Source organism: Triturus cristatus, chromosome 4_1, assembly GCF_964204655.1.
Source record: "Triturus cristatus chromosome 4_1, aTriCri1.1, whole genome shotgun sequence".
NCBI classification, from domain to species: Eukaryota; Metazoa; Chordata; class Amphibia; order Caudata; family Salamandridae; genus Triturus; species Triturus cristatus.
In genome coordinates this window covers 1,198,646,898-1,198,718,986 of record NC_140585.1, presented here as the reverse complement: position 1 = coordinate 1,198,718,986, position 72,089 = coordinate 1,198,646,898, and the positions used below count along the sequence as shown (strand labels likewise).

At 43.4% G+C, this 72,089-nt stretch overlaps 1 protein-coding gene across 1 annotated transcript; it reads left to right on the top strand.

Annotated features, from left to right (window-relative positions):
• The first annotated feature begins 37,236 nt into the window (after window positions 1-37,236).
• On the top strand, window positions 37,237-50,400 carry LOC146856374 (chymotrypsin-like elastase family member 1). The gene is made up of 8 exons (XM_085650724.1): window positions 37,237-37,351; window positions 37,942-38,030; window positions 39,604-39,704; window positions 41,902-42,027; window positions 43,558-43,694; window positions 47,524-47,669; window positions 49,188-49,337; window positions 50,236-50,400. The coding sequence occupies exons 1-8, from the start codon at window positions 37,237-37,239 to the stop codon at window positions 50,251-50,253; spliced, it is 882 nt and encodes a 293-aa protein (XP_085506850.1). The 3' UTR covers window positions 50,254-50,400.
• The last annotated feature ends 21,689 nt before the right edge of the window (window positions 50,401-72,089 follow it).

The following is a 72,089-nucleotide window of genomic DNA, read 5'->3' as shown; positions in this document are numbered from 1 at the left end:
TCAGAGTGTGGTCGGAGACAGCCCAGGTAGGCACCGGGACATCTCCGTATTGAAGTACTGGTTCAATCTAGTTCTTCCCCGTTGTGATGTAGGGAGTCGGAAGTGTTCTTCTCCAGGTCCAACACGCGGCATGCTTCCTCTAGGGATCTGATTTGATGAAGCCTTCCTGTGTGGCGGAAAATTTTACGGAAAGGATGACCCCAGGAGTAACGCACACCCGCTTCTCGTAAGTGCGCGGTGATGGGACGAAAGTCTTTCTGTTTTTCGAGAGTTGTTACTGCGAGGTCTTGGTAGAGGACCAGGTGAGCCCTTTGATACTGCACTGGGGTATTATCTCCGGCTTTCTGGAGGATACACTCTTTCGAAGGGAAGTCATGGACACCTGTGAGTATGTCCGGTTGCGGAGCCCTAGGTGAGCGTTTGAGTCCCATTCTGTGCGTTCTGTCAAGTTGGATGGTCATCTCAGGACCTACCTCCAGAATGGCTCTGAATAGGCACTGCACGTATGAGGTGATATCAGTTCCCTCTGCTCCGGATGGAGCGCCCAAATTCGGATGTTATTCTGACGGGATCTGTATGGGCCTGGAGGTCCAAATTCTGGTCTTTAAGTCGCAGAATCTCTCAGCTGGAGTTGTTCAATTTCTTTGTCACTGCTCACTTAGTGATCTTCCAGCGTGGAGACTCTTTCGCCTAGCCCATCCAGATCTCGCTGCGTGTCTTTTAGCTCCTGCGCATCCTCCTTCCTGAAAGAATGCAGGTCCTTGCGCAGTGAAGCAAACAGCGATTTTAAATAGGGGCGTGTGATCGGTTTCTCCGATGCCTCAGATGTCCCCATGGGTCTCCTTTGTAGGTGCTCCCGCAGGCCTCAGCAGCATGTCCTTGAGGTTGCTGTCTTTTTTCCCTCTTGCCGTTGCCATTTTGAGGGCTGGAGAGAATCTTCTGGTGATCGCACTTCTGGGCACCCGGAACCAGCAATCCACTTCTCAGAAAAAGGCTCTATGTAGAGCTTGGAGCCTTTTCCACCGCTACCCCAGGTCCCGGAGTCCCCTCCCAACCTAGGTCTAGCTGCTGCAGGCAAGGCGCTAGAGGTGCTTCACCGCAGTTGTGGGTGGGTGTCACCACCATTCACCGGCTCCTGCCGAGCTAACTTGGGCTTCTAGGGCCGGGTGTGCAAGAGGTAATAGTCTCCTCAAAGTGAGAGAACTCAGTCGCATGGCTCTGCTGTTTTACTATGGCTGGGCACTGGTGTTGTTGAAGCTGTGCGGTGATGAGAGGAGCTCCGCGGCAAACCATTCCCCGGACTGGTTGGGGGACTCCCAGATAAGTGCCAGCGAACAGGGATGCGGGGTGGGATGCCTCAGGGCAAGGGATGTCCTGGTGTAGCCCGAGGACTGGCCACAGCATGGGAGCAGGCCTACTGCTTCGCCCGCGACTCGTAGGACACGATGTATGGGGATAAGGGGTGTCCCTCTTTCCACTCTTGCTGTTTGTGTGGCCCTCGGAAGGTCCGTCCCCCGGCTGTCTCTATGAGGGTCTTGCTCTCCAGGCACTTCAGGGCTGCTCAATGTGCAGGCTAAGACTCCGGCTGCCCCGAGCCCAGGCCCGCCTCCCAGATTCCTCGCCTGCTGCTGCTGGCGACCGGCAGTCATCGGCGATGCTGTCTCCCTCGTCAGGCCAAAACACAACCACAGCCTCTGCGTTGCCGCACGCCGCTGTCCCCGTTGCTAGCAGGGCCCATGCTGGGCTGAGGGAAGGCTGCCAGGGAGTGCTATGTCAGTCGAGCCGCGGCCGCTACTAAACGCCCTCCATAGGCGCCCGGCCTTTCAGGCCCAGGAGCTCAGGCCTCCACCCGGCACCGCAGGCCAGGCAGGGAGGCCGCGCCGAAGCAGGTCAGTCTTCTCCTCCGGGTAGCTATCCTGCTGGCACGGGGCACCTCGACAAACGCCGGGTAAGCCCCTTTCTAAATGTCTCTGTCATGGGAGCACCCCCCAGCAGCTGTCCGTGCCTGACGGCCCTGCAGCAGAGGCTGCTTACAAGCTCTGCATTCCAGGCCTGGAGGGAGCCCCAGACGATCCAAGCAGCCCTCCTTCCACCTCGCCACTCCGGCTACCTTGCCAGATCGATCGGTAGGCTTGATCGCTGCTCTGTGCTATACAAGGCAGCCTTGCCAGGCCCGGCAGCTTGGAGCGGAGAGGCACTAAAACACATCTCTCCCGTCAGCCATCTTGGCCACGTCCCACCATATATATATTTTAATGTAGGTTTTGGTGAAGTCGACGGAGAAAAACACTTCAAGACATCTGCTTTGTTTGACATTCTCTCCATTCTTTTGTGGATATTAACAGCACTGCTTGAGCATACATGGCTACAATAGAGTAAACATAGTAGCTTTTTGATAACATCTCTAAGTACAATGGCCTGAAGCAAAGCTGCAGTTTGTCAACTACTTTTTTCCATTTATACTTCAAATCTCTTGGAGGTTCAAATATCTGCAAATTGTCTTCCTGTTAAATGTGGGTACACTTTTGGCCTTGTTCTGAAAAAGAGTGCGAACTTATGCTGTGGTCGAATAAACATTATTTATCCATAGCAGGAGTCAGTCTGTTCTGCTTCCACCAGAGGTCTAGGCCAAGTGGCAGTAAACATAACACAGGTATAGAGCAGAAACAGTCTGCCTGGAACTAAGAATACAGCCATTGCAACATTCTTAAAACATTTAAAAGATAAACAAGTGAGTCAACGATAAGAAAGTATAGTTAGTCAAGGATAAAGAGTAGTTTATTTACAATACAAAGCACAACCTTATAGTGGAATGTCTAAACATGTGGAGTGGATGCAATAGAATTGCCTTGAATTAACTGGTAAGAAACCGACGTTCTCTTTTTCGGAAATACATCTATTTTGTCTCCTGCGCGGTGGCCAAATGAGCTTGGTCTAACTCCTACGTCAACATGGCGCATATTAGCAGGCCAATTTGATGCCAACGTGCACTCTTAATTTATAAAAAATGTATCAAATGTAATTGAATAATACGTTTTTAATTCTGTGCTTCAAACACCATGGCGCCTGTCCAAGGGCGTCACTAGGGTAACATCCATACGAAAGTGCATGAAGAATGATTCCTTCTGCTGGCGTGAGCACTGTTGCATAAGCAATTGTATTGCTATCTTCCAATTACTCTGGTAAACCTCTATAAATCACTCTTGAGGCGAATGTTCAATAACTTCAATAATTTTATTCCCATACAGGGTGCATTAAACTCCATGCGAAAATCATTCTTGGCCATCCAATTATAGCGAAAATCATTCTTGGCAATCCAATTATAGCATCAATATTTGCAAACCCAATGCATTTCGGGTCCAATCAAGACCCTTCATCAGGGGTCTTATATGCCAATACTGTAATGCAAAAAGAACAAAAGTCATTTTATCTTACAGTCCTTACAGTAACTACTAACAAACTATTAAACATGAAACAAGACACGCGTTGTATAAAACAAAACGGGAAATGCATGCTCGTGGACAGTGAATACGTTGATAGAAGATTGTTGTTAAACTCCGTGCGAGTTGATTGACAGAGAACACGCAACTTGGTTTGAACGGAGAGAAAAGCGAATGTAGTGATTACGGGAATGCTCGCGCTTGAATTTAAAAGAAAAAGTTCCAACCAAACACCGCATGCGTTATGCGCTAATAGTCAGGGTGGTGAAAGTGTTATTGCTGTTAAGAGTAAATAAAGTCTGAGTAGAAAAAATCGGAAACGCTAACTAATAAACGGTGACAATATCGGTCCTGGTGCTAGTTTATTCGGCATAATAAGCAAACAAAGTGGGAAAATGCTCAACAAAGCGAATTAAGTGATTAGAGTGAAGCACAGTGCAAGGAAAAGTTACCCAATAGTCCATAGGGAAACATTAGTGAATATCGAGAGTTGTTAAAGCCGAAGGTAACGGACAGTGCAAGCTTACCGAGTTCAGTTGTTGTGCGTAGCTTTCTCAGCCAAGGTTACATTAGTGACGCATGAAACGTGCCTATTAAAACTGGCTGGGATGTTTTTTTTAAAGTGATAGTGGCTCGCGGTGCTAAAAAGCGAAGATGGTGAGCAAAAAGTAAGCAATAAACATAGAAAGAGTCACAGAAAGCAGATTAAACGTGTTAAGTAAAAAACGGACAGTAGGCTAGAATGCCTCTATGCTGCGCGTTAACAAATACTGAGTCCTGATCTATTACAAAGTCAGAGATGCCAAAAAGCATGTAAAAGTCAACAACATATTAAAATTAAATAAACACTGTAGTGCGATATGAGAAAACAAATACAAATAAAAATCTGCAGTCCTAATAAAACAAATCACTCTCAAGCCATACAAGAATACCAATTAGCTATATGCTTTACAGAAAACAGTTAAATTCTATTCGATCGTTCATCCCCAGGGGTTGTAGAGATTGTAGTTTTTTGTTCCAAAAGAATTCAGATCGGGCTAATGTTTTTGAGGGATCTATGTCTTTGGTGGGCTTTTGTGCCTCCAAAATTGTGAAACGTAGTTGTGCTATGTTGTGTCTCGCTTCCTTCCAATGTAACGCTATTGTTGATCTTTCATTGTTGGTACGAATATTACTTTTGTGTTCTCCTATACGTATTTTCACTTTTCTTTCTGTCCTGCCCACATAAATTTTGTCACAAGGACATTTCAAAGCATAAATCACATTAGAGGTATCGCAAGTGCTGGAGTGTCGCAATTTAATTTTGTTGCCTTTGGTGGGATGGGTGAAATAATCTCCTACCATCACATTATTACAATGTACACAGTTCATACATTTTTGCAAGCCTTTAAATGTTTAGTTAGGGCCTCTGGATCCTTTTGTGAACAGTTCTTTAAGATTCTTTGATTGTTGCATCGCAAAGATTGGACGTTGCGGAAATAGGGAATTGAGATCCGGTTCAGTTTGTATGATGTCCCAGTGTTTCATTATAATAGATTTAATCAGGGAAGCTTGCGTGGAATGCTTCAATACACACACTAATGGATTGGATTGTTGTTTATTTGTGCGTCTTAGTAAACTAGTGCGATCTATTAATGCAAGTCTTTGTTTTGTCTCCTCTAAAAAATATTCTGGATAACCTCTCTTTTGTAATCTGTCCATGAATTTGTGAATGATGTCAACTGAATTTTGTGGATCAGAAGTGATTCTTTTTAACCGAATGAATTGGGAGTAAGGTAAATGTTTTTTCAATGTAGGTTGATGAAAGCTATCAAAGTGAAGAGAATTGTTTCTTTCAGTTGACTTGATGAACACATTAGTTTTGATGGTCCCTTGGTCAATTTGAATGAGTACATCTAGGAAGTTGATGCTGGATTTATCAATTTGATGAGTGAATTTAATACGATTGTGTATGTGATTGAGGTCCAAAATGTTCCTTTCTAAATCGCTAGGGTCGCCTCTCCAAATTATTAAAATGTCATCAATATAGCGCTTAAACAAAATCAAGTGCTGAACCCATGCTTGGTTGCTCAAGATGTGATCATGTTCAAGTTTGGCCATAAAAATATTGGCTTACAAAGGGGCCCCGGCAAAGCCCATAGATGTTCCATTATTTTGGGCGTAAAACACACCCTGCCACTCAAAATAACTGTGAATTAATGCAAACTGTAATAATTCCAAAAGAAACACCTTTTCAGCTTTAATGTTGTTGTGTTTTAATAGAGCCCATTCCATGGCATCTAATCCATCAGCATGTGGAATGGAAGTATAAAGAGCAGTAAAGTCCACAGTGCATAAATATCACTCGTCGATGTTATTGAGGTCAAGTCCTTGTAAAAGATTCAAGAGAGTTGTGGTGTCTTTAATATAAAATTCTTGTTGTTGTACAATAGGTTGCCAAAAATAATCAAGATACTTGCCTATGGGTTCAGACAATGAGTCGCATGGTAAAACTATTGGGGGAAAGGGTGGTTTTTCGAGATTTTTATGAATTTGTGTTAACATATACAATTTTGGCCATCGTGGATATGTAGTGTACAGAAACTTTTTGGTTTTGTTATTGATCCAGCCCATCTCTTCTGCCAGTGTAAGAATCTGATTAAGGAAGTTCTGGTAACTTAAAGTGGGATCTTGATCCAATTTGGTGTACGTGTCGCTGTCAGTGATGTGTTGCATCACACTTTGTTCATAAAATTCCGTGTCTAGAACCACTAGAGCTCCTCAAAAGCCAAACAAAATTTCAGTGCAAAAGAATGGAGCACCCTTAAACAGCTGGCCAACAATCAACTATTGGCCTTCTCTAAAGCTGATAAAGGAGGAGCTCTAGTGGTTCTACAACTCTCGATATTCACTAATGTTTCCCTATAGACTATTGAAGCACTGTGCTTCACTCTAATCACTTAATTTGCTTTGTTGCGCATTTTCCCACTTTGAACTTGACTCGCATGATTTCGTTCGTTTGCTTATTATGCTGAATAAACTAGCACCAGCACCGATATTCTCACCGTTTATTAGTTAGCGTTTCCGATTTTTACTCAGACTTTATTTACTCTTAACAGCAATAACACTTCCACCACCCTGACTATTAGCGCATAACACATGCGGTGTTTGGTTGGAACTTTTTCTTTTAAATTCAAGCGCGAGCATTCCCGTAATCACTACACTCGCTTTTCTCTCCGTTCAAACCAAGTTGCGCGTTCTCTGTCAATCAACTCGCACGCAGTTTAACAACAATCTTCTATCAACGTATTCACTGGCCACGAGCATGCATTTCCCGTTTTGTTTTATACAATACGTCTCTGTTTCACGTTTAATAGTTTGTTAGTAGTTACAGGAAGGACTGTAAAATAAAATGCCTTTTGTTCTTTTTGCATTACAGTATTGGCATACAAGACCCCTGATGAAGGGTCTTGATTGGACCCGAAATGCATTGGGTTTGCAAATATTGATGCTATAATTGGATTGCCAAGAATTATTTTCGCTATAATTGGATTGCCAAGAATGATTTTCGAATGGAGTTTAATGCACCCTATTTGGGAATAAAATTATTGAAGTTATTGAACATACGCATATTAGCAAGGGCCAGATCGCCGCTTTATCTGCACTTTTTGCCGATAAAGCGGCGATTTTTTTTATCGCCCAATTGCCAAGCTGTCGCTAACAGCAGTTAGCGACTGGTTCGAGGCGATAGCGATTGGTTTGGGGCCCGCTTTGCATGTCAGCGATATTTATCGCTAATGACATGCAAAGTGGGCGTACCCAAACTGGTAGCGACTGAAAACAGTCGCTAACACAGCTATAGCCTATTAGCAATACCCGCGGCGCCATAAAAAAACGCACGCTAACCGCGATTAGTGCCAGGATTTTACACCTGGTAAAATCCTGACTTAGCCATATTAGTTAATGGGAGGTGGATTCTACGGCTAAGTCCCCACCTGCCTATTAGCGAGATTTTGCTTAGCAATAGTTTTTTATCGCTGGAAATCTCACGTTAAAGATGGGATTCGCTGCTATCGCTGGATTCTTTATCGCCGTGTAGATAAACGTTGGCAATACTGCGTTATCTCCGCGATAGAATCCAGCGATAGGAGGCGATATGAAAAATCGCGCTAAGCGCGGTTTGCGATAATTATCGCAAGTTGTTGCTAATATGCCCCTAAATTCTGCCAAAACGTAGGCATTATGTTTGAGCATAAACTTTCTTTTCATTTTCATGACAATAAGGTAGGCGCTGTCAGAGCCAGCGCGAAAAAAACGTAATCAAGGGGATGGTTATCTTCCACCTGCACAATGAGAATTCCCTTTATCTTGGATGGCCTTGATCTCTCCTGCACACACTGCAGACCGTGCCAAGAGCTGCTACATGACTGCACTCCGCCTGCATCCATCCCTACTGAGCTGAAAGAGCTTCACAGGCTCCCGATTCAAAGTGAGTCTCTCTTAAAGCAGTATGCACGGTTCACAAAGCCATTCACTATGCTGGTCCTCCCATCTCAGACTGAAGCTTTAAATTCACCCCCCACAACGCTTGCTCCGTTCCTCCTCTGCTAATCTGGCTGTTGCTCCTTGAATCTTAAGTAGTCAGACAGGAGGCACGCCTTTCTCGGATCTTGAGGGCTAACTTTAGGACACCCCAAGTGTCCATCTCACGAACATCCACAATATGCAATTCAGGAAGCAGATTAAAACCTAGATCTTTGTATAGTTTTGCTCATTTTACCTACATGTTCTCCTGCATCAGGAAGCCGATGTTTGGCTAATCGTCAGGCTTTATAAATATCCTTCATCGTCATCAAAAAATTATCAGATAAGTACCATTTGTACACTTGACTTGATATCCTAAAGTAGGTTTGCAACCAATGTGGAGCTCTCGCTCAAGATACAATATGCGCAACCTATTCACTCTGTATTTGTACCAGGCAAAAATAGTTATTTGATAGAAGTTGAAAGCACTGTTCGTGCCAGGTATACTGACGTAAGAATAAAATGGTGAGCAAATATAAGTACTTGGGAATTAAACTTTCTGCCATTGCGAAAATATTCACATTAAGTCCACCTTCTCATGAGGGCTGCATGCATTTGTGCCATGGTAGCGATATATTTTTCCTTGTACACGCTTTACCCATCCCATATTGTTGACAATGGTAGATTGCGAGACTCTCTGGGAGGCACAGGGCGACCCCAGCACCCCCTTTAAGGTGAATCCTCCCCCTCCATTACACACATAGTGGAAGGAGGGAACTTCCCACAGGTAGAGATGCAAGAAGATAAGCTCACCTTAAGAAGAAAGGGAAGGTGAGACACAGCACGAGAAAGTAAATAATTGCCATGTCCTTTGAGTAGCAACAGAACTGCTTCAGCGACAGAGCAACAGTGCTCAGCCTCACGGAGCTGGCCACTTCTGGTATCAGAGACCTGCTCTACTATAACCAGAAAAAGAAGGGTTTTTATTGGAGCATAAATGAGCAGATTCTAACACATCCTTCCACATGTAAAAAGAAATCAGTACAAAAAAGAGATGTTGCTAACTTCACAAAGAAAGGATTCATTCCGAGTTTTGCTTCATGTAATTGACTCATTTGTCGCAGAGGTGCGGGGCTGATGCAGGTGGCTTCAGCTGTATATGAGAATGGCCCCGGATACTCACTTTTCATCTTCCTGTAGCTCAAGGTGTCTTAAAGGATCATGCTGGCCTCTGAAGAATGGGGCTCTAATCGTGTGCTTCATGGGTTAGGAGGCAGCTGCTGTTAGGTACACATAGGAGTACTTGGAGTGAGGGAGACAATGAGCAGGAGGAAAGCTGGTGCTCAGTCAAAAAAACTCTGCATTATGTTATGTTAGAATTTTTTATAGAGCGCTCGTTTGCCCCCAAGGAAGTTTTGGCACTAGCTGAGAAGAGGAGGAGGCCAAATAGCTCGAACAGTTAGAGTGTAACAAAAAGCCATGTTTTGAGGGCCTTCCTAAAGGCCAAAAGTTGGATGGGCATTGATATGCAAAGGGGGATCATTTCAGGTCTATGAGCCCCCTAATACGAAGCTTCTCCCTCCCAGTAGATACCCTTTATGAAAATGTTCCTGTGATCTGATTTCACCCTATACTGGCGTCCCCACAGGTAAGTTTGAAATATGCTGTTGCTTGCACACACAGGCAAGTGTCTCCGTTTCTATAAGTGCATGCCTACATTTAGGCACCTTGAGTGTTCTTGAGGCAAATGCTGTTATTTTTTCCCAAATTGTTCCTTTTTAGAATAGCTGCTTGCATCTTCTGTTAGTATTATAAATTTGCTTGAACAAAAGGGTTTTTACACTGGCGCTTTAATTTTCCTTTTTTGATTTATCATTTTGAAAGCTCCAGCTTGTCTTTTGCCCTGTTCAAATATTTGATCCTTTTTTTAATGGGCAGTGTAATGATTATGTGATTATGCTCAAATGGCAAAAAGATTTTGAATAATGTTCAGTTAGAGTCGTGAGTTGGGCTTGTTTGTCGGTGCCGGTGCAGCCTGAATTGCTCTCAATGATCTTGTTTCCATTTCAATCAATGTCCAGATATGATGTGGCCCAAGCACTAGACTTCATATACAAGGGCTTTTTTACTTTCCTCGGATCAACCCTGTTTTTAACTTATCAAGCAAAATCTTCATTAGGTTTTTCTCAAATGTCTCTGTAAATAAATATGTCATCCTGCGTATACTATGTATTTGTCTGTCTTTGGGACAAACATCCCATAAATCTTTGAAAAACGGAGGCTGCAGGTGGAAGGCCAAACAAACTGCTTTACTCTTTCTGATGTTATAAATGCTGTCATTGGTCTTAAAGCTGCATGTAGTTTGATTTGATAATATGAATATTTCAAATGCAATTTTCTAAATTGAGAGTTCATAACATTGCATTTACATTTGGCAAAGGGCATTTGTCCAACCGTATATTCTTGTGCGGGAGGTAAATCTCAAAGGAGTCAACCCAACCAAACGTAGTTCCATTTTGACAGCGACCGGCCACAGTTATGAATACTTATGGACCCTCATCACCAAATGTTTGGCGGTTGCTGTGATACTGCTAGTTGGATTGTCTCCTTTGAGATCTATCTTCTGCATCTGCATAAGCGCAAGCATTGAGCTGGTTTTTGGTGGCTACCACGTTGGTCCTGATGATGACCCTGTAAAAAAAGATTATCTTGGGGTCAAAACGTCACCTTATTACTAGCTCACTGATATTGATGGAAATTACTTACGCACGGTACTCCGATTTCGTCATGTCAATGAAGTTGTACTTAAATATAAGCCCCTATATTGTATATATTCTGAAAAGCACTTGCACACTTTAATTACCTATGTCACTATTAATTGCACTGTTTTTGTTGGAGCACTTACAGTATGAATTCATTGCCATGATTTTACTACATACTACATTGATCCAATGAACAGACAATTGTGTCTCTGCACTGTACCAAACATTTGTTTGCATGGTTGCACTGGCCAAGGGCGGTAAGGCTTTTTCCTTTCTTCAAGGGGACCATTTTTTTGTATGTCCAAATCTGTAAGCATTCTGTCACTTCCTGTTTCACCACAACTGGTACTATTCTCAGCCCATGCCATACTGGAATAGCCTTTGCTTTAATTTTTATTCAATTGTCATGCTCTTTCAATTATCCTACTCTATCTACAAATGTGCCTGTTTACCTGCATAAAATATTCTCTACACTTCTATGTATTAATATTACATGGTCCACATACCCTGGCCGTGAGGTCCTATACCCACACCATGCTATTACATCCAATCCAATATAACTGACCCCTTCTCTGCTATAGGTGTGTGTTCTCTACAGCACCTGTCGTGAACACTAGATTGGCATCCCAGTAACCTACTGAGTCTCTGGTCCATGTATTACAAGAACACGTGTACTGGTGTGAATCCTATATTTGATCAAAGCACCCAGTACAGTTGTTTCAGGAAATAAGGTTTAAAGGACCCCAGAATCCATTCCTAGTTCAACATCAATTTAATTCACAGTAACAAGGCACTGGGGTTTCTTTAATTTCAACCTTCTTCCTGTCCCTCACTATCCTCACTCTTGATACTGATAGAACGCGATCATGCTTTTTCATTTGTAAGGGTGCATTATAATCGTGAGTATCTCAAACCTACATTTATTCCTTTGTCATGTTAACCTGTGACAGTAGAATGTGTACTGTAATAATGTGAAACGTGATGTGCTAGGTATATTTTTCATATAAACGTGGAGAAATATATGTTGCAATACATACGTGTTTAGCTGAAAACATTAACGTGTAGACTTGTGCTAAATGCTTGCACATATTCACGCATCTGATGTGCCATGTAACCTGTTGATTTAGAAATGTTCAGTAAAAGCGCTTAGTTATATGTAAATTCGTGAGGCTTATGTACCGTATTATTCTCTTATGTTGGCCAATTTTTCTAGGCCTACATGTATTCTCCCTGGTGCTCTTTAGTCATGGAGTTAATTTCATGTGCATGTTAGATTTGTTCCTTTCTCATCTTTCTGTTGCAGGTGGAGAAACCCAGCTTTGTTATTTAGAATAACGCTTTTATTTTAGGGGCTAGGCTTAGGGGAGGAAAGAATACATTTACACAAGAGAATGCTGATAACATGGGACGGTGTTCTTTCTCACTGGAGAAGGCCTGGAAATCAAGGTCATCGAGCCAGGAGCTGGGTGGTATCGAAACTAAATGGAAAATCACCTTTGAGGAGTGCCCAACTGGATGAGGTGATTGGAAGATGCGCAGTGGGCGTGGTCAGAGATTTTGGTGTTTGAATTAAGGACAGTGCCCCGGGGAGGAGTCAAGAAAGGAGATCGATGAGGAGAGAAGGAGCATCTTAGAACAAGCTCTGTAGCCTTTGGCTACTTGACCCATGCAACATAAGTGTACTTATTAGGAAGTCTTCACGCGCTGACACCTTTTTGCTGACTTGCCAGGGAAATGATAAGTAAGGATGTCACGTTAGTGGTAGTGTGGGGACAGACTAATGCTTCTTACTAACGAACCTCCAATGAAGACCGATCTAGATGTGGGGGCACTTATTGCCTGCATTTTGGTCTTGGAATTTGTCATTCTTTTCATGTTCCAGAAGCTAAATGTCGGCCATAGGTTTGGCTTTTTATTAGTTCCAATGTATTTCTACAACCTCGTTTTGAGGTGTTTGTATGTCCAGTTATTTTTGGCTTTGTAATAAATCCACTAAAAATGACAACCGAGACTCTGTGATTCTTCGGAGTCCTGATTGCTTGAGCTGTTGATTCCAATTGAATGAGTTATGTTTCCCCTCTACACTTCTAAAGCAGGCACCAAAGGTCCATCGACCGAGGGTTCTAGAGAACAATCAAGACAGGGTACCCGGCTCCTTCAATACTTAAAAATATATTTACATTTTTATAAATACACTCTTCCTCATCCTCATCTATGCTGCTATATTAGCAATGTTCTTTATGAACTTGTCTCTACATTTTTGTGAAATTTCCTCTCCTACTGCATTTGTCGCACCTTTTATCTAGTGCTGGGCATGTTTTGCTGCACGCTACGCCTGCTGACCTACACAGCGGTAGCATGCTTTAGAACTTCTTACTTTAAATTTCTCTGTCTGCGTGCCTCTGGGTTTCTGGCTACTTTTCTAGATTTCAATTATTTTTCTCTTCCTTAACATCTAATTCTTTATACAAATAGATCTATGGTCTTATTTCCCATTTGTGCCCTGGTGTAAATCTTGTGCCTAGTCATTACTGGATTGACTTTAAATATAATGTTGGTCTATGACTTGCATGGCTTCCTCAAACGCTTCACAAGTTTTTTTTTCTTTTTTAATCTATCCAATTTTCATGAAAATCAAAATCCCTTTGGCCCTTCGTTCCTAATGATGCCACAAGAATATCTTTAATTTTTTACTTGGTCCTTCAAGAGCTTTGAGTTAATTCTAAAATATTTTCTTCCAGTCTTTCCGAGGAATCAAGGGGCTTGCCGGGGATTCTAAAACAAATGTGGATGTTTAATGAATCCATGTGTGTATTATAATTTTCTTTCAAATGAAATGGCTTGTAACAGTCCCATGTGTGTTCTGATTTGGTTCCTCAACCTTTTCTTCCTAAATTATCTGTGAGACAACATCTTACGCCCATACTTTTTTATTTTTAGGTTTCTCAGCACAGTGCTTGTGCTGTACTTGCAAAGTCCCTTGTAATAAAAAAAAAAATCTTAAAAGCGGCTTAGAACCTGCCTCTTACTTACCTAAACTTACCATTCTTTTAATCCAATGCCGCTCTAAATTACGTGCTTTTTAATGGGCAGCACATCATCTGCTTTCACTCCTTGCTCTGCGTTGCCGTCCATACCGTTGTATGGAGCATGAATAAGTACAACTTCCAGTCACTGGCCACCGGCTACTGGCCAGCATCCTTCCACTGGCTACTCACTCGACAGGTACATTTTTTTTAATTTATGACCAGCACCATACTTGTGCATTTGGAGGCTGTCTCTCCTCCCAGCATGTTGTCACCGTTCTCCCCGCATGCCTGCAGAGGCATTTTTTTATTTAATTTATGCAACATCTTACATTACATCCAAATCACTTAATCAAATCAAATTCAAAGCTTTATTCGACAGCATTGTCATAAAAGCATATTTACATCCTAACAATAAATATAAATACTATATTTAAAACAATATACAATCTTAAAAATACATTAAACCATGATGCTGGCGAATAGTTCCGATGAATTGATAACATCGATTAAAAACAAATTTATGCTAAAAATAGAACAATGTCCTTGGTGTCAGATGTTCTTTATCCTTCTTCTAACATTTTTAGGGTGCGTGAACGTATAACCCAGGCCCACCCCAAGAATTTTGCTACAGCAATGACCAAATATTGAGTGCAATCAGATTCGAGTATTCTCAAGGCATCCTTGTATCTACGTATTCCCAAATTTAAACATACTGGTTTTATCCATCTACGACGTGGAGTGACATATAATGGACAAACAAATAGTAAATGACCAGCATCTTCAATCAAATCTCGACAGTGAGGACAACAATTATCATGGTTGGGTAGCCAATTCTGTGTAAATGTTTTAACAGGGAGGGTCCCAATTCGAAACTGAAAATACAGTTTTCTATCAAAAGGCCTCTCTATATAATCCCAAAAAGCCTCACAAGATGGAATACTTTTGATGTCGAGATATCGTCCTGTTAGATTGGTGTTCTGGCCAGTAATAATAACAGATGTTGTAATCATATCCCAGTACATTTTTTTGAGTGCAGACTTGGGAGGAAATTTTAGCCCATTTAGATCATCCCATAGATGCCCCAAATCTAGTTTTATTAATAAGTCTCTGATTTCTTTAAGCCATGATATAGAATGAAATTGGTCGGCCCTAATAATATCTTTTAGGGCTGTAGCATAATGGGCCAATTCCGGTGTGACCATGATACGTCTCCAATATAGGAGTGGGCGCAATCGTGCCAAATCCTCAAATCTTTTCCTGCCCAGATCATAGGCTAATGGAATCATTGGGGTACTTCGGGGAACTCCCGTTAGGCAACGTAAGAACTTGTTTTCAACAAGACTTAGTTGTTTCAGGTTGCCAAAACCCCATAATTCTGAACCATATAATACGGCACTAATAGCCTTCATGTTATAAATCTCTAAGGCTGGAGTGATAGGTTTAGTCAGGGATGTTTTATATTTTGAGACAATTGCCCCCGTTAGCTGATGGAATTTTAGGGCAGCCATATCAATATGGTTTGTCCACTTCATGTTACTCTGGAGGGATATCCCTAAATATGTAAATGCCTCTACTTGTTCTAACGGAGTGTCGTTGAATTTGATAACACCTCTAAAATTTTTCCTCTTATTTAGGCACATGAACTTTGTTTTGGAGGTGTTTATTTCAAGGCCACGTTCTCGACAAAACTCACCGAATGCATTTAGCGCCTTCTGCAGGCCACTAGGTGTCCGTGAAACTATCAGTGTGTCATCCGCGAACATGAGAACAGGTACGCGGGTTCCAGCCAATACGGGGGCGTCTGTGGGCGAACGACTCAGGTGTTTTACAATACCATTAATAAACAGGGAGAACAACGTGGGCGCCAGGACACATCCCTGCCGAACACCACGCTCTACAGGGAATGTGTCAGTAACCTCCCCCTGCGTTCCCCACCTAATTCGTGCATAATTGTTTTCATGTAAGCGGACGAGTAGTGTTAGTAATTCTGGAGCAATCCCTGCTTCGTCGAGAACCCTCCATAATTTGGAGCGAGGCACCATATCAAATGCGGATTTTAAATCTATAAAAAACGCATAAAGGGTCCCATTGGTTAGCTTTACATTCCTCCAATAGAGTGCTAAAAAATAAAATACCTGGTCAACCGAACTAGTGCATGGTCTAAACCCAGCCTGAAAGGGAGAAAGAATGTTATTTTCTTCAATCCAGATATGTAATCTATTTTGCACTAATCGACCTATCAGTTTCTGGGCGGAATCTATGAGACTGATAGGTCTATAGTTACTGGGTAATGATTTGTCCCCTTTCTTAAAAACTGGGATTATTTCAGCCCCTTTCCATGAGGGGGGTACAGGCGCCCCCATAGCGATAGAATTTGCTAGATATTGGAAATACTGACACCAGGACAATCTATCAGTTAAAAATACATCCGCAGGTATTCCGTCCATCCCAGGGGCACGGCCCCTGGTTATACAATCTAATGCTAAGTTTATATCTTTAATCGTGAACACCTGCGTTTGAAAATAAATGACCGGGGGGGGTAAGTGCTCTCCTTCTTGCAAGGCTGAAGCGTATTGTGGTTTGAAAAAATCAATCCATTGGTTTATTGCCACATTATTTTGGGGAGATGGTGCAACCCCGCCTCTGTCCCATTTTACTATCGCCCAAAACTTCTTTTGATCCTTCGACATGCAAGCTGCTTTCAGATCCTGCCAATGATCATCGTCCCATTCCTTCTTAGCCTTTAGTTGTGTATGCTTATATAGTTTTCTAGCAGATCTCACACTATCCATGTTTTTTGATCTAAGGGCCAAACTTAAGCTCTGGCGAGCTGCTCTACAAGATTTGTTGAACCATCCCGCCATAGGTTGTTTGTCCTTATTGGATTTTCCACCCACTAGGGGTTTTTTAAAAAATTTTTGGAGGTTTTGAAAGAAAGTGGTATGGACCTCATCCATTGATGATAAAAATGTGTTTCCAGATGTTAGTGTAAACAATTTATCCATTTCGTCAGTTACCACTTTTTTAAGATCTGCTAATTCTTCGGGCTTCTCTATAAATCTCTCCCATTTAACATGCCTCATGTTGTTTGATACAACAACATCCAGGCTAGTTTTCCCATCTTCATTTCCTAGTTCTGTGGGCTCATTAAAAGTTTGTAGTTCCAGGTGAAGGGCGTTATGATCACTGTCATCTCGTTTAATTATGATCATATCGTTCAGTTTAGGCCAAATCCTTATATCCACTAGGAAATAATCAATACGACTAGTGGATCTGCCATTGTCGAACGTATTTGCCCCCTGGTAGTCTGACCGGGTGCGTCCATTAGCAGCCCTAAGCCCTCTCTCTAGGCAAAGTGCTTTCAATTGAATGGCCATGGCGGTCCACCTCTTGACCGGGGGTAGTTCCAGCTGGGGAACCCCCCACTTACTATCTTCTTCTTCTGCTAGGAACTGATCCTCCGAACCAAGAGGTTCGAACGTCGTATTAAAATCCCCACCTACTAAGATAGGCTTCTCCGATGGTAATACAGAGAGATGTTGGTCTAAGACAGATATTACGTCTGATGAGGAGCCTCCAACCATCCCTCTAGCATAAACATTTGCTATAACCAATCCCTGGTCATTAGGCCAGGTGATATTTAGTGACAGAATGTCACTAGATTGAGAACTAAGTTGGTCAATTTTACAGCAAAGGGATTGGCGGATCCAAATTATCAAGCCTCCTGAGGGACGACCTTTAGCTTTTTTAGTGGCAGGTACGTAAAAATTAAGGAAACCCAAGCGATAAACCGGGTCCATTGACCACGACTCTTGAAATAAAATTATATCGAACTGGTCAACAAAAATGCACCACTCAGGACAGTGCATTTTGTTGCCAATTCCTGCAAGGTTCCAAGATAAAACGGACAGATGAGGCTTAGGTTTAATGGGACTAGTAAGCTCATTTAACGTTAATGAGTATTGGATATCATCTTCAATCCTATTCGTATAATCAGTCCTGCTATTTGGATTACTTAATGATTCATTTATTAGTGCCTGTACTCCAATATCTCCAGTTCCTAGTTGGGTGGGTAATGCAGATCTACAGAGTTCCCGTACAGCCAACTTGGTAGAGCTGGGGTTGCCTTTTACAATACTGTCATTACAACTGGCTGTTCCTATGGGGATAAATGAGGTATCGTGCAAAGTAGATGTAACAGCCTCAAATCTAGCATTCCCATCAAGTCAATCGCAGTCATTCAGATTTGACAGGACCTCAAATCTGTTTTCTACGTTGATATTCCATATCCTATTAAGGTCACCCCTATCCCCTATACTAGGTAATAGGGTTCGCCCTTCCCTCACCATCGCTTGATTTACCACCCCTTTCTTTCTGCAATAGAAATAGTGCAGCGTTAATGGAATGATAGTGCCATGTCTCCGTTGTGGGGGAAGTATGTTATGCAGGATATTAGGAAGGACAGCCAAGTTGGAAAAATTAATGACCACACAATCCCCGGCATATTTTTTAGGATCATGGCCTAGCCATGAGACCCTTCTTGCCATGATGATTTCGCCAGCTAATTGCCTCTCTCCCCAAGGAGTCATTCTCATATTTTTTGTTAGCCAATGTAATGATTTACTAATGAGGGAAGATGTAGTTTCTATTTTGTCAGGAGGTAAATTAGGTACATTGGCAAGAACCAATGTAGTAGGAAATGCCTCGACAATACATTGGAACTGGTCATTCGCTGGACGTTGGGCAAGTCGGTCAATAGGAAGGCCTGGTTTAGATGTTTTCTGGGTATTCCCCTCAGTTCCCATCCAAATCACTGACTGCCCACCTTAGTTGTTGGGTGCCTCAAAGCGTTGATCCAGTTTTGAAGGATCTCCCTCTGTCACTGATGGGTAGGTCAGCCTTGGTCAAGATGATAATATTACCTTGCTGCCTATATGTTATGCAGAATTCTCTGCATGAAATCCTCCGTAGTTACTTCTGGGAGCTTGACGGCCTCCTCAAGGAACTACTATGGTCCATGAAGCAGAAAAAAAGTGGGCTCCGCATGCTACAACAGACATGGAAGAAATGAGGTATAGGACTCCCTAATCTAGAATACTATTACTTAGCAGTAAACCTCCAACATGCGATTCATTGGTTTGATGAGGGGGATAATTGGGGAAAAAGGCTGCTGAGCCGTCAAGGCCTACCGGAGCTCATAATGATGGTGGCACACATCTTAGTGAGACAGATGGGCCTCACAGGGGAACGGGTAGTCATAACTGTCCCACGTAGGGACCCATAAGCTTGTGACATGCCGATATGTGCAATTAAACCCTTTGCAGATATAGAACATTCCATGTTGGTGAATAAAAGGAAAGCTGGTGGCTGCGACGTATTGGGAGATCTGTATCTTGGGGGCCAATTTATAACTCGCGAAGACACAGCAGAATCATTTGCCCTTGGCGTAGGACAATATTTACAATATAATAAGAAATTGGCTACTGCACGCAAACTCTGGCCTGGCTTCCCGTTGACCAGACTACTGGACATGATGGGGTGGAAAATGTATCACCCACCTATACAGAGCAATACACGAGGACGCCCAGCCAATCACTCCCAAAGCCCAAACCAGATGGGAGACAGACTTGGAGTCAGATTTTACCCTGCGGGGCTGGCAAAAGGTACACCAGAAGTGCGTAAAATCAGCACAAATGCCCGGTTGAAATGAATACAGTATAATTATGTCCACCAGTTATACCTTACTCCTAAGACCATGCATGCTATCTACCCAGCCCGACCCAATGAGTGCCCGAGATGTAGGGTCCCTGCGGCTGACTTTCTACACATGGTCTGGCAGTGTACCTACATTGAATCTTACTGGAGGGAGGTCCTACAGACAATTAAACATGCTACAGGATTGGAATTTGAGGGCACCCCACGTGAGGTGCTGCTGGTCCTGCTCCCGGCCCCAGTCAAAAGAAAGCGGACGCGCACATTCCTGACCCTGGGATTGGTACTTGCCAAACGTCGCATCATAGTCAAATGGATGAACGCAAACCCGCCAGAACATAGGGAATGACTCTGGTGTATAAGTGAGATTCCTATCAGTCTTACTGGTGCAGGGACACCCTTTGTCTACGGGTTCACAAATAAGGATCAACACTGGAGTGGAAACAAAAGACAAGTTTATTTCACTCATGAGAGGAGTCCCATCATTCAGACACTGCAAGTGCCCGAGGGAGGGGGCTAACAAGTTCAAGTTCACACACAGTATTTATAAATTTTGGTGCATCGTGAAACCCATTGGAAACTACTTCGTCATGCTGAGTTGCAAACTGCTAACTCTTGATAAACCCCTACCCACGTCATCTTTGTAGTTAGGCAAGGGAGGTTACAGGCGTTGGTGGGCTCATAGATTAGACATCTGCGTGCTCAGGCCTTTCGGCAGGGCCTCTACTCTGGCAAGCAAGCATTATCAGCACAACCAGCCTACAGTGAACACATAACTTCTGACTTTGCAAAAAGTCCCCGCAGAAACACAAAATGGGGGCTGATAGGCAAAATTGAAGAGGAGTAGAGGCTAACTTAACCAAATACATTTTTTACCGTTTAACACTGGGACATGTCAGAATGGGCAACATCAGAATAGGTCAGAATGAAACACGTCAGAAAAGACGTAAAACTAGAGTACAACCTAAGTAAATGGAGGCATATGTATGCAGATTTACAGAGCTGGCACACCGGGCACACAGCGAGCAGACAACTAATATACTGATGCACCATATGGCACATATGTTGTTCAGCACTGAATGCTGGAGGAGATAGCAGGACATATTTGTGACCCGTAGAAATAAACCTGTAATCTCATCAGGAAATACTATATAATTTACCTGTCAAAATATTTTACTTCAATCACACAGTTATCGCCCAAGTTCTAGTTTATATGTGAGTATTGCATACAGGGAAGTGGGGTGGGGGACGGGATGGGTAGATGATTTGTGTTGGCACATCAAAGATGTCGAATAAGAGTATGTAAGTTATGTGATATCAGATGTAACCAACCATTAACAATCAAAAACTTATAAACGTGATTTTTTTTAAAAAGAGTAAATTTCCCCCACACAAGTAAAAAAACAACACATCTACATGTCTAACCACTAATTTTTCCATAAAACACTGTTTTACGTTACACAGTAGTTGAGGTTGTTGGATGTTAAAAGTACTATATAGCCAAGCCCTGAAAATATTTGCCATGTTAATCATACAACAAACAAAAAGCAAAATATGAAACAAGTCTCTTTAATGAACTGAGAGGCAAGACAGTTATCATGTACACCGTGTACATGGCTCAGATTATTATTAAGCAACAATATAGTCTATTAAATTAAACACAATAGGTTTTTATACAACTAAAATTCTGAAATCATATTTAAAAGTAGCTACATACGCGACAATGAAGAAAGAAGTTTTGGTAACATAAAATATTTGCTTAAGATTACACAATTTAAGCAGAAAGCTGTGATTTATCTAGGCATTCTGATTTCACTTTGTACAAGTGGATGTCTATTTGTGCTTTGTTTTATCTCATTGGGAATTTTTTGCCGGTTTTGTATAGCGTGAACTTGCACAGAAGGCATGGAAGCAGTTTACAGGAGCATTAGTTTGATTACACAAGGTCACATTCATTTTTGCTGGCACCAGGAACACTATAATACTTCTATGCACTAGTAAGATGACACCCCATCCGTTTCAGAACCACCGGTCCACTTTACCAGGATAAACATTAGACGACACTTGATGGAACATACTGGGGCGATAGTAGTAAAGATACACATAGTATAGTTATGGAGAGAAGCCCATTTTAAGATAATGGACGATTGGTATCTACAACCATCTAAATCACAAGCACATTTGATGCAATTGTCCACCTATGAAACCCTTCTAGGCAGAAATACCAACGACATGAAAACAATATTAGGAACCCCACTCCTGATGAAGATAGAAGGTGTCTTACTTGGGCTGAGACCCTTCTGTTGAAACATCAAACTAAGGCCGGCGGAACACTGATGTGGAATTGCTTGGCAGTGGCGATAACACTCTGGCAGCTTACTGGAAAAGGAAAACTGCCCTTTGCGGACACACTGGTACTTGAGACTGTGGATACTTTAATAATGGAATGCTTTTCAAACTCTATCACTATTATTAATAAAGTCTTTGAATCCATATGTCATCCTTTGCTTGATTACCTTTTCAAATATTACATGCCTACAAAGTATTATCACAACCTCAGTCTTGTCTTCTATGCTGTTTAGAGAGGTGTGGGGGGTTTTAAGATATAATTGTGTCAGGCAGACCATATTTGGGACATCAAAGAAGAAGCCATACCGTGACATTTGGTCCTTGATGAGTCCCTACCCGACCAATCCTCTCTTTCCCTAAAGCATCTCAACGATATTCAAAGACAGACAGGCAGATCTGTCTCTCCTTCCGGATCGCCTTACAGAGAAGGTCATGTGATGAGGGCAGATCAAATCACAATGGGACGGGGTCCCTTTAAGAGCAGCGACATGGAATTATTTGAGATAGACCTAGAAGAAAAACCATGCCGCAAGGATGAAGAGGAGGAATTCCAACCTACGAAACGAGAAAGAACCGAGCCGGAACCTACTTGGTTTCAGCCATGACATGTCAGGAGGACTTCAACCACATCGGAACAGCCGAACAACCACAGAGTCGTTCCGCGGCTGAACTGGGATAAACCCCGGGGTCAAGCCAGAAGACGCCATGGACACAACAGAGGTACCACTATTGCTCTGGGACCGGAACGGGAAAGAGCAAAGAAGCCCCCGGCACCGCCCAGCCATGTTTCAGGAGAAATGTGGCTTAGCCAGGTACGCAGTTGCATACTGGGAAGGAGGGAGATGGGAGGCTCATAAAGAGAGGCAGCAGGGACCACAGTTGCTGTGTATGGGTAGAACACTGCTTGACGGGAACACCGTCACAACCTCTCTGCATGCTCATATACACGCTGATGCAAATGAATAACCTAGGAATCTAGTGGTAGTAACTAGATTGCCTACGTTACTAGTTTTTTTTCTATTAATATTAAAACCAGTGGTGTTGGTGTTGGCTACTGGGTGCTCCTTCACAAACACCCCTCTGATTTCTGCTTATCTAAGAAACAGTGGATCTGTAAGGACTTACCCCTGGCTTTCTCCTTTCATTTGAGGGCGAGTTCCAGTCGGGCAGCTGGAGTTCCTTGGAATCTATAAAATATAAGGGTAAAGGAACATTAAGATAATACATTTTCTGTGAAATAAAAAGAAATACCTCAACCCAAACTGTCATCAGAATCTAAATCCCGCCAAACCTTACAGATTAACTTTAACAGGATGCATTCATTTTTAGGTCTCGCTGAGCCAAAGGCTTGAAGAGACATTTTATATGTGGGATTTTCAAAGTGCTACCCACAGTCTTTTGGCTGGCCTAAACCTTGAGTGCACGATCACATGCACGTGCACAGCTGCTCCTCTGCTCATTGCATTCCCCCCTCCCTTCTCACCCAGCCCTTTGATGCTCTGCTCGATTACTTTCACTTTCGCCGCTTTGACCCTTGCATTCCCCCCTCCCTTCTCACCCAGCCCTTTGATGCTCTGCTCGCATCTCCCTCCTCCCTGGGCGTGAAGGGAGACAGAGCCATCCTGCTTGATTAATGGCTTTGCATTCCCATGTGTTCCCGTAGTAAACATGCCCGAGGCGCCAGCCGAGCACAAGGCTCACGGAGACATTCTCTTTACCCTCGTTAGTCCCTGTATCTCTATTTCCTTCAGAAGCTCCTGCTTTTCCTACCTTTCTGCCCAGCGATTTGCTTGTTTTTCTTAACTTTTGGTATAAGCGCGGCACCCGGGTGCCACGATTATACCAAAGGTAAAGAAATAGAAAAAAACATCCATTTCTTTACGTTTGGTATAATCGCGGCACCCGCGCTTTACTTTTAATGTTAAAAGTAAAGCGCGGGTGCCGCGATTATACCAAAAGTAAACAAATAGATTGTCTCGGTGTTCCAGCATCATTCACTGTGTTCCCATCATGTTTATAAGGTTACACGCGAAGGTAGGATACAGCATCAAGATAGCTCAGTGAGTTCATGTGCCCATTGCGGAGCTGCTATGTGACAGTGACTTTACAGCATAGCGCTTCTGTTTAAACTTCTACAGTTTCTAAGCGTTGATGATGCGAGTAGTACCGCATCTATTGCAAATATTAAAACATCCATTAGCAAGAGTTAATATTGCCCTCTCTTCCGGAGCAAATTGCTAACTTCTAATTAGGGGCTATTTTTGGTGAGAACTCAGGCCTTGCAGACAAAGTTGTGTAATTATGGGCGGGAATATATGTCGAGCTCTCGGGCCAACCCTGCCTGTTTGGGCTGTGAACGCCTCTCTGGTTTCAGAGAGGACAGGACTCTGTGCTATTAATTGGGGACAGAAGCCAGCAGGGTCCCAAAAAATCAAAGCCACCTCATGGTCGGTATTATTAAGCCGTAATGTCATGGAAACAGTCCATTGTCACCGGGGGCTTTATATATTACATCATACTGCTCTGTAGCGGTTGCAATAGCTAACTATGGGATGGGTTCTCAAAAAAATTTCAATGTACATCTTTAGTAGGTTTACTCCTCGGTTTGGGCGTACATTTACTCATTTTTGAAACTCAAAGGATTCCAGGAGTTTTCCTAAAAAAGCTACGAGCATTAATACTTCCTCACTCACGACGGCAGTTTTGCATGCAAATCTGTAAAGGATCTACAACTACCATGCAAAAATGTTTTGCCTGAATCAATTGTAGCTTTAAAAAAATGTTTCACTTCACCCAAACCCTCACCAATTTTGGAGGTATTCCTTGACCATTTCCACTATGGGAATGGATTTACTCCTGCTGTCGACAGAAGTAAATCTGTAACAATCTCCAAAAGGAGAATGAGCTGAGAAAAAAATTGTGAAAACCCCAAAACAAAAGCGTAGCAGGACATTCTAGCAACGTGACACTCAAAGAATACCTTATAGGGCATTTATTCACGCAAAAATACATGTGTGAGAAAATCTTTTCAAAAGCGGAAACGCATGATTTTTTTTAATGATAAAAAGATGCTGTGCGCATGCACATAGGCGATTCCTCCACGCTACCTAAACGTGCACATGCTAATTGCCCTGACACTGTGTATCGTGATTTGCTAAGAATACCACGGTGGGGCATGCACGACTCACGAAGACAATTACACATGTACATTGAACTTACATCAGCAAGTGGATTGTTTTGCGAGCAAGGGAGTAGACAGAGAATTAAAACACCCCTCACTTTTAACCAAAGCTCTTATGGCATGATGCAAGTCACTGTGACCCTCCCCATAGGAGTTCTCTTGTCTCTTCCACCCAAGCATCTATCCTTTCATCCTTCCAGCTACCCACTAATATCCACCTTTTCACCTTTACATTCTGTCATCCATTCATTCTTTCATCTATCAGTCAGTCTTTCACCATTCTGTCTGCCCACCCACCCATCTCCAAACCTCCCCATCCATCTCCAAACCTATCCATCCATTCTTTCAACCCTCCATCCACCCTTTCACTCATTCATCCATCCTTCCACCCCATCCATCCACCCACCCATCCAACCTTTCACTCATACATCCCCTTTCACTAATTCATTCATCCACCCTATGCTCAGCCTTTCACTCTTCCATTCCTCCATCCATCCTTTCACTCATTCACCCATCCTTTCATTCATCCATCCATCTTTACCTTATCAATCCATTTACCCTTTCACACATCCAGCCATTCTTTCACTCACTCATCCATCCATGCTTTGACCATATGTCAATCCATTCACCCTCCCTTTCATTCGCCCTTCCATTCTTTTACCCATGAATTCATCCTCCCTTTCACCCAACCATCAACTCTTTCACTGAGCCCTTTTTACAGCCATCCTTTCACTCATCCATCTTTACATCAATCCCTTCACCCGTCCATCCAACCATCCATCCTTTCACTCATCCACCCTTTAACTCTGTCCATACATCCACCCATTCACTCAATTCATCCATCCATCCTCCCTTTCACTCATCTATGGACTCTTTCACTCATCCACTCTAACAGCCATCCTTTCACCCATCGCTCTTTACTCCAATCCTTTCACTCATCCATCCATCCACTCATCCACCCTTTCACTCTGTCCATACATCCACCCATTCACGCTAGCCATCAATCCATCCATCCGCCCATCTTCACCTTGACTCATCCATCCATCCTTCAACTCATCCATTCTTACATTCATCCACTTCCATGTAGTCCATCCATTCATGCATTCTTCTATCCTCCCATTTACTGATCCATCCATTCCATCACTCATCGATCAGTCCTTCCACTCATCCACCCTTCTACTCCATTTATCCATCCACCAGTTCATCTGTTCAGCTATCTCTCCATCCTCTCTTTCCCTCATCCATCCATCCTTAATTTCATTCATCTATCCATTCGCTCATTCGCCCACTCTGTCACGCAACATATCCATCCATCCTCCTTCACTCATTCATCCATTCTTTCCCTCATCTAGCCATAAATCCATCCTTTCACTCATTCATCCATCTTATTTTAAAAACTTTTATACAGCGCGAACGTGACCCTAGTGGGTATCAGAGCACTTTACATATGAGTTGAGGAACCCATAGGTAGATAATTGTGGGAGAACAACAATGATATAACAGCCGGAAAAAAATGACAACAAAATGACATAAAGAGGCAGGCAATGGGACAATACAATTGCCAAGTAGGCCATCAATCAGCGGTACGTGATAGGACACAAAAGGACAAAAGTTTCTAGCTCAGCGCGGAGTTCATCAGTGTAGTTTTCACTTCCCTTTTGAAGACGAGTATAGAAGGAATCAGTCTAGTTTCCGGAGGAAGGTAGTTCCAGATTCTCGGGGCAATACCTGAGAATGTACGATTGTAGAAATCCATCCATCTCCCATCTACGCTTTCACTCACCCTAAGGCCCATCAAGAACCCCCGCTGTTGCTGCTAAAGAGGGGGATTCACAACACCCCACTTTGCAAATGTGAATTCACACTCTGTATTTCCAAAATGTGAACGTGAACTTATAAATCTGTGTACATTAGATGGGTCTAAATCTGCTTCAATGGATGGCAAGTGAATGTTCCCTGTTGGGGGTGCCCCGGAAAGTCTATGTATACCCACAAACTTGTGAGTTTGTTGGCATTCACATTTTTAGGTCTCGCGCCTAGCGTTGCACTGCATAGCAGTGCTCGCGCAGCGAGAGTCCTTTTGTCCGGGGTTCAGAAATGGACCCTGGAATCGTGCACGCTAGTGCTTGTGTTTTTTGTTTTGTCTTCTATTATTCTGCTTTTAGTGGCTGGATTTTTTAGACAGAGTATGCAATAGGCCAAAGGAGGGCGCATTGCTCCACCCACGGCCTATTTGTCTGTGACGCGCACTAAAGCCTATCTGGTTTCAATTATCGTGCCCAAACACGGGTGCGATAATTGAAACCATATGGCTGTCTGTGGCGCGCGCACCATTGGCGGCTGTCACTGCTTCCAAAAGCGATTGCTTTCGGTTTCGCGATCGCTTTACTTGTGGCTTTGCTTTCAGTTTTGCGATCACTTTACTTGTGGCTTTGCGGCTGCAATACAGTTTTTTGCCTAATTGGGAGGAATGCGTGGCTAATCTTTACGCGGTTACAAGGTAAAATAAATGAAGGCGGTTACAAGGCAAAGTTAATTGAAATATGCGGCAAATATTTACTTCGTTACAAGGTAAACAATGCGTGCCTAATAATTGCACTTTACTTCTCTTTTTCTAATGTCGCGTCAGGCTTACTGAAATAATTGACTGTATCTGCTTAGTTACAAAACAAGGACTCGTTGGGGCTAAGTCATACTTTCTGACTGGACTGAAAACGTGGGATTTTGGATAGAGTTCTTTCTCTTTCCGTTACCCGATTCCCTTAAGTTGTGTGTGGTTGTGTGTGGTTGTGTGTGTGTGTGTGTGTGTTTGTGTGGGTGGCTGTGTGTGTGTGGTTGTGTGTGTGTGGTTGTGTGGGTGGCTGTGTGTGTGTGGTTGTGTGTGTGTGGTTGTGTGGGTGGCTGTGTGTGTGTGGGTGGCTGTGTGTGTGTGGTTGTGTGTGTGTGTGTGGTTGTGTGTGTGTGGTTGTGATAGTTGTGATTGTGTGTGTGGTTGTGTGGTTGGGTGTGGTTGTGTGATTACACATCACATAATTACACTGTATTCAATACAACATAAATACACTCGACATATCACTCAGTACTACATGATTGCACATCCCATAATTACTCTCTACTTAACGCAAGATAAATACACTCCACACAATACCACTCTGTGCCACATTATAACACAACACATAATTACACTGTACTCAATGCGACATAAATACACACCTTTCACTCAAGTTCGTGCTATATAAAAAAAACAACAAAAAAAACAATTGCAATGCAATAGGTCTCACATTACTGAATCTTTGAGCTGCTATTGGTCTATTGGTGTTGCATTATTATTAGCAATGCCAACAGCTCAAACTTTAATAATGCGAGACCTATTGCATTGAAAATGCTTGTTTAACTGACTGTGAGAACCACATAGCTGGTACAACCTTGTCATCAATAGAAATGTTTGGTTCACCATACTGTTTGAATGAAAACCAAATAGTTATAAAAAAAAAACGGAATGTTTACCTAAGATACAAACACTGGAGGATGTCTACAGACTTGTGCAGAGTGAGGGGCCAGCCTCGTGCTCTGGGGACCACCACAGTAACAGATGCATGCCTTTATTCACAGAGAGTGCCGGTGGCACTCACTGGTGCAGCAGAAGCCAGAACGCAAACAAAGGACGAAAACAATCCCTGCATGTTTTGTGTCCCCACCCCTACCCGCCAATGCACAAGCATGACGCGATCACAGAAGCACATCAGTTCATGTCTCCTTGATTATGGGGTTAGATACAGGGGTGATCTTGAGTGATGCGTTCTTACACCATGTGAAGCTCTTTACATGAGCACCAGTTTGTTTACACAAGGTCACGTTCATTTTCACAGGTACCGGGAAATTAAGTGGTTTGCCTAGAATCACCGCGTGGTGAGCCAAAGCTGAGGCTTGAGCCTGGTTCCCCTGTTACAAAATTTGCCATGCATTTGCCGCCCGTACCGCCACACCATGGGAAGAGGGGTTGTGGCAGGCAGAAGCCCCTTATGGGGTCGAGTTTCCAGCAGGACCTCGAGATAAGCCAGGCTTCGGGACAGAGTTTTCAGTTGTGTCCCGCCCTCCAATATCTGGACGCAATAACTGGAAGCTAAGAGACACTTAAAAATATTAGCCAGGTGGCAAAGGGAAAAGAAAACAACAGCAATTCACCCCTGTGCAAACGCCCCCGTTTCTGAGACAGCTGCCAAGATACCCACATTTAAAAATAGTACAGATGCCACATAATGCTGGATTGGGACAAGCGAATCAATTCCCAAAACTCTAGCCAAACAGAGCTCTTTATTAAATGGGCAATAACTTGAAGGGCCAAATCGAGTGTTCTGGTTTCCAAGAGCATCTTTTTTTATATATAGCAGGAACTTGAACCAAAGTTATTGGAGAGGTTTACATGAGCAGCAGGTACAGTGCACAAGGACACGGTACTGCGTTAATAGCAAGTACTCGTGCTACTTACAGGCAGCGCCCCCTGCTCCCTTAATGTGCAACACCTGATGAAGTGAGATTGATATGAGCAGCTGATGTTAAAGGGGTCACAGTGGTGCAGAAAGTGAAACACAGATACATACATCCTCTCTTTCACTCACCTTTGAACTGGCTGGGGGGCTGGTGTAGAGCTTACTCAAGAGCCAGAGGCCTGTGGTGAACAGATGCTGTTGAGTGGAAAAGGGCTGCGCCAGGGATGAACAGCTGGACAGGAGGCAAATCCGAGGGCCAAGAGTACATGTGTTGACAGGAGCCGAGGCATCCTTCCTCAATCAAGGTGGTCCTGTGGTAGTCACAGCCGTGCGGGTAAAAAAGGAGGAAGTACATGGTAAGCCCCAAAAATGAAGGGCAAAAAGGTATGGGGCCGGGACAGTGAAGTGTTGACATGCCCACCAGTGACACATGGATCTGACCACGATTGGGTCAAAGGAACCTGGAGGCAGGTCAGCATGTTATGGGGACAGGCCAGAGGTCACTGCAGGAACCTCATTGGAAGGAATTTCTGACACATCAAAATATTTATGATCCTGCAGGTGTTACTGTGGGCAGGGCACATTCCTAAAATCAGGAGAAGGGGCATGCCAAGGCAACCCTGGGCTGCAGCACGGCTGGCCTGCACAATTCTCTGAATCCGCCTCACACTGGGTGGATTCTAGCCCACATTTTGGTTACCCGTCCAACTTGCTTTTTCCTCGCAGAACCGGGTAAAAAATATCGTCCAATTGTGTGAGAAGTAGCCCAAACTGACAACCCTGTTCAGCCGTCCTGTGACCACTGGCCATAGGTTACTACTGAGTAAGGAGGAAGGGGAGTCCTGTGGGTCATCATGCAAGCATAGTCTACTCCCGGAGAGTAGAGAACACAGCAGCCTGTTTTTGGAAACATGTATGCCATGGAAATATCGAAGTAGTCGAACAAAAACACACCATTTTTTACATTAAAGACAACCCCTTGCCGCGACGCAACAATGCCATTACACATATCCCCTCCCTACCTCCTACCCCCAGATTCACACCCCCATCCAAACCTGCGCTTCCCATTAAAAAAAATGTTATTCCACTTTAATATAGCGGGAACACTACCCGAAGGTACTGGAGTGCTTTACATGAGCACCAGTTACTTTATACAAGAACACACTCAGCTTCCCTACAACTGCACAACTCTCTAATTAGCATGGAGGTCTACATTTGGTGTCAGTGTGCTATTTAAACTTCTTTCCCTGTCTCACTTTGCTTGCTCCTTCTATGACAAAACAACATTAGCCATTCCACATAACTCTCACATCTGCGAGAGCTTTTTGGCCCCATCAATGTTTTATTTACCCATGTAGTACAGCAGCACAGCTGTGCAAATTGGGCCAAAAGTTAAGAAAAAAAACCACTATGATGCTGTCAGCATTTACCTCATCATTGCACTTATGTTTTCACTTTCAAACATGCTGTACAACATAGCTAAAAAACAATGGCAAAGACAATACATTTTACTTTATTTGTATGTACGGCCAGCATTTTCCGTGTCATAGTGGTTTTAAAAAAAAACTTTTTTTATATTGCACAGCACCTCAATTGCTCTGCAAAATGTAAAAAAACATTAGCAAAGTCAATAAAAGTTGCACAGGCGAATCCTAAAGGCTTTGCCAATGCTTTTCTTTTTGTCTTTTACTGGTACCTTTTTACTTTGTCATTAATAATTCTTTGACTTGTGATCAGTTAGTCCACAGAATATGAAAGAGCTTTAGTTAAAATAAGATATAAACAGTAAAAAGATCAACCATGGAGCTGGTGTAAAAAACAGCTGTTCACTCCTGTCACCACACCATCAACCGCCAAATCCCCAACGTTAATTGATCTTCTCACCAACGTTACACTTACATGGAATATTCACAAGGGAAGCAAGCACTCATGCTATACATATACAAGGTGCCCCTTCCTGCACAAAAACAATCCTGCCTACAATGCACGCAGCCTTGCAACATGGTGCCTGCATTGGCGCTAGCCAGCCAAAAGGGCGCAGGAAAGAACAGGAATGTGCCATATATTGTTAAATAAGGCGCATTCCTGCCCTTTCCCTTTACACTGCGCAGCAAGGTGGCTTGCTGCACTGAGGTAAAGTTTGATAAATAAGCCCCACAGTCCTTTTGCAAACACATTCAGAAGCAAATGTTACTTTTCCTTCTTGCTTCCAAGGTGGATCTCTGCAAGGTTCTCTCCTCCTGCTGCTTTACCTTTCAAATAGTGAGCCTGTTTTACTAGGCCGGGTCTATGCACACATTCTCTCTTGATAAATTAAGTCATTTTTCCATGCAAACAGAGCTCATCTTTATGTAGCATGCATTATTATCCCGCGAGAGTAAAGTAAAAAATAACAGTGGAGTCGACTCACGAAAATGCCCAGTGGTTTAAGGTGTCTTTACAAGGACTGGAAATGTATGTGGGCTGCCAGTTTCCTTTTTTTTTTTTCTTAGCCACTTGTAAGTACAATAAGAACAAAAACATACATAGCACAGAAAAGAAAAAGTACTAAACATAAGAACATAACATACTAAGCATAGTAAAGAACATGTACAAACAGCCATCATAGAAGTATTGACAAAGCCCAATCGAGAAGAGTTACAAATATATACAAACACTCAATACCAATAACAATTAAATAATTAATCCCACTGAAGACTTGACCAAACACTCCCAAATTTAACCCTTGACCTAAACCCCTAGCTTTAGCTAATGCCAATTCCATTTCACAGACCCCCCTCAATAATAACCAAAAGTCAGTAATCTTGGGACTAAGCATGTCAATCCATACCCTGGAGATACACAACCGAGCACAAACAATAATAATTGAAACTAAAGATTTCGATAGATTGCCCGAATCCGCTACTGTCCCCAATAGAATTTCTTTCTCGGTTAGTTGAATCTCCTTGCCAGCTAACCTACTCAACACACGGGCAACCTCATACCAAAACATGGTTAGCGATAATGCAATGTTGTTGCAACTTTAAATTGATTGAGGTGACAGCAGAGTTGATTGAGACCATTGAATCAAAGACCTCTTCCGTAGTGATATCAATTGCAAAAATACGATTCAATTTAGCTGTAATCTGTATTCCATCATCCTCCAATTCAGATATAAAACTCTGGTAGGCTTTCCCTATAAAACGCCGCCCTGAGGTCTTAAAAATAACCCGTAATACCTCAGATGTATGAGGGAGGGCTAACAGGCCCTTCCCTTGGATAAAGAAGTCCCTAACTTGCAGGTATTTGAAAAAAGAGTTATGGGATAACCCAAATTCATCTTTTAATGAGGAAAATGACCTAAAACCGTATTCGTCATAAAGCTGCCCTAGCCGTATTATACCACACTGTAGCCACATTCTCCCCACTGAGTCCGAAAAAATACCAGGAAACCTCGGATTGCCCCACAAAAATATAAATTTGTGTAAATCTGGCACTGCAAAAGCTTTGCAGATATCTTGCCAGATGCGGGAGATATGTCTGATTATCTTGAAGCAAACTCTCTTGTAGTAGTTCGGATCAGACAAATGATGTAGTAGAAACCCCGTGTTTAAGCCATAAGCCAGCTGATACGCAAACCACATTTTGCCCACTTTGGGTCCCAAAAATAAGCTCTGGATATGGTTGAGAAAGGCTGCCCAAAAGTAGGTTCTAAAATCAGGAAGTTTAAACCCGCCTTGCTCATATGTCAACTTAATATATCTAAGAGCTCTCCTTGCTCTATGATAGCCACAAATAAAACTTCCAATAACACTATCAAGCCGTTTAAAAAAGGACATCGGATCTCTTAAAGGAATAGTGCGAAACAAGTAAAGAAATTTAGGTAAGATGTTCATTTTTATTATATTACACCTCCCAATAATAGTCAATGGCAGCTTATTATTATGAAATCTGTTTATTGGCATTTTGTAGATATAATCACAGTACCCAGTACATTGGAGCAGCCTGATGGCTAATAATTGAAATAAGACCAATGATACATCGATGGGCATGAGCATGGTGACAAACAGGATCAGGTGCTACATGCACCCATTAGGGAAAATGAACATTACGGGCCTCCCAACCAGCCCCATTATCTCAGCAACTCCCTCTGCTCTCACATCGCTGGGTGGCTACCCCTAGAGGAGCCACTCGTGATGCACCTGTACTTCCCTATTGTATTGCTATAAACAGTTCCCTTAAACAATAAGAAAAGAGGGCAAAACAACAAGTGCCTCTATCTAACAACAGCAGCAACTACAGCATTCTCTGTAACATCCCCGTGTTCCGCCCCCCAGCCTGACCCCCCCCCCCCTTCAACCCCGCATCCCTTCGTGCAGCCAGCTTAATTGAACATATCTTTCCACACTCCGGTACCACACCTAGTCATCTAGTCATCTAAGGCCTTTTAAGTAGGCCTGGGCAAAAATTTCGTTCCGTTCGCGGAAATTGCGATAATTTGACATTTTTGCGTTCCGCGTTCCGCGGAGAGCGCGAAAATGTCAAAAATTCCGGTTTCCGCAGCTTGGCGATAATTTGTTTCTTGCTCGCGCTGTAAAATGATACATTCTCGCGCGCGCGCGATCGCCTTACCTGAATCCCTGCGTTCGCCGACAAGTTTTCTTGATCCGGTCGCGTTCTCCATGAGATGTTGTATTGTTTTTAGCCATTTGCGCTGTCTTCGCGCCCGCAGTGACGTCATGCGTCGCGCGATCACGTCTTTCTTCTCGCGATCATGCACCGCGAGAACAACTCAAAACAAGATGGCCGCGCCCACAAGCAACCACATGGGTAAGTTGGCGACCCGCAACCATGCAGAAAATCTCGCGAACATGCCGGAAAAAAACTTCCGCATCTTCGCGATATTTCTGCTTGTTTGCGATAATTTTAAACATTCTCGCGATAATTTGCGAAGGTTAATTCCGCAAATTCCGCCCACCCCTACTTTTAAGACATCTGTCATGCCTGACTCCCTGTCCGACCTTCATCTCCCTCCTCCACATTAAGTGGATCCCCATAGTTAGTAAAAATCATGTCAAATCTGGAGTACTGTTTGTGGGGATGGGAAAAAAAAGTAAACCCCGGCGTTGTAGGAAACAGTATCCTCCAAGCATCCCTCAGATGATGAATATGTAACAGGTCATGTATAGCTACCCTCACCTGAACCATTCTAGCTCTAACAGACGTACATGTAGTATCAATTTTTTTTATCTAAAATGCAGTTGAAATCTCCCATTACTATGAGATCCCCAGCCCATTCTAACAATTCAGAGTTTAGATAAGAAATAACCTCAGGGCAATCAACATTAGGACCATAGACCATACATACTGTCACCTTACATCCAAGAATTGAGAGCTGAGCAATTGCCCATCTTCCCCTAGAGTCTGCATGTGTACGTAGAACCGTGATTTTGGCATATTTATCCTTCAGTAGGGCGACCCCACGTATAGATGCCGTCTGCGACGTACACACAATCAAATCGTAGCCAAGCTGTTTAAAATAAATTCTATCTTTATAGGCCAAGTGGGTTTCAACAAGTCCGACTATTTCAGGCTTACATTTTTAAGCTCTTCAGCTACCAATCGCCTTTTACTAACCAGATTCAGCCCACAAACGTTCCAACTCAAAAATGTAACACTTGACATTAAACAAATTTTGAACTACCGAATCGTACTCTATCCATAGCAATAAAAGTAATCTTTCCCCAAGCCTATGCTCAATACTATGTGTGTACCTTTTCTGTGCTACTTTAACTACAACGTGGCTGTTTAACCCCCCCCTCCCCCCACCAACTCCCATCCCCCTACCCTGTTTCTTGGAAAAGGAATCACCCCCGTGTTAAGCTGTCCTGAACCGACAGCAAGCGAATGACACCATAGCCGCCCCCCCCCAGAAACCCCAATAAAGCCCCCACACCATACCACCTCCATCCATACCCGCCCGACGAACAGAGCAAAATCCCCCCAAAAAAATAATAGAAAGGCCAGAACATTCAATATAGAACAGAAAAAGAACCATTTTCATTAAATCCCGTATGGAATTTTCTGTCAACCCCCCATTCACATTAAACCAAGATAGTGTACAAGTCAAGCATTGGGGTGGATTGCCAATTAACCAGTGCCTTTTTTGCCTCCTGCTCATTAACAAAGAAATATGTACGGCCATCCTTGATAATTTTTAAACGAGCAGGCTCCTGTAGAAAAACCTGTGAGCAAACAGTCTTAAATGAATCCATAAGTTGGTGGAGCTGCCATCGTTTGTCCATAGTTGACTTACACAGATCAGACCTCACAAAAATTGACATAGTATCTACTTTAACAGGAGCAGTCGGCCGGGCCTTAAAACGGAGCAAAAAGCACAAGGCAGCACACATGGAAAAAGCCAAAACGAGGAGAAATAAAGCATTTCTCCTCGTTTTGCCACCTTAAGACCAGGATTTTTCTGGTCTTAAGTTTAGCGCTGCCACCTATTATCGCTAAGCTTGATAATAGGTGGCAGCGTCGACTTCAATGGGTGTTGTGGTGGAACGCCCACCACAACACCCACTGCACGCCCCCCCTTACACGATAAGTTTATTGTGAAAGGGGCCTTATTATCAAGGCAGCGTTGAGCCAGTTAACGTGGCTTTAAGCCACTTTAATTGGCTTAACGCTGCCTTGATTATAGGACGATAAAATTATCGCTGCGTTATCGGCAGAAAAGTGCAGATAACACGGCGATATAGGCCTTGCTAATATGCCCCATAATTTGCGAAGGTGCTGCAAATGAAAATAAACCGCCTTTTATCCCGGAGTTGGCTCCAATAAAAAATCCTGATCATAACACCCCCCATCCACTCTCTCCCCTGAATTACAATGGTCTTGCGTAGCTAGAGTCAGACATATACTCAACTCCGCAGGCAGTGTCTCCTGCCACATTACGCACTTTGGGCCTTCTACCAAATCCTCTGCTTTAGGTAGCTTTAAGGCAAGTCTCTACCATCAGGTTATATTTTTATGTTCTATAACAATTTTATTGGTATGTAATAAGAAAACACGTACAGATAGACCACTATTGCAGAGGTTCTGTGATACAAACAGAAGCTGAACACCCCAAAACAGAAAAAAGAAACGATAGAAAATGGCAATAAAGAAATAAGTACATGAGTACGTTTGGTACATAACAGCCATTTTCAATTAAGATACAGAATCACAAAAATAGAGATTATGTTAAATGATGTGGATGCAATCACTGAAAAGACAGTAAGATAGGACTCAATGATCTTATTAGAGGTGGGATATCATGAAAGCTGTGTCGTATAATCAAAATGCGTGCAGACAGCTTCATAATTAGATATATTCCTCGTGGAAGGTCGTTTTATATGTTCTGCAATTTGTGTCCGAAAATATAACAAACTGTGTTGCATGCTGACGAGTTGTGATGCTCCCATTGGTGTGTGCTGTTGTTACACGTTTACAAAGATAATGTGTGTCTCTTATTTTTTGCTTGAAGGCCCTGCTCATCTGAAGTCTAATTTCCTAATTCAATTCTTATTTCGAAAAGGTGCAGAGCCCTGATCCTGCGATGGTGGAATATGTTTTTGCCTCGGCCTGTGTCATCGAGTTTATCATTGAATGTAAATTTAGCCCTCTTCAAAAAAGAACAAATGTACTTATCTGTCTCTGCGTGTGTAAGCTGCGCATCACCTGGACCCGTTCCCAGAGATGCAGGTGGTGGGGGTCCCACGCACGTGGACGGACGGGATTAACTACATGGCCATTTGGGCTATAAAAAGGAAAGCAGAAGTTGGAGTTTTCAGAGCAGGACTTCCCCGAGGCTTATTCACAATGCTCAGGCTCCTGGCCCTCGCTGCCCTCGTCCTATCAGGTGAGTGCATCCCTTGAAACCTGTTTTTTGGCTTAGTGCATTTTCCACGCTAGTCTGGGTTAATTCTCCTTGTAACTTATCTTTCCTGATCCTGACCTATTCCCAAGACATGCTCATTTCTGGCTTAAAACAAGGAGGGCACGTTTTACTAAGGGCACACCAGTATTTGAAACCTACCTGCTCTGTGGATTTATGTTCAAAAGGCTTGTTCTTAGAAGGGTTTTCCCTGGGTGGCCTTCAGCGCCCTTTGAAACTATTGGACCTGATATAAGTGTGACTGGCCCTGCTGAAGGCGGTGTAGATCAGAACTTGTGGAGGCTTTCTCCATTGGGAGCATAGATAACAACTGAGGACGAGATGGTAAAACATATCCCATTCTGTGGTAGCATAGTCGGAAAATGTGCCTTCTCAGCTGGCCGGCTCTTGTTGTCACAGAATATCTGAAAGTGTGTGGTGTGACTGGGAGTTTGAGTGTGGTGAGCTTTTGCGTGGAGACATCCATGGGATAACTTTGTTGGCCTGGTAGGAGCCCCCACTTTTGAGAACGTTTGAGTTGCCCACTCCTCCTGTCACTCTTCTGTCTTCAACAGGACACTGTTTTGTAGCTGACTTTGAGGACAATGTCAATGTACGTGTCGTGGGAGGCACCGAGGCCAAGAAGAACTCCTGGCCGACCCAGGTAAATACCAGACCGCCCGAGACTGTGCCTCGTGCAACTTTCAAGTGTTACAATACATTTACCTTCTTGGATGTGCTTTTAGTATGTTTGTGACACAGCCATTTTTATCAAGCATATAGGTGGTAATTTCTTAACAAACCAGCCTCACAAAAACAGACAAACTAATATTAACAATAAAGGCAGAATAAAGACCCAGAGCACACAGCCTAGGTTTTGGGGAGTTGCATTGTTCAAGGCAGGGGTTCAGCCTAGTAATGCTTGGAGAACAATCACCTCAAGCTTAACCATGTCCGCTCACTCAGTTCTGTAATGTATTTGCCTCCCTGGGTTTGAAAATGGAGATGGCAAAACCACAAACAATGGGAACGCAAAAAAAAAAACAGGGCGGGAGGAGCCTATCACAAACTACTTAGGAAGAACATGAGACTCTGTAAGCAGAAGCAACCACTTCAACTCATCGAAGTTGGGCAGGCAGCCGCGGAGTTAGGCTGCGAGCTCGAGAGGTCTCTGCTGAGGATTTGGTCAGCATCTAGGTACTGCATCATGTGATGGTTTGGTTTAGATCATGGCAGAATCTGAAACACTGTTATCAGTAACTTCATCCTGGACAGTTATTTCAACCGTGAGCCTGCTGTATCCCTGGAGCAGCAAAGGCACAGCTTGGGCCACTGTGTATTTGGTAGTCTTTTACTAGTAAAAGAAGACTTGTCTATTATCAAACTGAATCCTGCTTGTAAAATGGTGTAAATATAGTATAATTTACACTTGGTCCACAACTCGAGGGCACAGGTATTTCTTCGGAGATGTCAGGGGTGGAATATTATTACAAAGTAAAAGTGATTTGAGTTGCCATTTATGGCCCAAAAATGGATTTTTAAGTTTAATTGAGTGTTTCTGAAGTCTTTTGCTGAGGGTGTTAACAAATGTAAATTGCCCACCCCATCCGTATAGGTCTAAGTATAAGCGGGGCTGCGTAAATGTGAAACGGGCTATTAATAGCTGTTAAAGCCTGACGTGGGTGGTAAGGCTGTTAGCAATAATTCCCCTAATTTCACTCATCAAAGGCATAAAGGAAGCCCACTGTACCGGTCTTGCTCTGTGCCCCTGCTTTACACTCCCACTGAAGGAAGGACACAGTAGTTAGTGACAGAATTCAAAGCACTCTGATTCGCTGAGCTAATCTCAGGGTTTCATACAAGACGTTGATAGTGAGTGTGACTTCACTTTCAAAAGTAAAAAACAGACATAAAATATATTTTTATGAAAAATTGTAAATTGGCCCTGTCAGGCAGGTATTAACGTGGCTGTTACTGTAGAATGTGGGCAAGGGGATGTATTTCGATCTTGCTGACACTTTGCTATTGCTGTACTACTGCGTTTCTGTGATTTTGATTGGTGACTTTGTCTTTAGAAAGATTTGCCAATTCCCACCACCCACTTCCTGGAACTTGAAGAGAGGTGTTTGGGTTCTACAAAAAAAGAGTATTCGAGCTGGTCATACTGGTTCGTGAAATGTTTACAAACAGGCCGGGTAACTTTACTGCATGTCACATCCATGGGTCTTTTCTCCTAGATTTCCCTCCAGTACAGCTCTGGTAGCAGCTGGTATCACACCTGCGGCGGGACCCTGATCAGGAACAACTGGGTGATGACGGCTGCTCACTGCGTGGACAGGTAACCAATGGAGACAAGGCAGACAATAAACCGATCTGTTCCTAAAGCCACATGAGCTGTGGTTGGCTCCTCGGACCACTGCACTGTGGAACAGAATAAACTTTCACATTCACAGTTCTGGTGTCTGGTGGACAGTTTGGTCACTCAGATAATAATCCACTCTGTTTCTTTTCTACAGGAGACCACTCCCTGGTAAAGTGATTCTACTAATTGTTTGAAACATCACTGTGGTGTTTTATACTGAAGCACATTCGCCCTTTTCCACCTATCCACATGCTCAGACCTCTTACTGAATAGCCCTCTCACTGATCCATTTGTCAATTGGATGAGATTAGGACAGCCACATTGCTTTGTAGATAAAGAGGCAATCTGCGAATACAGAATTTGTCTATTATTGCCATGGCTAATGTTATTCAACCATTTTATCAGTAAAGGGTTGTGTTCATTTTCTAATCTCAGACTTTAGGGTTATTTACTGTTACAGTTATTAAATATGTAATCTTCTGTGGTACTGCTCAGAAACTACGGCACATTAAAAGCTTCTACGATTTGTTTAAAATAATCTGAATAGAAACATAACACTCGAGGTGTCCCTGTTCCAAATTGATTCACGAATGAATAATAAATATAATTTGTGTGAGCAGCTCAGTGCTTACAATCCGCCACTCCCTCCAGGAATAACCTATTCTAACATGAACCTTTTGCATTATGACCTTTGGTATGTGGGACTCAGTAGCAAAGAACAAATACTACAAATAAGAGGCCGCTTTAAATTACTCTGTCCCATTACCAGGACTATATTTGAATAGTGGCAGTAGTGATAAATCCAGAAAAAAATTAACATAGTGGTGTCAGATTGTTTCATCTATCCGTCCAATTAGCCTTCACCAAAAAAACAAATGGGGCGCACTTTTGCCCACACCGCATAAAACAGATGAAGGCAAATCTTCCAACCGTTCCACCCTCACAAAGTGGTTGCTCTTCACCAAAGGGATTTTAACTTTTTATGGACGCTCTTAGCATGGGAGATGGTGTGGTCCAGTGGTTCAAAATCTGACTCCACAACTTGTGCCCCCACCCGAGGTATATTCCATGCCGCCATATAACTATTTTGTCAGACACTGGGCGAAATTACTTTTTTCTTCATTTACCTCATTCACTTTAAATCCAACAGCAACCACAGTACGAGCGAGTTTAGCTAATGAAGCACTTGGCATTCATATTCTTAACAAAAGATCAATACTGTGAAGAAAACATATCTGTGTAAGAATGACGCCAGTGGGCCTCAGGTGTGCTTGTAGTTACACTTACCTATACCTGTGGTAGGGAGTATAGGACTGTGGTTGTACGCGGTGCTTTAAATAGGGCCGGTATTGCCTGTTACGCAGTACCGGCACTTTCTTATTTTGAAAGGGAGAGTACTTGCACTTGTCAAGAGCGAAGTAATACTTTTAATTGGAGAGTACCGGCACTTCTCAGAAACAAGCAGGTACTCTGCTACAGAGTACCTGCACTTCTATTTTTCCATTTCAAGCACTGGTTGCACGGCCGGTGAGCTGCATGTTAATCGCCAGCGTCAGTAGCACGGCCTTCAAATGGCATTTCTTAAGCTGCAGGAATTCCATCCTGTACACTTCACGCAGAACAGAAAACTCAGCTGATAAATGAAGCATTATTAATAGATGTTCACTTATATCCGTGGAAATCAAAGATTTAATTCCTACTTTCGAAGGAGAAGTTTCCATTTTTAAGGCGTTTCATACAAAAAACTGTAAAAGGCCACATTTTTGTAACTTCACAAAATGCAAATGATGCACATTGCCTAGCTCTGCAGACAAAAGAGAACTTCACCCACCATCAGGTCCAGCCAACTGGGGTATGCACTGGTTCGTGTGAGCGAGGGGTCTAGTTCTGCACACAGAGGAGGAACAGGGTCTAGATTCACAAACTTGAAATAAATCACGACTTGGTGACTCGATTCATTTCGGTTACAATGGGTGAGGAATTACAGGCTCACCTCAACGTCCTTCTTTCCACAGCTACACAACAACGAGCGCCAAAAAAGACCCCAGCTCCATACTGAATAACACTACTACATGCAGAAAAACCATTAGCCCCAACAGCAGAGACCCAACTTTTAGCCACTGTCCCTACCAATGAGCAGGAATGACTCTTGTTGCTGCTTTTGCCTTTACAGAAATATGAACTTCCGCGTGGTTCTGGGCGATCACAACATTCGGACACACGAAGGTACTGAGCAGTACATCTCCGTCTCCAGGGTCATCAGGCACCCCAACTGGAACAGCAACAACATTGCTGCTGGGTAAGACATGTGTCTCTTCTAGCGTATGTACCACTTTACAAGAATCCTTTCTACGCAGTACGGCACCAGTAGTGGCTAGTGTTTGGGACGAGTGGCCGAGCGGGCAGGGGTGGGGGGGTGCTTTTAGGGGTCACGAAGGGAGAGGGGCAAAATAAAAAATAACAATAAAAAAAAGTACCTTCATCCGGCTTCGTCCCATGTCACGCGCCTTTTTTTCAGGCACAGGCTCCCAGTCTGCCCTGAGGCCAATCCTGAAGCTGCTCTCGCATGAGAGCAGCTTCAGCATTGGCCTGAGCGCTCTCAATTAGCGCCCCAGGACAGACTAGGAGTCTGTACCTGCTCTCTCTAGCCCTAGCAATGCAGCTGGGGTTGGAGAGAGCTTCAATGTGCATGAAGGTTTGGCCAGCCTGCAGTGAAGAGATTGCACTAACACTCCCCACAGTGCTGTCACCCCCCCAGGTTCCGACGCCAAGATTTGGCAGGAAAGCAGAAATAACACAAGTGTTTTATTTTTCCATTCCTGACATTTGGGGGGGGGGGGGGGAGACGCTCCTCCATCATAGCGGAGGGGCATATCTCTTTCCATTCCTTGACCATTAGAGGGTCACTAAACTGCTGACCTACATTGAAACTCAACGACAGACCATACTCGTATGAGGTGTCTTTACAGACTCCACATCCAGCCATTCAAGTATCAGCACTTCCTGCTGCACACATCACTATACGTCATCAATAGACCAGCATCATAGATAGGGTAAGAGCTTGAAGCAAATTTATCTCCTCTTCTCCAGCAAAGTCGAAGGGGTGTGGGATTTAGTAGTAGCCGACATCTTACAGTGACCTCTTACCAAGTTAGCATTATACGTGTGTGTAATGTTTCCCCTGAAGAAGGTGAGGCTGCTCTGCTGAGCAATGATCAAAACATGTCAGTTTGCTGTAATAACCAAGCTTGGTGACCTTCAGATGGTTTGTCACATGGTTTGTTTCTAATGAGCTAAACAGTGGACAGGGGTTACGCAGATGGACATTACTTGCAGCTAGCAGGGGTATCAGTTCACACCCCTGACTTTTCCTCTGCTATCCCTGGCACTGCCCTTCCTGCTACTGGCACAAGGGGCCATAAAAGCAGCAGTAGAAAGAGAAAGTAAACTTTCTGACGTTTTCTCTCCAGGCCCTTGCTATAACACCTTGAGCAGCACATGGCAAACTGCTCAGTGCTAATGATTGGGCAAGGGTTCAACACTGATATAAATGAGGTCAAAGAGATTTTATTTGCTTTTACCCTACCACCGACGTTTCGACAAAGTAATGTCTGTTGCTGCAGGCCCCAAAACCATAGCTTATCCTTGGATATTTTTTAGTCGATTCCCCTTGCAGGAGAAATTTGCTGGAATAGTTTGTATCTCCTGCTTAATGATGATTGTTTGTGGCCTTTAGTGGCTGGGAATTCTATGTCACACAGTACATTTCCTGTCAATGAACAGTCTCCTTTAATTTCCTTCTGCTTCTAACTCTGGTGATTTTTTCCAGGTATGACATTGCTCTTCTGAAACTGTCTAGCAACGCTGCTCTGAACAGCTACGTGCAGCTTGGGCGTCTGCCTCCAGATGGACAGGTCCTTTCCAACAAACATCCCTGCACCATCACCGGCTGGGGCATGACAAAAAGTGAGTATTTCTTGCCTCAGGTGCATCCAGCGTTATCTCAGGCTCATGAAGCCTATAGAAGAGAACACTCTGGGCGTTTATGCGCAAAACAGCACAGCAACCAGAGTTGCTGTGCTGGGTTGCATCAAAGGTTGTGAAAAAAACAGCACCATAACCAATAAGATATGGCGCTGTTTTTCTCTCCCCAGCACTAACTCACTTTAGGCTGCCATGCACCAACACACCAATTTTACCCCATTGTGCAAAGCAGTGTGCTTTCTCTCAAGCACAGGTATTGTACTGGAAGATTCAGCGAATAATCTATGCTTTAATAGCGCTCTCACTTTGTATGTGTGCTGTACAGTGCAGCACACATTCAGATTTGGAAAAAATCTAGAGATTTTTCAAAGTTGATCCACTGGTAAGCATTTTTGGTGCACATCCCTGCATACAAATGTTTGTAGATAAGGTTGTGTGTCAAAACCCATGGGTAGTTGCATGGGAGCACCCATGCACGCCCCCTTGACACTAAGTAGCACAAAATTGCACAAATTAGCACATAGAGCTTTACTTTAGGCAACCTTCCAATGCAACTCATGATTCGCATTTGAAAGTAAATCCCAGCACAACACTGTGCGCCAGGTTTGTTCCATTTTTTTAATGCAAAGCCAACACAAAATGTTAGCAAATCTGGGCCTTATTACCTACATTCTGGAGAGTTGAGATTGGCAAGTATTCCCAGCAAATACCAGAACTAGTTAGAAATTGTCAGTTCCAAAATTCTGTTGCGGGATGGTAATCCTATTACTTTTGAACTTGATTTCTTCCTTTTTGAAAATTGGTGTCTCCACTGCGTGCCTAAAGGCCTTCCTAGACTGCAAAGCTGTGGCCCAGGGCCAATTCTCATTGGTCGAAGGTCAATCAGTCTGCTTGGCTAAAATTTGTGTTTCAGCCAGTTGTATTTTCTGCCCTTGTATTCAGGCCAGTCTGTTTATAATCAGAATGGTGGAAACCAACTCGGAATTACTGAACAGATGCTGTGATTCAAGAAGCCAGCAAAAGGTCCCGCATTGGGTTGCTAGACATGGGATATAGTGTACACATCAGTCCATGCCCCATATTAGGGATTCACTCCTTGTTCTACCTTTCCATAGATGTGGAAGCAGATCCCCTATATACGAAACCCTCACATAAATATACTTCTTTGTTCCACAGATAGGAAATATCTTCTTCCAATCACGCCTACTGTGTTTTTGCACAGAAGCATTATACCAAATATGGGATGCATGCTCAGATCCAATCAGACCAGACAGACCCAGAACCAGACAACATCCATTTGGTCAAAACATGGACCTGGACCTCATTTAAAATTTAGATTTTCATTATTATGGGAAAATGATAACTGAGTATATGCATATTATGTGCTGCATGTTTTTTAGCCTAGGCCTATAGAATCCTACTGATGTCCTAATAAGCAACTAAAGAAAGTGTGAGCTGTTCTACCCGGGCACGCATTCTTCCCATCTTCAGTTCATCCCTCTACCCTCAGGATGGATATTAATTATCGTGGAAGATTCAGGGCACCCTGCAGATACGGAATGGCCCATTCCCCCACTTTCCAAGTTAACAAGCCTTAATCTGGCAAGACGTGACGAGTTGTTAAACAGTTCCATTTGCCCACTAATGCCCTGTCTAAACCATGGCTAACCCCAGTTTGCTAGTGAAATAGAGCCCTCTGTCTAAATTCCTCACTAATGTGAACATTGATCACATTGAAGACACAATATAAACATTTTACTTTTGTTTTGAAATTCTACAAAAAATAGCATTTACTCTTTCAAATTCATGTAAAGAACAGGAGGAGAACGTAGATTGACTTTGTACAATAAACTGTAACCAGCATGTAAACAAGGAAGAAGTAAGTAACGGCAATAAGCAACCCTAATCGTTTGCCTTTGTTAAAATAATTGGACACTAGATCCCATTATATCACTCAGACAACAGTAGCAAGAGCGTTGCCCCACTTAAAAATCCACCCAAAGATGAAAAATAAAATGGTAATTAATCACCATTTTATTTTTCATCCTCCATCCTGAGCCCAGTCGAGTGTCAGGATGGGGGGGGGACGCTGCTGAGTGACAGAAGCATGTCACTCAGCAGGTAGGAGGGTGAGCTGGTATGGCAGTGTTTGAAGTGTGCATGTCTTTTTGGCCAGCCGTCTTGCGACGGGCAGCCTCACATGTGTGCTTCAAACATCTCTAACCCAGCTGTCTTAGCTAGGTTAGAGAAAGCCAAAGCCTCCAGAGTGCATTGAAGCGCCGAGTGAGGCTTCTCTCACCAATCCTAGGGCTGCTGTCATTCTGGTCAGAGCAGCCCTAGGACTGGCCGAGGAAGTTGCTGCTTCCGGTTCCTGTGTTGAAAGAAGAGGTCCAGAGCGAGGACGTCGCCAAGTTATGTAAGTTTTATTTTTTAATATAAATTATTTTAAGCTTGCGCACGCCTGACCCTCTTCCCCCCTAGATGCCAGCTGCCGCCGACAGTAATGATCAAATACAACTGCGATCAGATCTGATCAGAAATGCACTGCTTAATCAGCTTCCCATTAGTCTCTCCTGTGCTTCTGCACATATGCTAGATGTTTTTGTCATATTTAATGAAAAATCAAAACAGAGCAATGCACTGCCATATCATTGAGGTTATGTCACATGTAATATCTTAGCATTTGGTTACATTTTTATTAGTACAGCCAAGGGATTATCCCTGACAAACAGGCAATAGCCTTTATGGGGCCAATATGCATCTGCCTCCTCTGTTCTTGGACCTGGCTTGGCAGTTCGGGCTGGACTGTTCCCATGAGGCACAGGGACAAGACTGATTTGCATATGGCATGGTTCAAACTGGAATGGCACGGTGAGCAAAAAAACGATGGATTTAGGCCCAGATCTCTTTACTGGGGTGAATGTATGACATTGTTCTGCATTCTGTCCATCAACTGTTGTTTTTGCATTTGTCCCCCGAGTGGTATGGGTATGCCCAGACGTGGGTCCCGTGCTCTCCATGCCACTGGAATCAAGCTATCCTGGCTGAAGAGGGGTGAAACCCCGAAACCGGTCCTAGGTTGCTTGTTTCCAGTCCAGGGAGGACCTGGCTTGGCAGTTCGGGCTGGACTGTTCCCATGAGGCACAGGGTCAAGACTTGATTTGTATATGGCTGGGTTCAAACTGGAATGGCATGGTGAGCAAAAAAAATCGATGGATTTGGGCCAAGATCTCTGTACTGGGGTGAATGTATGACATTGTTCTGCATTCTGTCCATCAACTGTTGTTTTTGCATTTGTCACCCCGAGTCGTACGGGTATGCCCAGATGTGGGTCCAGTGCTCTCCATGCCACTGGAATCAAGATATCCTGGCTGAAGAGGGGTGAAATCCCAAAACCGGTCCTAGGATGCTTGTTTCCAGTCCAGGGAGGACCTGGCTTGGCAGTTCAGGCTGGACTGTTCCCATGAGGCACAGGGTCAAGACTGATTTGCATATGGCTGGGTTCAAACTGGAATGGCCTGGTGAGCAAAAAAACGATGGATTTAAGCTCAGATCTCTGTACTGGGGTGAATGCATGACATTGTTCTGCATTCTGTCCATCAACTGTTGTTTTTGCATTCCTCTGTTCTTGGGGCAGGAAAAAGGAGATAAAAGTTGACCAAATATATTCAAATCACACTTGTCTGTCTCAAAGGAAGAGTATGGGGAGATCTGCAGTCAACTTCTAAAATGCTACAAATCATGAGTAATGAAAGTCTTGCTCTGAATAAATTAAGAGGCACAGGCAAGGTAATTGTGCCTTCTCTTGCAGGCAATGGCCAGGTGTCTGCCACCCTTCAGCAGGCGCCTCTTCCAGTCGTGGATCACAGGACCTGTACCTCTTCTTCCTACTGGGGGTCCTCAGTGAAAAGCACCATGGTGTGTGCGGGAGGAGACGGTGTGCGCTCTGGATGTCAAGTAAGTACTGAATGTATCAACATAACATGGGTTGTGTGTCCTAGAAGTCTTTTTAAAAAAAGGCCTCTGGCAAGCAAATACCACACCTCATCCAAGATATCATGTGCCCCATTGTTATAGTCTTCCTAAATGCTATTGACATGTTTCAATCAGTTAACTGCAAGGTGCTGATCTTACTTAGGATTTGATCTTCTACAGTACTACATATCCAATACCACAAGGAATTTGTAGGATTTCTTTCTTTCAATTATTTAATGATATTCCCTTCCTCAACCAGAACTCCGGTTATAACATTTACACAAAGCTATACATATAAATTAGTTATTGCTGTCTTGAAATATTTATTACTCTAACAATAGTCTGCTGTCTATGATCAACTGCAGTCAATGGACTTTTATTCATTTTAGTCCCCATCCTGGAAACCTAAGTGCGTGTAATCTAAAAGCCATGGGGTTGAATCATGGAGTGCCATCTAAGCATGCTATTTTTCGAAGACTGACAAAATGAGCAGCACAAAGTTGGGTCAAAACAATACTTCTTAGTTACAGCCTGACAAATATCAAAATGAATACTAAATAGTGCCATATTAATAGAAACAATACAAAAGTATGTGCTTCTTATCTCATTTATTTTGTTGGGGTGGTGAGACTAATGTGCACATGTCCTTAGTGCTAAATACATAAATGACCAAAATCTAGGATACATGCCCTTTCTGAGGTTGTTTCCAATAATTGAACTGCTTGTTCTTGAGCATACCAGTACAGCGTTTATTGGTGAGAATTGTTTCCATCAATACCCGGTCAATGTGACAAATGAAAAGTTTTACTTATTTTACACAACATTCTCATAGGGCTGTAGTGGAAGATTGGGCATATTCCAAAAATGCCTAACGGGATAAAGAGTAAACTCATCTGTGTGTAGTACAACGGCTACAGGGTCACAGTGGCCTGCACAAGTCTACTATCGGATGTACAGTAAGAAAATGAGTAAAACCAAGTTGGGTAACAACAATATGTGGTATTTTATGGCCACATCAAATTAAAGAATAATTCGTAGACTTGCCAAGTTAAAAACATACACAGATATGTGCTTCAGTTGATGCACAAATTTGCCTATTGTAAAATACACAGATAAAAATGTAAGCCATAATTCCCATTCTGAGTTTGCTCCAAGTAATCAAACTCTGTTTCTTCTTGTTTGGTTTAAAAAAAGAATTCCAGTACACTTTTATTGATGGCATGGTTTTCTTTTGATCACTGCTAGGGTAATATGTGCAAATTGAAAATATTACTTATACAGCACATTGTCCTCATAGAGTAATACAGACGCATGGGAGCATTTTTCAAGAAGGTCTAGGGAGCCAAAGTTAGCCCCATTCTCAATGGTAATCCATGGCATGACTGTACGAGCATCTGTAATTTGCCATAAATGTGGACATCTTTCCACCCATGAACCCAATATGCCTCAATCATTTTGTACCACTTGAAGTTCATAAAAATCTGTGTAATTGATTCTTAGGGAGATTCTGGTGGACCTCTTCACTGTGTTGTCAATGGTGCTAGCTACGTACATGGAGTGACCAGCTTTGTGTCCACCAGTGGATGCAACACAAAGAACAAGCCAACTGTGTTCACCAGGGTGTCAGCCTACATATCGTGGATGGACAACGTAAGTTTGATGCAGAAGACTCATGTAGATTAGCTCACCATGGCATCAAAGAATTAGTCCTTATCATAAATGAAGGGAGATGAGGGCTAGCGGTTAGGTTGGGGATTGTGGAACAAGGAAACCAAAAATCTTGATTCTAATTCTGGCGGCAGCATTTGAGCAACTTGTGTTATCCTGGGCAAATCAATGCATTTACTGGCACATCTTTTCCATTACCTTTATTTCAGTTTATACACCTAACCATTAGATTGGATGTTATGACTTCAAGGGAAAAAAATGATTTAAAAAGAAACAAACAGCGTCATATAAAAGGGTTCTTAATAAAGATAACTGAAATTACATAGACAAAAAAAATTGCTGGCAAATATTGTTTTACTCAAAGTATCTGAAAATAATAATAGTACCCACAGCTTCTTCTAGAATAATTTGTGTTTCACGAGTCACACAATCATAAATTAGAATTACATTTTCGTATAAATTCTTACCTGAATTAACTTAATTTTGTTATTATACTTGGTAGACATTAGGTTCTGATTCTTGGAGATTTTTTGAATCCTAACATCTGAGCTGTTGTTTTGGCAAATGCCATATAATATGTTTGCACTTATGCTAATAGCTTTTCCCGTAGCATGTACAGAATGTTGCACAATGCCAGGCTGTGTACAGTGTAAGGAGGGAAGTGAGGTTAGATTAGTTCAGCATAACAACACAACAGATCTTAATGGCATGTACGTAGGCAGGTAGATTGCAAGCATGCTGCCATCTTGTCAATAAACATTGGAGAAGCCAGGCTTGACTGGGGAGGTTACTGAGTGCTTCAGGACAAAGTGTATGATACCCTTGCATCTATGTGCGACACAATTATAATTTGCTGATAAATGCCCTTCTTTTCTTTTAGGTCATGAGGACGAACTAAATGCAATCAAAGTCTGAGACTTTTGGGTGACTCCTCTGGATACTTAGGTCTGGCTGATCGGATGTTCCAACATGTTTGTATCTCTGTGTACTAGTGAGAGACATGTATAGCACTCAGTAATAATTGTAATAAAGTGAAAAACTCGGATGAATGTCTTCTCTCGTTCCTTCTCCAGCTGCTCTTGATGCTATTAATAAGTCGGTATGCAGTATGCCCATAAAACATCTAAGAAGATACCTTTTAAGTATAGTCCAACTCAAAAGGTATCTAATTTTCTTTCATTACTGGCATACATTGGCTAATCAGATCGATAAGGAAATTAAAATTGGAATACTTACAAAATGGAATGACCTTAAAACCTCTAGTAGAATACCAAATAAGAATAATGTAGTCTGTTCATATTGTGTCTCATTCTCTTCCACTACAGAAATACACTTCATCAGTCTGCTGATAGCCCTCTAGGTAGATCCATCTGCAGTGGTTAATTTGTAAAAAAAACACAAGTGCCAGGGTCTCGTCAGGAGGCAGTTTGCACTAGCCCATTTTTCCTGTTAGCACCGTCTACAACAGAACCAACTACTAACCATGAAAGTTAGTAGTTGGTCTTTTCTTAACAGAGACTTGGCTTCAGATTGAAACTGATCCTGCCATTGTTCAGGCCCTTCCCCAGGGTTATTCAATACTCAGAACTGATCGTACATCTGGCAGAGGCGGAGGCCTGGCCATTATATTTAAAGACACCTTTAATTGTCGAACCACACCGACTATGCTATCAGAGTGTGAAAGCATGGCTTTTTCCCTAGAGTTTTCACCAACGAGCACCTTCTCCGGTCTACTGATCCATCGCCCCCCAGGAGTCCCAGGGCAATTTCTTTCCAATCTTTCCACCTTAGTTGCCAATATAGCACTGGCTCCAGCCAACTTTACGCTACTTGGTGACTTCAACATTCACTTAGACGATCCCTCTAATCATGTAGCCTGTGAACTACTTTCGGATCTTTCGGCGATCCAGCTCAATCAAAAAGGATTCGCCTCTACACATATCAAGGGCCATCTTCTTGATCATGTATTCAGCAATCTGGACAACCTGGTCGTAGGGAGCCCCTCCCCACTCCCTTGGGCGGATCATTTCTTAATCCCTCTAACCTGGGATACCTTTATGCCACGAACCCTCCCAGGAAACAACATCTACCTTGGGAAGGAAATGGTTTAGGCTGTCCTCCACTGACTGGATGGCTGCCCTTGAAAATACAAAACCGTCTATGGATCCTAATACCAATCTGGCCAACAGTAATTCTAATACCTGGATCCAAAGCTCCCTTGACCTAGTGCTTCCCAAAGAACCTATCCATAAAAAAATTAGACAGAAAACAGCTCCCTGGTTCTCCCTGAAATTAAGGGTATTAAAGCAATCTTGCAGAAGATTAGAGAAAAGTTGGAGACAAGACTTCTCAGAAACTAGGAAAGTGGAGTATAGGAAAGCAATCAGGCTATATAAATCTGAAATTAAAATTGCCCAAAGAATTTTATATGATGAGAAAATCAGCATAGCGGCAAACTCTCCTGAGGATATTTTTCGCATTGCAAAATCACTTCTCACTCTTCCTCAAAAACCTGCGACAACAGAAGGAGCTCTTACACGATGCAACAATTTAGCAGTCTTCTTCTATCAAAAAATTCAAAATATCTACTCTTCCTTCCCTATCACTACACTCAAGCCCACTACAACAGCAATAAGCAGCCCTATCTCCACGGCCAATTGCTCATTAGACGAGTTTCCCCCCCTTAGATGATGAATCTCTGGACCTGGTTGTCTCTAAAGTAATCTCAGGCTCACCATTGGACCCCGCCCCCCCCCACAACATCTTAAACTGGTTATTGAATCCACTCGCCCAGTCATCCTTGATGTTCTGAACTCCTCGGTCACCTCTGGTATGGTTCCCACAGCATGGAAATGCGCGATGGTCAGGGCCCTCTTGAAGAAGCCCAGTCTGGGCCAGCCCAATCTGTCCAACTATCGCCCAATTTCCCTCCTCCCTTGGCTGAGCAAACTGCTTGAGAGACACATTAACACCACACTGGTGGATTATTTAGAATCTAACAACCTGTTGTGTGACTCTCAGACAGGATTTCGTCCTCAGCATGGAACGGAAACGGAGGAGGCAAGGAGGCTGTTGGACCGAGGGGGAACAGCTGCAATTATTCTCCTGGATCTCAGTGCCTTGTTTGACGCTGTTAACCACAACATTCTGGCCCATCGACTTGAAAATATGGGACTGTCAGGCTCGGCACTGACCTGGCTCCAGTCATTTCTCAGCGACCGATGGCTCCAGGTCTTCGAGGGAGACGTGGTGTCCTCCCGGCTACCCCTCAGCTGTGGGGTTCCACAGGGCTCTGCCCTGAGCCCCACGCCTGTCAATATATACATGAGTCCTCTGGCGGAGGTTGTCCATCCATTCGGCATTAAGATCATCACCTACGCAGACGACACTCAGTTAGTGGTAGCACTAAATCGCACTGAGGGGTCGTCTAGTACCTTAGGCTCTTGCCTAGAGGCGGTGGCCGAGTGGATGGAACTCTCCTGTCTCAGGCTCAATGGGGACAAAACGGAGAGTATGCACCTGGATAATCCTCCATCCCCTGTCCCTGTCTCTCTGTGGCCAGTTCGCCTAGGCCCTGCTCCACCCCCAAAGACTCAGATTAAGAGCCTCGGCATGTGGCTTGACAGCTCTCTTGATTTTAACCACCAGGCCACCAAGCTCTCAGCCACCTGCTATGGACTGATGAGAATGTTGTGGAAAATGATCCCCCTCCTTCCCTTTCAGGCGAGAATAATTATGGTGCAGGCCCTTATTCTCTCTCGCCTTGATTACGGGAATGCCCTCTATCTCGGGGCTCCTCAATTTACTATCCACAAACTGCAAGTAACGCAGAATTGTGCTGCGCGCATGCTCTTCCAGACGCCGAGGTGGCAGTCTGCAAAACCAGCACTGAGGAATCTACATTGGCTGCCTGTTGAGGCCAGGATACAGTTTAAATCTATGTGCCTGGCTCACAAAGCCATCTGGAAAACTGGTCCGGCTATCATGCATTCCCTGGTCTCCCCCTATCTTCCCCACAGGACTCTGCATTCCAGCTCCTTGTGCCTGGCCACCCCCAAGAAAATACAAAGATCTAGATGGGGTGGTCGCTCATTCTCGTTTAATGCCGCCAAGATCTGGAACACTCTTTCCCTCACTCTTCGAGACAATAATAATCTCTTGGCTTTCCGGAGGCTCTTGAAAACCCACCTTTTCAAGATGCTTCCATAGCAGCACGGCCTTGTTCTTTTCTCTGTACTTCTTTCGAGCAGCGCTGGGAGGCCTCAGGGTAGCCATGCGCTATACAAATAGAAAAACAAGAAAAGAAAGTGGGGAGATGATGTGGCATAATGGCCAGAGCTGCTGACTTCGGAACTCGGGAACCAGGGTCGAGTGTCGGCTCAGCATCTTGTGATTCTGGGCAAATCGCTTAATCTGCCCGTGCCTACCATAAATGAATGCGTCCTTAACTGGTTCTCATGAAAAGCGCCGGTGTTGATGATCAAGTGTAGGTGCTGAGCACCGGAAACTACCAGCTCAAATTAAGCACTGTCCATGGTGCTGCATTATGGATAGAGTGCAATCTCTGAATCTACGCTGTGGTGCACGTGTCGGCAGCAGAGCATGACAATCGCCCTATCACAGTAAATGCGCTGTTCCCATTTCAGGTGCAAACCCATCATTGCACTGGGGCCAGCGCGTTAGTCTAAGACAAAGCGGCTGCTCAAAGCTGCTGGTCCGCATTTTACTGGTCAGGAGGCTGCAAAGCATGTACAGCATTCTGAAGCATTAGAAATTATTCTTGTTTTAAGTGTCAGGGTGGAATCTATATAACTTCGGTACTTAGCATTGTAAGTTTCCATTAAATATGTAAAGTTCTGGTTTCATATTAGTTATATAGTAATAGACTTTGTGTTATCCTTGATTTTTTACTCTACTCTGTACATAAAATCAGAAATGTGTGCCTTTAGCAGGCATTCCCAATCAAGTAATTCATAAAAAACGAATGGGTTTATTAAAAATTCCCCTATGTGATTAGTGGTACTGAAAGCTGAGCTTTTATGTAATGCTAACCACGTGATATTTGTAATGCTTTTTATTCTCCATCGCACAGGGCCTCATGTAAAAACATGCAGAGAAGACCAGCTATGGACACTTGGCTAGTCCACTCAAGTTCTAGTCTAATTTGAGGTTGTGGAGTCGAATTACACTGTTTCAACAACCTTCTAACCGCTTTTGCTGTGACTGAGTGTTTAATTTCTCAAAATAAGTCGGAGACCCATAAAATAGATGATTAATTTGGCCTTATAAACTGTTAAAGTTCCCCCACTGTGCTGCCGTCATAGCGGGTCATGAGCTTCTAAGTGCTTGAACCGTTGCCACTGCTCCCGGGATTACTTCCTTAAGATGTGGTTTCTAATTTAAACTCTTGTCCAACACTGCTACTAAATAACAACACCTGGTCACCTGCCATATAGGACGGTTACAGAGTGTCCAATTTACAGTTTTCCTAGGGATACCAAATACTACAATTTCTATTTCGTTTAAATGATTTTTTAGTTTGTTGTCACATTTTATTCTTAAAGTCAATTTAGAAGACTTTCTAGTACAGTAAATGTTCTTGTCTAGTAATATAAAATGTGCTTCTTAAGCTATTCATTGGGTGATTTCCAAGACTTGTCTTGAAGGATTCTATTAAGTTCAATGTATGGGTAGGGTCGCAGATCTAGAGAAAATAACAATGGAGCCATAATGCATCTCTATCTTAATGTACAACAACCCCTTACAGTAAGAAGGGCAGAGGGAATGAGAGACATAATTGGTCTACCTCCGTTTGCACTTTCCCTATTGAATATCATTATCACCTAAAGCAAACGTGTCCAATATGAGGTAAAGTGAAACGTCTCTGTACCCTTGATAAGCCTCTTTCTTGAGGATACACTTATGTCCCTACTGTCATAATAAAGGACCCTGGGATATTAGTAAAAATGTAAGGGAGGATGTCATGCTTCATCATAGGTCCTCCTACGCTCGCCAAAGAATCCTCTTATGGTGGGCGGGCCCTCGGATGTGTCAAGGGTACTTCCAGGGAAGTAGAGATAATGGATTATTTTAAGGATGTTCCTCTTTATTAGGAGGGTAGTAAGGAAAAGGCTAAAAATCTCTCTCTCTACACATACACCTACAGTACACATACATACAATACCAGTGAAAATCTGCTGAGTAGCCAAGACTTGCGTATCATTTAGTATTCATGAGGGCCTGTTACATGAAACATAGAAATCAAAATTAAATTAAAGACATTGAAAAAGAAATGATAAATGACAAAACGGGACATGCATACAAAACGAAAAGTAGGAGAACCTTAGTCTCTCACAATAAACATGCTGTGCCAACTCTGTATACATTGCAACTTGTGTGACAGTGAGTTCTCACTCCAACTCACTATCAAAGGTGGACACTTAAGTGTATGTGTTGATAAATCATGCAATTCAATCCACACAATTCCTTATCCTAACTACGGAGGAGTAAAAGAGGGGAGCCTTCTAGTCACACACTGCAGAGAAACAAGTGTAAATAACTTATGGCTATGCGGGACTGCATACTTAAAAGAAACAAGTACCCTCGATGCATCCAAGGGCCCGCTAACCATTAGAGGATTCTTTGGTGAGCGCAGGATGACCGATGATGAAGCATGACACCCAGAGGGGAGGGTGAGGTCATCCCATATATTTTTACTAATATACCAGGGCCCTTTAGTCTTACAGTAGGAACATAAGAGTATTCTCAAGACAGAAGCATTATCCCTTACTGAGGATACAAAGGTATTTCACTCTACTTCATATAGGACACGTTTGCTTGAGGTGATAGTGGCATCTCTATCTTAGCTAATTGATGGTCGCAATGATAGATGATAGTCTTATCCACTTGTTACTGTGAAGTTCTATGATAAGATTTACCAAGAACTGCTTAATCCCCCAGCCAATTAATATTGCCAACATTTGTGTTGATCTAGTCGCTTGACTATAATCAAAAAAGCACGTACACAACCAAATTTATTGTATTTTACCATTTGGTATCAACAAACTCAGTGTCCTAATAGATCCATTTGACAAATTGTGTTGACAATAGTACCCTTCCAAGATTCTGGTATATGTGCATTATTATTGTTGTAAGGTGTGGTTAAGATAGATGCCCACTTCTGCGGTTCACATTTTATAGAAATCGATTGGGACTAAATTTGATCTTGAGGTAACTTTTGGTTTACAGGTTCAAGTACTAGATTCTACATCTGCTTCCAAAATAGATAACCCATAACGGATAATCCTTTTTATTAGGGGTATGTGCTTAGTTTATGCTGCATCTTTAACCCCTTCCATGCTGCGCAAATTCCGCCGCTGTGCTGACGGAATCTTGCGCGGGCGTGGTCATGACGGAACGGTTCCGTCATGAGCACAGCTCAACCGTGGCTCATGACGGAACCGTTCCGTCATGAGCACCGAAGGGGTTAAGAGCATTCAGATGTATCTTTCAGGTCATCAGCTATTATTTCGCATTGTCTCATTCCCTTTGCTACAAAGGACCAGAACCCTTTTTTAGTTCTAGTTTAGATCATGTAAAACTGCTGCAAAAATTAAATCACTTGCCAAACGAATGTGAAACTCAAACTCAGAATAAACATAAAGTCCTTCAACCCCAGTATAAATCATCTGATCTACCTGCTATATCCTTTAAGGAAATAACAGAGACCATATGGAAAATTGATCGTCAAGACAATTCAATAAAAAGTGCAATGCTTGAGATGATACTAACAAATTCCTGTCAAGTAAATCTAATTTCAACCTTAAGGCTTGAATCATGGCATGGAGGAACAGCAAACAATCTTTTTAAACCGGACTTTTTAAATATACCCAATCTACCCTAGGATCCAAAGATACTAATTCCCCTCCGTACAAAGCTTGGGGAACCAATTTAGCAGGAACAATTTTTCTTAAAGGTTCAGTGGAATATCTTCCATATCTAGTATCGCAACTTTTTAAAAACTTTGATAGTGGCTAAAAGGACAAATTAAAAAATTAACAAGTGCCTGTCCCCACAAAAATCTTTGGCAAAATAGACACCCAATTATTATATATATTCACTTGCTCAAGTGGATCATATTGGAAAAACCAGGTTAAACAAATTGAAGTTTTAGTCTAATTGACATTTTTAGCTACATGGTTATTTACACTATCGTCATTGGTTTTTCTTTGTAAGCTGACAGAAGTATAGTCTATTATATTCAAGTCATCAGCATACATAAGGCAGGGTATATGCCTTTTTCCTATTTTTGGGGAAAAGGAGTTTGTCCTGGTAAAAATTCAGGAAAGTCAACGAGGAACAGACAGAAAAAGAGGGATAAAAAAACATCCCCCAACCTCCTAAAACCATTTTCTACCAGGATTCTTGATAACAAAGCTCCATTTCCATTTGGTTCGACCTGGTCGCAACTTTGTGTATGACCCCTTCCAGTCTGACTTTAAAGCACGTCACTGACACTATTAGACTGTCCCTGGATGCGAGTATCCTAGTGATGCTAGTACTTCTAGATCTGACAGCGGCCTTCGATATGATCTAACATGGGATTCTCATTCGCAAGCTGCATGATATTGCGGTTTATGGCAAGGCGCTCAAATGGTTTATCAACTTTTGAAAAGATTGTACCCAATGTATCTCTTTGAACCTCTTTAAATCTCGCACAATTCCTGTTAACAAAGGGGTACCACAGGGATTCACACTTATCCCTACGTTATTTAATGTCTACGTTGCCTCTCTGGCCCAGATCATCAAGGCATGTGGTTTCGAGGCAATCTCATAAGCTGATGGCACAGAATTGGTTATCTCGTTTGGTCAGGACCTAGAAGGGGTTAAATCCTGCTCCTCTGACTGTATTAGGAAGATTTCTTCCTGGCTGTCTAGTAACTGTCTACAATTGAATGGAAAAAAACTGAGATACTCCTATTTGGCAAGGCTCAGGATTTATGGAAGCTGGATTGGTGGCCTTCTGAATCGGGGCCAGCCCCATCCCCAAAGCAAGTATCTAAAAACTTGGGAATAAAGGTGGATCTAACTCTCTCTATGAAAGTGCAGGTGTCTACTATTTGTGGAACCTGCTTCACCACCATGCGATTATTGAAACTATTTTTCTTTGGCTCCCTCCAACTTCCAGGAAAATTCTTGTGCAATCCTTAATCATAAGTCGTTTAGACTATGGCAAAGCTTTATTGGTGGCTGCAACCAAGACTTTGTTGTTCAAACTACAAGTAGTATAGAATACGGCTGCCAGACTGGTTTGCAATCTTCCATCCATATCCTCTTCTGCTACAATTCTGAACTCCTTGCACTGCTTACCCATCAGGAAAAGGCTTCTCTTAAATTGGAATGCTCCATCTAACCTGCAAAACAGGCTGACAGTATTACCCGAACAGACTGTTAAGATCTAAAGACAAAGCCTTTTTTCAAATTCCGCAAATTCGCACTGCCAGCTATGGCGTGAGATCATTCTCCTATCTCACTCCCTTACACTGGAATAAACTACTGCTGCATTTTTGATTATGCTCAGAATTTGGAAAGTTCAAAACACTTTTAAAAACATGGCTATTCTGGTTGATTGGTCTAGCTCAGTTGGTGTTGCTTGTCTGTATAAGCCTAGCACTAAGCTATTCCTATGGGGATGATTTTTTTTGCGCTATATTAAATGTAGTTAACATACCTTAACAAGCTGCTATATCATAACTGTGCTACGCAAATAAATGATGGATGGAACGCTGAATAAATCATACATTCACCCCCAGTAACGAGATCTGGGTTAAATCTATCATTCTTTTGCTCAATACGTCACCACAGTTTTGACCAAGCCATATGCAAATCAGTCTTGGCCCTGTTCCTCATGGGAACAGTCCAGCCCAAGCTGCCAAGCCAGGTCCTCCCTGGGCTGGAAACAAGCATCCTGGGACCAGTTTTGGGGTATTACCTCTCATCAGCCAGGCTAGCTTGAATCCAGAGGCACAGTGAGTAAGTCACCCACATCTGGGCATACCCATCCCACTTAGGGTGAAAACTGCTAGACAAACACATGATGGACGGAATGCTGAATAAATCATACATTCACCCCCAGTCAAGAGATCTGGGTTAAATCCATTGTTATTTTGCTCACTACGCCACCCCAGTTTGGACCTAGCCATTCCTCATGGGAATAGTCCAGCCCGAACAGCCAAGCATCCTGGGACCGGTTTTGGGGTATTATCCTTTATCAGCCAGGCTAGGTTGAATCCTGTGGCACAGTGAGCAAGGGACCCATGTATGGGCATACCCATCCCACTTACGCCAAAAAGTGCTACCCAAACAAATGATGGACGGAATGCTGAATAAATCATACATTCACCCCCAGTCAAGAGATCTGGATTAAATCCATTGTTATTTTGCTCACTACGCCACCCCATTCCAATAGGTCTTGCCTATGCAAGAGCTATTGCCTTAGCCAATTTGTTTTAGCCATGTTGTACACCAGCGTGGCTACTCTTTACTGTGTTTAAAAGTTAGTGGCATGGAGTGGAGTGCACTGAAGTGAATTAAAGTGGCCTAAAGTGTCGTGGCGTGGCTTAGAGGATTGTGTGACCAGTGGGGGCTCCTCCGCTAAGGCCGAGGAGCGTCACCCCACTGCTTGCAGCAGTGAAATAAAGGAAACCTAAAATGATAATAACTCGATGTTATTATCATTTTATGTTTTTTATCATTTTATGTTTTCCTTTTGCGGCAGCTTTGCAGGGAGGGCCGAGCTGGGCTGCTCACTCAGGAGAGGGGGAGGAGTGGTTTGCCCACTCCAAGTGCGCATGAATATTTGCCGGCCGTCTCGAGCTGGCCAGTCATGCGCACATTGCATGTTCTCCAGCCTGGGTGAGGAACATGCCCAGGCTCACACTGCATGTCTGAGCGCCTAACCACTTTGCTCAGACTAATCACAACGCTGTGTTGTGATTGGCTATGGGGGAACCTGGTGCTTTCTGCTTACTGTTCTGGCTGGGAGAGACGACGGAGGAGGGACGCGGCAATCAGGTACGTTTTTTTCATTTTTGTTACACCCTCTGACTCCAGCCCCTGATTGGTGCCAGCCGCTACTGCGTGTGTCAGTGTACAGTGGCATAGAGTGTTGTGGAGTATTGCAGAGTATTGTACAGTGTCATTGAGTGGAGTGTCGAGGTGTGGAGTAGAGTGTAGTAGTGTAGAGTAAGTGATGTAGACTGGCATAGAGTGCTGTGGCACAGAGTGGAGTAGAGTGTTGCAGAGTGAAGTGGAGTGAAGTGCTGCAGAGTGGAGTGTCAGAGTGTGGAGGGTCGTATAGTGTCATGGAGTGGCATAGAGTGGAATAGAGTGGCGTAAAGTGGAGTAGAGTGTTGTAGAGTTGAGTGCTATAGAGGGCATAGAGTGGTGTGGCATAGAGTGGAGGAACATAAAGTGGAGTGGAGAAAAGTGGCATAGAGTGGAGTGGATTAAAGTGGCATAGAGTAGAGTGGTGTGGAGTAGAGTCTCGCAGAGTAGAACAAAAGTTACTTACCTGTAAACTGTGGTTCTCCAGTATTGGTATCTTTCATAGATTCACATGCTTGAATCATTCCCCGTCGTCGGAGTGGGAGTCCCACGGTACATAAAAATAGCAATAAATATGCATGACATAGCCATAACATAGGTAAATTAGAACCAGGAAGTAAAATGGCTAGAAGTTAATAGGAAAAAATCCTCCACTTTCATGACTCGTCCAAGTCGTTATATATAGTCCAAACTACAGCCAATCAGGCGACAGCACCCTCCAGAATGTTCTCCCCAGAGGCTCAGGCTCTCAGATTTTCCAGCACAAGTGTGATATAAGAGTAAAAGAGCCTATAGAGCCTCTGAGGGGAGATGGGTGAGCCGTATGTGAATCTATGAAAGATACCAATACTGGAGAACCACAGTTTACAGGTAAGTAACTTTTGTTCTTCTCCAGTATTGGGGTATCTTTCATAGATTCACACGCTTGATTCAGAGTAGAAAGCAGTAATTCCATAATGATGCTTGTGAGATCATAAAAGAAATATATAAATACATACACACATATAAATATATATATATATATATATATATATATATATATATATATATATATATATATAAATAAAATATACATATCCATATCTGCAAATACATATCAACCAGATAAAATACACATATGTATATATGCATCAACATATACATATATATAATCACAAAATATATGTACATAAGAGTGCATCAAAGAGAAGGAGGGAAGAACAGAGGCTCACCTTATTTAAAAAGATTACAGAGAACCACTTGTCCCACAGACGTATCTGCATTGCTGGCAGCTTCTAGACAGCAGTGCTTGGTAAAGGTGTGCCTGCTGGACCATGTTGCAGCTCTGCAGATTTGATGAAGAGGCACACCAGCAAAGAGAGCAGTAGAAGAAGAGATTGCTCTAGTAGAATGTGCTCTCGGAGTTGCCTGCAGCGGTCTACCCACTTGCTGATGACAGAAAGAGATTGCAGCAGAGATCCAACGAGCTATGGTCTGTTTGATTATTGGGTGGCCTTTGCGCATTTTTCCATATGCAATGAAAAGCTGATCAGATTTTCGTATTGAGTATGTCCTTTGCAAGTAAAATTTTAGACATCTTTTAGCATCAAGGGTATGTAAAGCCCTTTCCGCAGTTGATTGAGGATCAGGAAAGAAAGTCTTTAAAACAACTGGTTCATTGAGGTGAAAATCAGAAGGCACTTTAGGCACAAAAATGGGGTTAGTGCAGAGCACTACTGAGTCCCTGGTGAATTGAAGGAAAGGCCGTTTAATAGTGAAGGCTTGAATGTCACTGACCCGCCTGGCTGATGTGAGAGCCAACAGCAGAGACATCTTCCACGACACAAACTTCAAATCAGCCTTATGAATAGGTTCAAGGCGGTGTTGCATGAGTTGTGACAGAACAATGTTAAGATGCCAGGGTGGAGGCGGACGGCGGATGGGAGGAAACATACAAAACAATCCTTTGAAGAGTTGTTGAATGATCCGAGATGAGTTAAGAGAATGTGTACCATCTTGTCGGAATCTTGAGATAGCCGCTAAGAATACTTTAAGAGTAGAATGGGAAAGGCCTGACTTTGCCAAATGTAAAAAGGAAGGCAATAGTTGTTCCGGTTTTGCATGTACTAGGTGAATGTTGGCGGCTTGACACCAGAGGCAAAAACGCTTCCATTTGAGCATGTAGGTTTTTATTGTAGAGGGCACTCTAGCATTAGCTAAGACCTCCCTACACTCCGAAGGAATGTCTAAGTGGGCAAACTCAAGGTGTTCAGGCGCCAGGATGCTAAGCGCAGAGATGCAGGATCCGGATGGCAGATCTGCCCGTGGTGGATGGATAGGAGATTCCGTATTGGTTGCAAATGAATGGGATCACATTCGGATAGAAGGAGGAGTTCGGTAAACCAGAACTGGCGAGGCCACATGGGAGTTATTAGGAGTAGGTGACAAGGCTCCTTCTTCATTTTCCAGAGAACCCTGGGAACCAATAGTATTGGTGAAAAAGCGTAGGCATAGATCTGCGACCAATTCATCAAAAACGCATTCCCGCACGAGTCTCGTTGGGGAAGCCAACTTGCGTAGAATGGGCATTTGCGGTTCAGACTGGTCGCAAACAAGTCCAGATCGGGTCGACCCCACTTCTGAAATATATGATCCAACGTTGGTTGATGGAGCTCCCACTCGTGATTTGACACTGTCGACCTGCTGAGGGAGTCCGCCAGGATGTTGGATACTCCTGGAACATGGACTGCTGACAGAGTTATTTGATGTCGGATCGCCCAATTCCAAATTTTCTGGGCTTGCTGGGACAGCAGAATGGATTTTTTCCCTCCCTGTTTGCTTAGGTAGTGCATACTTGTTCTGTTGTCTGTACGGATCAACACTGATGCTCCTAGAATGACGGTGCGAAAATATTTTAGGGTCAGGAAGATCGCTAGCAACTCTAAAAGATTGATATGCCAAGTCCTTTGTTGAGCATCCCATTTGCCATTGACTTTTAGTCCTTGAAGGTGCGCTCCCCACCCTTCGAGGGAGGCATCCGTGGTGATGACGAAACTTGGAGCTTCCACTAGGAATAAGAGGCCTGCTGCCATGTTCCTCTTGCGAGTCCACGAGAGCAATGCCTTCCGTATCTGAGGAGTGATGCGGATGAGATCGTCGAAGGACCCTGAGACCTGTAGCCATGGGTTGTTGAGCTCCTCTTGTAGGGGTCTCATTTTGAGACGACAGTTGGGGACCAAGGGAATGCAGGATGAGAGCATCCCTAGAAGTGACTTGAACTGTCGGACAGAAACGTACTTTTTTGATCACAGTAGTTGAGCAAGCTTGCACAGCTTTTGTTGTCTTTCGGTTGAGACAAAGGCTTGTGTCCGTAGAGTGTCTATGGTGGCTCCTAAGAATGTTCTTGTTTGTGATGGGATGAGTTGAGACTTGTCCAGATTTATAGAGAGACCCAGAGACTGGAAGAGTGACAGACATTTCTGAGTATGGACGTTTGCGACTGCGAAGGAATACGCCTTGATAAGGCAGTCGTCTAAATAAGGAAAAATGTGGATTCCTTCCAACCGAAGGTGTGCAGCCACCGGAGCCAAAACTTTGGTGAAGACACGGGGCGCGGAGCGTAGTCCAAAAGGAAGGACTTTGAACTGGAAGTCTCTGCCAGCCACTCTGAATCTCAAGAACTTTCTGTGTCTGGGTAAAATCGATACATGAAAATAAGCATCTTGGAGGTCGAGGGCGGTCATGTAATCCCCCGCAGAGAGGAGTTGAAGGACTTCTTGTAAAGCCAACATCCAGAAGGATTGTTTTTTGAGATATTTGTTGAGGGAACGAAGATCCAAGATGGGGCGCCATTCTCCAGATTTCTTTTTTATTAGAAAATATCTGGAATAGAAACTCTTTGTAATTGCGGAACCACTTTGATCGCTCCCTTTTTTAACATCAAGCTGATTTGAGAGAAAAGCTCCGTGAGATGAGCTGGAGACGGGCCCTTGGGAGGAGAATGTGAAGGAAGTTTGATAAACTCCAGAACGTGGCCCCTGGCCACAATGTCCAAGACCCATTTTTCAGTTGTTATAGCAGACCAGGTTGAGTAAAAACGGGAGATCTTTCCTCCAACTTTTGTAGGATTGAGCGGTAGAGCAGGTGGCAGGTGGCAGTTGTCACTGCTTCTTAGACGTATTCCGTCCGAGATAAGATGACTTATTCCTGTTTTGTGCATAAGACGTAGTTGGTTGCTGCCTAAAGGATTGTTGACGTTGTGAGGAGTAACGTTGGTTACCCTGATTGGACTGGTATTGCCTTGACTGATTATAGCCTCCTCGACTGGAGCAGGATCCACGACCTCTAGCGCCATGAAAAGGTGGTTTTCGAAACGGAAGAGTACCGAGAGATCTTGCTGTCTCGGTATTCTTTTTAATAGCTTGTAGGGCTTCATCAACATTCTGACCAAAAAGAGACTCGCCGTCAAAAGGCATGTCGATTATTTTCGTTTGAACTTCCTGACGAAATGATGTGGATTTCAACCAGCCCTGTCACCTCAGGACAGCCGCACCCGCCAGTTGCCGAAAACCCGTAGACGTAACATCCACAGCAGAATCGATAATCTCAGCTGAGATATGTTCTCCCTCTTGAAGGATTTTTTGCGCTTCCGCCTTGGAGGGCTCAGGTAACATCTCCATGTAAGGAGAGATGTCGGAACACATCTGTCTATCATAGCGGCCCAAGATGGCCAGTGAGTTAGCTGCATGGACAGTAGTGGCCGCCATGGTTGATACCTTCTTTCCAATTGCGTCCAGACGTCTCCCATCCCGATCTGGGGGAGCAGACAATGGAGAGGAGGGATTCCATGCTCGGCGTTGCGCTGCTTGGGCAATAACGGAATCTGCCTTAGGCTGGCCTATCAGGCATGCTGGTGAGTTATCCAGTGCCTTATTTTTCTTTTCAAGGCGAGGCAGGACCGCCGGAATGGAGGCAGGAGTTTGCATGACTTTCAGTCCTTCCTGCCAAATAAAGTCAATAATAGGAATACTACGCACTTGTTTCCTCGGCTGGTCTTTAAAATCGTAAAGGAAACAATCATCCTTCTTAGTTTCCATGGGAAGAAGGAACCGTTGCGCTGCTCTTTCCATTATAACATGAAAACCTCCGATGTCAACTGGAGGCGAGTCAAAAGGAGCAGGAGTCGAAGGAGATGGCATTTGTATTTGATAGTCATCCCATTCTGTAAGGAGTGATCTGTCATCCAATTCTCCTTCTTCTCTGTCATCATCCGTGGTGTGAGCTTCCTGATGATGAGACATCGAAGGCACTGGAGAAACTGGTCTGGGCGACCTCAACACTGTTGAAGTTTGAGGAACGGGTGTAGAAGGTACAGAAGAAGCCGATTCAGATGGAGGAAATCGGCGGTAATAGTCATCGAGCATGTACTAGAGATTGTTTAGAAGTGATAGAGGCAATTGTGCCGTAGGATTTGACTCTGGAGCTGGAGGAGCAGTGTCCGGATAGTACTCCTCTTTTTGATCTACGCCTTGATATTTAATGAAGAGTTCTGAAGGGCTCCTGGCAGTACGAAATCTGTCATCTTCCTCAGATTCATCCTCATCTGCCCCATAATCCAGTAACTGCTCAGGCAACGCAAGACGCACTCTACTGGGTGATGTGTGAACTGGAGAGAGGACCTCTAAAGAAGATCCGCGCCTTTGAAGCAAGGAAGGCGCCGTCGGTGACAATAGTGTAGGCAGCACCGCAGATGTCCTCGAGGATGCCGTGGCTGTAGACGACGACCAAACTTGAAGATCAGTGCAGGAAGATAGCAGCGTCGATGAAGCAGCCGTCGACGAGGTGGGCATAGATGAAGCAACCGTCAACGAGGCAACCGTCGACGAGGCAGCCGTCGACGAGGCAATCGTCGACGAGGCAACCGTCGAAGAGGCCATCGACGTCGACGAGGCAATCGTCGACGAGGTTCTCTTATTCTTTGTCGACGGAGGGGCGTCGACGATAGAGTTCAATCTTTTCGTCAACGAGAGGGCAGTGACTGATGTGGTTGGTCTCACAGAGATGGAAACCAGCGTTGACGGCGAGGAAGCTGACGACAGTATCATCTGAGGCTTTGGAGACGAGAAGGTTGCAGTAGAAGCCGTCGTCGTGGCAGGCTTCGTCGACGAAGACGACGTCCTCAAGCTCGTCGACGACGGAACCCGTTTCTGAGGTAAATTTCTGTCAGAAATAGGTTTAGAAGCCTGAGACTTCACAGTCTTTCTCGGGGGCGTAGAAGGCAAAGTTTTTCCTTTAGTAGGTGGAGGAGCCTTTTTAGAAGTGGAAGGCAACTCAACACTCTCAGAGGTGTGCTGTTTTTTTAACACCTTAGCCCCAGGAGTGGTCAAATCCATGTAGCTAGTCCTCTTCCTAGAGGAAGCAGACCTGACAGATGAAACGCTGCCAACTTCAGATAAAGGGTTGTCTAGATGTTTAATCTTCTGTAGCCACAGAAGTAGACATCCCTTTCTGTCCCTCAGAGTTTTTTGAGGGAAAGTTCTGCAGATTATGCATTCTCTCACCTGGTGATCCGGATATAAGCAGTAAATGCACTTCTTGTGGGGGTCTTCAGAAAACAACCGGGGCTTCCCACAAGACTCACAAGGTCTAAAGAGAGATTTCTTAGAAGAAGACATCATGAATGAAGATATTCTGAAGAAAACCTGAGAAGTACTGAGCAGACCTCAGGTAGACTCCCTTCACACAACGTGCGGGAGAAAATCTGAGAGCCTGAGCTTCTGGGGAGAACATTCTGGAGGGTGCTGTCGCCTGATTGGCTGTAGTTTGGACTATATATAATGACTTGGACGAGTCATGAAAGTGGAGGATTTTTTCCTATTAACTTCTAGCTATTTTACTTCCTGGTTCTAATTTACCTATGTTCTGGCTATGTTATGCATATTTATTGCTATTTTTATGTACCATGGGACTCCCATTCCGACGACGGGGAATGATTCAAGCATGTGAATCTTTGAAAGATAACCCAATACTGGAGAACAGTGGCGTAGAGTTGAGTAGAAAGGAGGGGTGTAGAGTTGAGGGGCATAGAATGTAGTGGCGCAGAGTGGAGTGGCGTGTTCTAGAGTGAAGGAGTAGAGTGTCATAGAGAGTCGCAGAGTAGAATGGCAGGGTCGTAAAGTGGAGTGTCATCGGATGGAGTGGCGTAGAGTGGAGTAGAGTGTCATAGAGAGGAGAAGAGTGGAATGGAGTAGAGTGTCATAGAGTGGAGAACCGTTTAGTGGAATGGTGTGGAATGGACTGTCGTAGAGTTGAGTGTTGAGGGGCTGAGTGTCGTAGAGTGACCTACAGTGAAATGGCTTAGAATGGTGTAGATTGGAGTGGCAATAGGAGGGGGAGAGCACTAGCTCATTGCCGGGGGGACTGCTCCCGCCCTCCAAATATAATTCCTGGTTATCCAGTAGGCTTTCAGCACCAGAAGGTTGCCGCACTGGACAGCTCCAGCACGTTCTCAGCATGCAAGTGGTTAAAACGCAAGAAGGAGTCGACAAATTATAGAAAGCTACTTGTTTTAAAAACAATAACACATTTATTTCTAATCATAGTAACAGGGATTAATGTTCTAGGTCTTTGATGTGAAACCGTGAAATTATTGTTAGAACTTTTAAAAATCAACATGTCATTTAATTTGAATGGAGACTACAGGAAATAACTAAGAAAATATATAAAGTTTCAAAATCAGGCAGCAAGATGTATGCTCCTTCAAATACTACGGTATGGGTATTAGCAAAAATATCTGTCAAAACAGTGGGCAAATGTTGCTGCTTATTCGTTGAACCATGAGCATGATATTAGCATGGTTGAGCCAAATCTCCTGTGGAGCAAATTCCTAGCTTACAAGTTCCCTGAAGTTCTGCTTTTTGGGTCAAAGCCTAGTAGACAGCAGAGCTGTCTAGTTTGCAAAGAATTCTTGGGGACATTCGGAAAGCTTCTGTGGGGATGATTCTGCCCATTACTTACCATTGGCTTTGTGTTTAATAACTCACAGTTGCTTGCTTTCTATTTGCTGGCTTTATTTGTTTTAGTCTGTCAGGCATTCCTTTGTCCCTCCATTGAAGCATAGCCTGTTTACTGTATTTTTCCACGAGTGCTACCTTTCTATAAACAGGCCTTTAAGGTTTTGTTCTTATCTTGTCACATTTGTTGTGCAATCAAAGACAGAGGTCAAATATCAGGCTCTGTCTTCTGAGAGAGCTTGGTGTTTACCTTTCTTCCTCTTCAAACTGAGAGGATTTCTGTGGCTCATGATTATTTATGTGACTATCATAATGATGGATGAGTGGATGCATAAGACGGTGAAAGGATAGTCGGATGAGTGGGTGAAAGTATGGGAGGATGAATGGATGAGTGGGTACAGGATGGATGGATGGATGGATGGGTGGGTGGGTGGGTTGGTGAAAGGATGAGTGGGTGAAAAGATGTATAGATGAGAGGATGGGTGGGTAGATGAGTGAGTAAAAGGATGTGTAGAATGGGTAGAGGAAAGGATGGCAGAGTAAAAGGAGATGGATGGATGGGTGAGAGGATGGTGGAGTAAATGGAAATCTGGGAGGATAGATGGACAGGTGAAAGGATGGCAGAGTAAATAGAAACCTGAGAGGGTGAATGGATGATGGATGGATGAATGGATGGACAAAAGTAACAATTGATGGCTGAAAGATATTATTGATGGATCAGTAAGTCAAAGGATGGCTGTGCGGGTGGATGGATGTATTGGTGGATGCATGCATAGATGATGGATGTGTGCACAGATGGATAGATGGGTGGAATGGCTAATGGATGTATGGATGGAATGGTGGAAGATTGAATAATGGATGAATGAATGGATGACAGAATGGTGGATATTAGCAGGTATATGAAGGGTGAAATTATGAGTGACAGGGAGTTCTTCTATGGAGGTTTGGGTACATTTGCATCACATGCTTGGTGCCATCAGAGCTTTGGTTCTAAGTGGGGGGTATTTTCATTTTCTGGCTACTCCCTTGCACCATGTATTTGTTTTTTGGGCCTAACCCCACCCCTCAAATGACCCACAACAGTCTTTCTGCACCCCTGGAGTCAGATAAGATGTCTTTAACTCCAATCTGCTCGGTTGGAGGGGCAGAAAGCCCACAAGATTTCAGGGACTTTTTTATTGCTAAATGTATAGGGGTTGCCTGCCCACCCGCCCACACATCAGGCATAGCCTCCACTTCCAAAATGACCCCAACAGTCTTTCTGCTTCCTCTCCCCTGGGGAATAAAGCATCCCCATCTTTTTGGCAAGAAGGGAAATTTTGATTTTGGATGCTTAATACATATGGGTAGCAGAGTCGGGCTACGTCCCAATATCGTCCTACTTCTATGCTGAATGGCTGGACTTTTCGTGCTTGGGTGAGATGCCTGCCACCTGAGGAAGACTATCAAATCCAGGCATTTCTGAAAATTAAACACCTGAGGCAGTCTAAGATGGTGTACCTTGTGTGGATACCATGACATCTTCTTACACAAAATGCACTGCAGATCTCAAACTTTGACTGGAGCTAGCGCGTTTCTTGCATTCCTTTGACATAAACTTGCAGAATCCTCAGGGATCCACAAAATACCTACCACCCTGCCTTCCCCCATAAACCCTGATAAAAACGTTACCTTGCCTGTGTGGCTGGTTCTAGCATGCATGATACAAAACGCTTCAAAATGCAATGTGGAGAAATCGCCAATAGGGGTAGCTCCATTGTGTGGACCAGTGCTCGGCGGCCACATAGGGAATGCTATCAAACCTAGACATTTCTGATTACTTTACTTCCAGGGGAGTCCAGGGTGGTGTGCCTCATGTGGATCCACAAAAGGTTCTCACCAACAATGCCCTGCAAACCTCACACTTTGCCTAAAATGACACATTTTGCTTGCATTTCTTAGACATAAACTTCCGGAATCATCAGGAATCGACAACATTCCTACCACCCAGTGTTCCCCCACTTGTCCCTGGCGCTATGTAGGATATGTGTGTAAACACCCAATTTTAACAATCGCAAATATTTTAAAAAACTTTTTGCCTTTGGAAATAATTTTGTGGGGTGATATCGGAAGTGCACATCGCAAACTACATATGTTTACATTTATTTGGAGTATACGTTGAAATACTTGACATAATAAGTTACTCATATTCATTTTTCTTCATTCTGCAATGCATTGTTTCTGGTACTTGAAAAGATAAAACCTGCAATTAACGTCAACGTTGTAGCAGTAGTTACTTCGTTATAGCAGACTGTGTGAGTTGAAGCCGCTTAGTGCTTTAAGAAAAATTACAGTTCACTGTTCTCACATTTCTGGGTTGCAGGTGTGAAAGTCTTGTGTAGTCCTGCTTTGTAATAATGTAGCTTAGTTGTGACTGTGCTATAGTCATTGGGCCAGATGTACGAAAGTTTTTCAGTGGACGCAAAGGGGCATTTGGCCGGTTTGCGGCTGCAAAAAATGGAGGCACAATGTACTAACCCTATTTTGAGAGGCGCTAATCTATTAGCGACTCGCAAAATAGGGTCAGCAACTCGCTATCAGGAAGGGGCATGCCAAGGGCGTCCCTTTCTAATTGCAAGTGCAAATGCCATGTATGAGTGTTTTGCGACAGCATTTCCGGATGCAAAAAACCACAGTTTACCACCTACTTCAAGTAGGTGGTAAACCATTCGCAAACGGAAAGGGGTCCCCAGGGGTCCCAGGGACCCCTGCCTACCCTTAGAAAATGAAACTGAAAAGTAAATTTTTCTTTTTTAAATACATCCCATTTTCTTTAAGGGAAACTGGATGCATTTTGTCGCAATTTGTCGCAATTTGCGAGTCGCAAAATTCAATAGTCCTAAATCTGGCCCATAGTGCTCTGTCTGTACTGGCCATTTGAGTTTCATCTGCGGAAGTGAAGGTTTGCATTCTAGATGGCTTTTGCTTTTCAACCTCTGGGCTCGGTTCAAACGAGATGTATAGGCTGCTTGCCAGACGCGCTACATTAATAAGGCAATCTAACCGGCGTACATGCACCAGAATGCGGATTGCTGATGTAGCGCTGTTATTGGCAGACATCTTTGCTCGAAGTTACTTAATGCGAGTCTTCAATAAGACCTCAATAGAACAAAACAAGAGCAGGGACACACACAGACTGTTCAACATACACAGTAGCCCTATTGGCACACCCTTGCTGTAATGTAAAATTCCCTCAAAAATGGTTTGTCGTGGGGTGCAGTTTGGGGTTTGCTTTTCATTACTTTCAAGGGGCTAATGACAGTCTGCAGGCAACAGGGTTGGAGAGTCTGAGGAAGGTCAGGCTGTGTCTTTAGACACCCCGCCCCATACTCCTCCTCAAACATATTGCTTTTTGGAGTCCCAGTTTCTGACTCACAACATTTATGAGTTACTTTGTATTTGCCATAACTTTAGTCATAATAAGTGTCCTGAGAGAAAAGTAGTGGTAAAATAAACTTTGCCATTTATAAAGATAAAAAACATTAACTTCAAGGCACACTTTTAAGAATACCACAAGATCCGTGTTTGCTTTTCCTCCAGTTTTATGAATTTTTGTATTTTACTTTTTTAAATCATACCTTACAGAGAGAAATGTTGA

Coding starts and splice junctions, on each gene's coding strand:
- LOC146856374 (XM_085650724.1), top strand. CDS start 37,237: ATGGCCATTTGGGCTATAAAAAGGAAAGCAGAAGTTGGAGTTTTCAGA. Junction 38,031..39,603: donor AGAACTCCTGGCCGACCCAG/GTAAATACCAGA, acceptor CTTTTCTCCTAG/ATTTCCCTCCAGTACAGCTC. Junction 43,695..47,523: donor CGGCTGGGGCATGACAAAAA/GTGAGTATTTCT, acceptor CTTCTCTTGCAG/GCAATGGCCAGGTGTCTGCC.